Source organism: Paramisgurnus dabryanus, chromosome 3, assembly GCF_030506205.2.
Source record: "Paramisgurnus dabryanus chromosome 3, PD_genome_1.1, whole genome shotgun sequence".
Classification (NCBI taxonomy): domain Eukaryota; kingdom Metazoa; phylum Chordata; class Actinopteri; order Cypriniformes; family Cobitidae; genus Paramisgurnus; species Paramisgurnus dabryanus.
Genome location: NC_133339.1, coordinates 6,770,402 through 6,831,349, shown reverse-complemented (window position 1 = coordinate 6,831,349; position 60,948 = coordinate 6,770,402). Strand labels below are relative to the sequence as shown.

The window sequence follows — 60,948 nt, the reverse complement described above, 5'->3', positions numbered from 1 at the left end:
TTCTGGCAAAATTAGTTATCTAAAATCTAGCCAACTAACGTCTGCATTGCTATAAAAGCCAAGTATTCCATAGCTTTATTAATTTAAATAAAACATGAAATCATCTACCAACATTGATGCAGTTTCAAATTAAGATTAAGGATTACTTGAGGACGCACGTGTGCTGATACTGAGTGCTGCTGGTGATTATGTGGAGACGGGCGCGCTGGAAGCGGTTTCATTCGATGGGGGCTGAGAGCTGAGTCGAAAAATGTGTAACGTCATTATGGTTGCTGGCGTCCAGACAGTTGTATAACCACCCCTTTTCCCGTCAAACATCACCCGCCCCAGACAACAAATTTTTATAAAATTTCCAGACCATAAATCTGTGATTCTGGATGGCGTTCTATCCTGTGTACACTTCCTCATTCTAACCAAACGATTATTCATCTAAGATGCTACAAATGCAGGATTCATTCGTTCAATTGTTTTTTTTTTATTTAATATTGAAAGTAGAAAAATGAGAAAAGAGTTCCTTTTTCATTTTTTTAAGAACAATAATTAATTAAATAACTTTCAATATTAAATAAAATAAAAACGATTGATGAATGATACACGGATTTCGGTTTGGTCCGTGTACTTTTGCGTCCATTTTTTTCTTTATAAACCATGATAAGAAAAATTAAATATAAACGGTTGTTGTATTTAAAAATGCAATATTTAATGTCAAAATTTTTATTCAAACAGTATTTAGAACATCCTTCCCCAAAAATAAATATTGATGTATTTTCAGATTTTTGTTTATGACTTTTTGCACCTTTATTAGGCTATACATTTAAAGAACGCACAACTAAAATTGAAAAACGCGATTAATAGCCATTTCACATTCAGGCTTCATTCAGTGCTTATTGCTTAATGAATGTAATGGACATCATTATTCTACGCATTTTGTAAATTTCTTCAAGGTTTATTCATGTGTTTATGTTAAACCAGCAATTTAAAACCGAGACACTAGTCCGGCTATGTGCAATATGAACACACCTCCACCCTAAATAACCTTGAATTTGGTTACATGCCGCTTTTGCCAAAATAACTTGAAGAGTACTGTATTCCATCATGTAGGTGTTCAAGGTGTTTGCGTTAATATTGTAAACATACGCATCGTCTATTCTTGGGGTATGGTAGAAGTCTATTTCACTTTCACTGACAACCCAAATTCTGCCTTGTTTTAGAAAAAAATGCTTGCTGGGAAGCCGGTGAATGCGGTAGACAGATAGCCTACAAGTTTTTATAATTAACGGCTATTTTCAATGAAAATACAGTGTTGCAGTCAGAACAAAATTTACTTGTTTTAGATTCAGCCTGTGTGCGTCTGTTTTGCTTCAAGAAGTATATTCAGCTCTTTGACACATAAACGCATCAACATTCACAACGAGAAATGTCGACAGTCTGGACTATAAGGGAACTGGAAGGACTGTGTGAAAATTGCTATACAGTAGGCTATAACAAAGACGTCCGTCTGAAACAGTAAAAACGTAGTTTGTTATAGCCATATATAGGCTATATATTCACAAATCATGCTCTATCTAAAACAATCAAATTAGCACGAACACTGACTGCTTGTTCATTGAAAATGGCCGTTAAATATAAAAACCCTCCCCTTCATCTTCTGCATTCATCAGCCTGGCATAGTTTGTCAAAAACACAAAATCACAAATCAATGTGGACAATTTAAAGTTTCAATCTTGTTGATGTTCAGTCTTGCGAGTTATAATCTACGCATTTTAATTTAAATGTGTAACAATAGTAAAAGGCAGATATTGGGCCAGAGGAAAAGCATCGCATAAATTTACAAATCATAATGAATTGAATGTCATGTTTACATGCATAAAGCCACGCTCTGGGAATTCACAGCCTTAATGTGAAACAGCAAAACTGTCTTTGCAGCAGTATTGAATTTCTGGGATGTAAAAGTCATCTAAATGTTCCGTTTTTATTTTTTCCCACAGTCCCCACGAGGGGGGCTGATGCTATAACGAGGGGGGCTGCAGCCCTCGCAGAACCCCCCTCAGAGGTGTAAAGTACTTGAGTAATTTTACTTGATTACTGTAATTAAGTATTATTTTTGGGGATTTTTACTTTACTTGAGTACAATTTAAAATCAGTACTTTTACTTTTACTTAATTACATTTTTTAAGAAAAAAAAGTACTTTTTACTCCTTACAATTTTATTTACAGTCAAAAAGTACTTTTTTTTAGAGATCACTTTATTCTATTTTCCCTTACTCTTACCAAACCAATTGAATTGTGCTGACGGCCAGTTTAATTTAAATGTTATTTATTTTCCTTGGCCGAGATACAGCGTGCCACTCCCTGAAATTCATACGGTCGTAGCTCAGGCACCTTAAGTCCGGGGTGTTCGCCCTTCGGGTCCCTTATCCTACCTGAGAGGGCCTTTTCAACGAGCCAACCCCCGACTCTCTAACCCTTTCTGTGGCCGGCAGTCTCCTGAATTTCAAACGTTCGTGGCTCGGTCGCTTTAAGTCCTAGGCATTCGCCCTTGGCGTCCCTTATCCTGAGAGAACCTTTCCAACGAGCCAACCCTGACGCTCTAACCCTTTCCCCGGCTGAGATACAGTGGTCAGTTCCCTGATTTTCCCACGACCGTAGCTTGGATGCCTTTGGGTCGCTTATACCCGAGGGGACTTAAGGTGCCCGAGCTACAGCCGTGGAAAAAATCGGGGAAAGGACCACCGTATCTCGGACGGGGAAAGGGCTAGAGACTTGTGGGTGGCTTGTTGGAAAGGCCCTCTTTGGGTAGGATAAGGGACCCGAAGGGCGAACGCCCTGGACTTAAGGTGCCTGAGCTAAGGCCAAGGAAAAATCCGGGAAGGGTTGACCATATCTCGGCCCGAGAGAGGGCTAGAGACTCGCGAGTGGGCTCGTCGGATGAAGATTTTTTTGCTTCTTTGAAACCGACAACACATTAAGCCAGCAAAGAGTTGGATGGATATCTGGCCTGAGTTTCAGGCACCAGGAAGTCTCTGCTCACGTTCACTGCTATTTGCAGCCTCTCTATCAAGACTAAGACCTTGTTCACGCTGTCCGTCCAAATCTGATTTTGTTGCATGTCTGACTGGACAGACTCACTGTCCACATTGTGTATCACAACTGTTTAGATCCCATCTGTGCGTCCTGTAGGGTTTTGCAATTTTCTGGATTATCTGCACTGTTTCTATGGCAATGACGTCACACTGGCACAACAATCGTGTTTACATTTTACGTGACGCAACAGCATGACGTAACCGAAAAGCTACAAAAAAACAATCAGAGCGGTCAGACTTAAATGTATTTCTGGAAATGTGATTTGAAAAATATTTCAAACCACCTCTGGATATAGCTTGAAACAGAAAAGAAAAAACAGATTTCATGTGGTTTTTAGCCGTTCACACGTTCTAAATGTGATTGGGTTCCAATCGAATATGCACCAAAATCAGATTTGGACTGACAAATCTGACTCTTTCTGCACTGGCTGTCTGTGAGATGCTTGATACTCAATTTTGAAAATCAGCTTCTGCTTTAGTTAAATTCGAGGTTTCAAAACTTTGAGTAGCATGTTGGATACTGAAATTAGGTCGTTTTATATATACAATTAAATACAAACAGTTGTAAAGCAGGATAAAACCTTGTATGTGGTGCATTCACTTCATGTTTTTAAATTTAAAATTTTTCCTGTTACTTTTACTTTTTTAATACTCAAGTACAATTTTAATGTGGTACTTTTTACTTTTACTCAAGTATGATTCTGGCCAGATACTTTTACTTTTAATTGAGTAAAATTTACACTCAGTACTTGTACTTTCACTTGAGTAACATTTTTGAGTACTTTTTACACCTCTGACCCCCCTTCCCGCACTACTGTGTGGAGATTATGTTAATTTGCCAACTTTTTCCCTTTCTTTATGTTCTATGTTTTTGATGTATATTTTAAATATGAAACTTTAATACTGCTGTCTTGGCAAGGACTCCCTTGAAAAGGAGATTTTGAATCTCAATGGGATTTTTTTCCTGGTTAAAAAAGGGTTAAAAAAATAAATAAATAAATATAATTCTCCACCTATTAAACCACCATGTGGTTCAGTTGTACTTTAAAGATGGTCTGCACAATATATTGTTTCAGGCTCGACATTGCAATATGTGCAATTAATATGATTACAAAAAAGATTTTAATAAAACAATCTGTTTGCTTGACAAGTGGTATGTAAAACTATCACACTACAAATTTCCTCAAGCTGACAGAGGTGTACATCTTGCAAAGTCATCCAGTATCTCATAATAACATTATAAATTGAAGAAAAGCAAAATATTGTGCAGCTCTACTATGAAGACACTGAAAATGTATTACAAGAAAAAGAACTGCAACCAATGGATTGTACAAAAGCAGAACATTTTATTAACAAGGATTTCATAAACTGATAAAGAAATAAAGGCTCAAGAAAGTGTGCCACTCTCAGGAATGCTGGCTAAAAGTAAAATTTTCTGTCTCTCTCACAGAACCTGTAATCACACAAGCAGATATACAGACTTTCATGAAATACCATTGCAGCAACCAGTTATATTTTAAAATTATACATATAAATCAGCCTTTACTCTGTGTGAAAGACTGAACTTGTCAATGTCTCTTTTACTCAGTGCAGTTGATTGGTGTGGTAGTTTGAATGAATTCAGACTACATCTGCCATATTGATACATCACGTGATATACTTCCTCATCAAAACTAAGTCGTTAACTGAAATTATGTTAAACAAAGGCAATTTAACCACAAGGGACAGCTGTTTAATATTTGTATTTGCCATTTGAATGAAGCTGCATTACCGCTTTGTGAAATGGGTCTCACGGGATAGCAAAGTGTCCATCGAATGAACCCTTCAAGATCTTGCTGAAAGCAGTAGGTCATCCAGGTACTTTTCAGTTACCTGCTGTTTTTGGAATACGTTTAAACCCATGGCGTCTACTGTATAGTAGGCAAAGAGAGTAGTCGAAAAGAGTAGGATGTCCAAATTCATATTATAAAAAAACAGTAGGCAGAAAGTACCATGAAGACCTATTACTTCCAGCAAGATTTTTGAGTGTGGATTCGATGGACAATTTACTATTCGGAGGTCCACCGGGAGAGGAGTCCCCAAAAACATCAGAAAGCATTAATGCAGCTCTATTAAATACCAATATATATAGGGAACAGTTGTTCCCTTTCAGTTGGTCACAACGACTGAAATGAGATGCAACTGTGCAACTGTGTCCGGCCACCGCTGCTTCCTGGAGAGACCCCCCACCCTTCCTTTGCGGGCCTGCAGACAGTTGTCCGGTCTAATAGCAACTGCCCACCAGGCGTGCGGAGAGGCGGCTTCAGCTCTGCACGCCATGGCATTGCTACAGGTTCACCAAGCAAAGACCTTGACAGATCTGCACGAGGGAGGACATGACTCGCCTGCTTTTTAAGAGCTCCAGGCTGCCACCAATCTGGCTCTCCGCGCTATGAAGGTGACAGCGCAGGCGATCGATCATGCCATGTCCACTCTGGTGGTCCAAAAACGCTACATATGGTTGTGTCGGGCTGACATGACGGACGCGGACAAGAACAAGTTCCTGGACGCTCCAGTCTCCCAGACCGGCCTCTTCGGTGAGTCCGTGGAGTCCTTTGCCAAGCAGTTCTCTGCAGCTCAGAAGCAGACTGAAGCGATCGCCAAGATTATGCAATGGCCCAAGTGAGCTGCCTCTCGTCCACCAGCGCTGCCCAGTCTGCTCCTTGCCGAGGCCGACCTGCGGCAGCTGCCCCCCCCTCCCTAGGACGAAATCCCAGCGATCTTGAATCGGATGGGATCACTCATTGGGAGACGGTGAATGCACCACTCCTTCCCCCGGAGGAGGGCCAGGCGGAAAATCCCTGGTTTCATTTTGTTTCTGTTCACCCACAAAACCACAAAAAGAGTGCATTCCTATCTCTTTTCCAGGTCTCCAGAGGATCGAGAGAGCTGTGAGCGGGCACACACTAGCTCACCCTCCTCCTCCTCTTCTATCGCTAGCGGGTGCATCCCAGAGTCTGCGCTCTCTGTGCAGGAGACTGGACGACCATCACCCTCAGTGGGCTCAGGTCAGTGTCACACCACACACTGTAGTTGTTTGTGCTCCTACGGCACACACATCGCAGTCACACCTGTCCCACTCGGTACACCGGTAATGCCGCTAATTCCACTTGCACTTGGCTTCAGCTCCCCAGCCCGTCCCGTTGGTTATTACGCATGATCCGCCTTGGTTACGAAATACAGTTCGACCAATTCTCGGGCATTCGTTTCACTACAGTGAAAGCGTCCGATGCACATGTACTGTGTGCAGAAGTCCTACTGGCGAAGGACGCGATCGAGCCGGTCCCTCCAACCGAGATGAGGTCAGGCTTTTACAGCCCGTATTTTATAGTTCCCCAAAAAGGCGGCGGGTTACGACCTGTTCTGAACCGTTCTCTCCAAAAGAGGTCCTTCAGGATGTTAACGCTGAAGCTAATATTTCAATCAAATGCATTCTCCCTCGCCACAGGCCGTTTCTCCGCTTTGTGTTCGAGGGGCGAACATACCAATACAAAGTACTTCCATTCGGGCTGTCTCTCTCTCCCTGTGTCTTCATGAAAGTAGTCGACTCTGTGCAAAGTCAGGCAGGACGAGGAGAGCCTTCTACAGGTCGCGCCTTACTGGAAAACCAGGAATTGGTTCCCAGAACTGATGCTCCCCGTGACAGCCCCTCCCTGGTGGATTCCCCTGAGGAAGGACCTTCTTTCTCAAGGCGGGGGCAAGTTATCTAACACCATCGCTGCAGTGTGAGCACCGTCTACTAGACACACGTACACGCTTAAATAAAACCTGATCATCATTTGGTGCTTTTCGCAACGTGAAGGCCCCCCAAGAATGCCCATTAATGTCGTGCTTTCATACCTTCAGCACCAGTTGGATGGTAGGCTATCACCCTCCACCATTAAAGTTGACGTTGCAGCGATATCTGCACATCACTCTCTAATTAACGGCAGATCGGTCGGCCAGCACAACCTAGTTATTAGGTTTCTGAGAGGCGCACGAAGGCTACATCCTTCACGCCCTCCCTCTATCCCTCCATAGGACCTGTCCATGGTGCTGAAAGCCCTGCAGGGACCTCTGTTTGAGACGCTGCAGTCTGTGAGTCTGAAGTTTTTATCAATGAAAACTCTGACCCTGCTCGCATTGGCCTCTGCTAAGAGGGTAGGGGACCTCCATGGATTCTCCATCGACGATTCGTGCCTTCAGTATGGTCATACTGTCTCGAGAGTAACACTCAGACCCAGGCCAGGCTACGTGCCCAAAGATTCCACCACTCCTTTCAGAGATCAGGTGGTGAGCTTGCAAGTCTATTGCTGTCTGGGCAGGCTCACTCGTTCAAACTGGTCATGTTGCCACGAGGGACAAAATCGCATGAATTTTCACACGTAAATAATGCATTGTTTGTGTATACGATCCGTGTTGTTTACGTGTTAAATACGTGTTGTTTACGTGTGAAAAATTGGCACTTATTCTACGTGCAAACAACACGTATTCTACACGTAAACAACACATATTCTATCCGCAAACAACACGTTGTTGACGCGTTGTTTCCGTGTAAGAATTTGCGCGATTTTTGCCCTCGTAGCTTAAGGACGTGTTAAAATACGTGTGTATTTGAACCATTCGGCCTTCCATCCCTGCTGAAAAAACCAGCATACCCGCAAGACCAGCATATGTTGTGTTTTGGTGCTGTTATGCTGGTGACCACCATGATGCTGTTTTTTTCAGCAGGGAAACTTTTTACACACTAGCGTGCGCACGAACTGAAATGGTTCAAAGGGTTTTTGATGATTTCATGACAAATAGCTACACCCACTTAACACTCTTCAGTGCTGGTAGCAGACTATAAGTTACTTGCAAAAACCTTCGTTGACTTGTCTTTGTGTGTGTTGTCTGAATATGGCACTTTTTCAGGATTTCAGCACAGCTGTGTTGATCTGTGTTTTAATTCTGCTTTTGGTTCTTTATCATCTGTTCTCTGGGTCTAACTTCAGAAATGAACCTCCTGGGCCAAAACCATTGCCACTACTAGGAAATCTGCTAATGCTGAATTTCAACAGACCATATTTGAGTCTCTGTGAGGTGAGTTAACACAGAACCAGAAAAACCTAGGGCTCTCAAATTAAAAATTCGAATTTCGAATATTTGTCGAATAAAAAAAAAATGCATATTCGAACGTAAAACTGTGCATTCGAATGTTACGTATGTCAGGACGCCCATGCAATTATGACGCAGCTGATGCAGATTGTTATTCATAGCGTATGCGCTCAGACAACTACGTGGAGCTTGCCTGCATTATTTATGTGAAAAATTGCAGAAAAATACAGCGTGGATTCCGAGTTGTAGAGGATCTTACACCAATACATTTTAAAAGTGTTGTGTGGCGTTGCTTTTTTTTTTTTTGGAGCATCAACTGGAATTGAACCGCAAAGTGAAACCGAGATTAAACAAAGACAAAATTATCTGCCTCTAAATTCAATTTTAAAGAGGCAGTTTTCTAACTGATCGACACAAATACAAAGCGCCTCAATACATTTAATTTCTTAACAACATTCAAACCGCTTTAAATAATAACCATATAGGTTTAATCTGTGTCTACATCACCATCGTGGATAAGAGAGTTAACTGACTAAACTCTTGACTTTCACATCTTCTGGGCATTTAGATATGCAAGTTTATCATCAACAATATCTGCGTGAAACATTATTAACATTATGATAATCTGCCGACTTGACTTTTTCCAGCACATCTTTATTAAGGAGAGTCTGCTTTATTAACGGCTTTTGTTCGCTTCGCGTAAGCTAAACTTTTTAAACGTTTTCGTTCTGTACTTTTTTCTTCTGTATAAATTTTTATATATTTTCGACCAGAAAACAATATATAACAATATATATAATTGAATTCTAGTCATTCAGGGCTCCTTTTTTTTATTAGGAGCACTGTAACCCCTGCCAGCAGAAAATTTAGGGCACACCTTAAATCAGCCTGCAATGCAATTATTTCCAATAAAATTTATTTTTTTCCAAAATAACTGCATTACTGAAAAATACTAAATAGACTTAACTCTATGCAGTTGCTGCACATGTCATTATGCACAATTAATGAAACTTTAGAATAGGCAGTTATGAATCATACAACCCCCTTAACTAATTCTAGGCATAAGATACATACATATACAATAAGTTATATCCAGATAGCATACTGTATTGAGAATCTACATACTTGTATCCTTTACACGTTTCTCATCTTTTATCCGGTTTTCCTTAACTGGGCACTGATGTCTGAAACCTGTATTCTCATCTATAATGTTGTTGGTGTTAATGTCGGCTAAAAGTTCTCCCGCTCTCTTTTTCTCTCATCTCTGCAATGTTTAATTTAAATCCGTGCCGGCGCGTCTCCTCGCGGTTCTGAGTGGGATGTGTTGACTTTATCCGGACTGCGTAGACCCATAGGTACAATCAACTGCATGGTGACATAAAACGATATACGCGTCATGCAAATAAGCGGTTAAAGCCCGCTTGCGAATTCCGTAGTTTTGTCATGGGTACCTGCACAAGCGCGAGTACTTGTAAATAAAAAACATTTTGGCCGCAGTCTGGAGCCGGAGCCCTTGGTGCCCCCCATTGCCTGGTGCACCAGGGCACTCGCCCAATCCCGTCTATGGATAATCCGGCCACGGTGGATTGTATTTAAGCTTTTTATGAAATGATGACAAATTCTAAGCGACTAAAAGTGATCTCTCAAGCTTAATTTAGCCTAAATATTCGTTTTCATACGTTATAAATACACATTAATTTATCTAATAAATTATTGAAATGCCCTTAATATGATTTGCCTTATGTATTGCATTCGTTTGGTACATTTACAGGTGCATAAATACTGGAATAAAAAAAAAAAAACTCGTTTAACAAAAAATATGCGGTGCTTGATTTGTTTATATTATTGAGCCGTTGTGCTGCACCCTGTTGTGGGCTTTTGAGTATTTTTCCCCAAGATAAAGTAGGTATTTATAATTCGAATATAATTCGAATAGCCTATTTTTTTTTCAAGTACGAAATTCTAATGTATTTTATACATTTTGACAGCCCTACACAATACAGTTTTTGTTTCCATGGAACGTACAAAACCATTTCACACGGGTTAAAGATCTTAAGTTACATTAAATGCTCTGAATCAAGAACATATTTGTGACCTGAACAACTGAAGGGGGCGCACACCGGACGCGCAACTCAGCGCATTTTGGCAGGTGTTGCCAAAATCATACTCCCCTATATTAAATGCTTCAAATTGAATCTAAACACTTGTGCTTTTTATATGTGTTATACAATTCCACATGTGTCACCAGAATGAGTTTCATGGGTCTTTGACCTTGCAAACCTCCGATTTAAAGGGGGGTATGATTTTTGCAGGTGTTGCCAAAAATATACTCCCCTACATTAAATGCTTGAAATTGAATCTAAACACTTGTGCTTTTTTATAGGTGTTCTACAATACCAGATGTGTCACCAGAATATGTTTTATGAGTTTTTGATCTTGCAAACTTCATATTTGAAGGGGGGTATGATTTCGGCAGGTGTTGCCAAAATCACTCCCCTATATTAAATGCTTTAAATGGAATCTAAACACTTGTGCTTTTTTATAGGTGTTCTACAATAACAGATGTGTCACCTAATATGTTTTATGAGTCTCTGACCTTGGAAACTTCAAATTTAAAGGGGGGGGGTATGATTTTGGCAGGTGTTGCCAAAATTATACTCCCCTACATTAAATGCTTCACATTAAATCTAAACACTTGTGTTTTTTATATGTGTTATACAATTCCACATGTGTCACCAGAATTAGTTTTATGGGTCTCTGATCTTGCAAAACTCGGATTTAGGGGGGGGGTATAATTTCAGCAGGTGTTGCCAAAACCATACTCCCCTATATTAAATGCTTCAAATTGAATCTAAACACTTGTGCTTTTTTATAGGTGTTCTACAATTCCGCATGTGCCACCAGAATATGTTTTATGAGTCTCTGACCTTGGAAACTTCAAATTTAAAGGGGGGGTATGATTTTGGCAGGTGTTGCCAAAATCATACTCCCCTATATTTAATGCTTCAAATTGAATATAAACACTTGTGTTTTTTGAAGATTTTTCTCATTTGTAAAGGGGTCCCTGTTAACAAAGTTTGAGAACCCCTGATTCCGGATGAGATGTGTCACCAGAATGAGTTTTATGGGTCTCTTACTGCCATTGTCGAGAATGGTTTGCTATATCAGGACTTTTTGCTAAAAAAACCCCGCTTAGGTTACTCACGCAACCCTGGTTCCCTGAAATAACGAGAACAAGCATTGCGTCAGTTGCTGACGCTATGGGGGAAACTCCTGTTTACGCCGCGATTGAAGCCTATTGGTTAACGTCTGTAGAAAATACAGACCAATGGCGTTTGAGCCCGCGCGGGGCGTTATATAAGTCCGGGATCAAGCGCCAAAAGCTCACTATTATTCGACTGAAGCACACAGCCGAATAACAATTGCTGCGTAGGTGTTTGTAGCACGGCCAGCTACGCAATGCTCGTTCCTGTTATTTCAGGGAACTGGGGTTATGTGAGGAACCTAAGCGTTCCTTTCAATACGGTTCACTTCGCATTGTGTCAGTTGCTAATGCTATGAGGGAATGTAATCCCATCCCGCCGTGCATACATAACGGACTGAGGTGCCCTTACTGGAGAGACACTGAATGTGGCCCTATACCCAGCGTGTACATAGCTCTAGCGAGCGTAAGTGTAAGCATCAAATATGAGACATTAATACGCATACAGTGAAGTTTCTAAACACACCATGATGCATATATAACAGAGCATGAGACGGCGGGTTCCCTGAGCGCGCCCCGAGCTGTGCATAATTTATTAATAGATAGCCATGACGGTGACCCCCAGCGCACGTGAGGACATACAGAAACTCAGTCGCGTGAATGTTAAGCCGATAAGACCTGTGCTTGTAAGGCAGGGACATCCAGGCTATAAAATCTGACAAACCTAGACGGTGAGGACCAGCCGGCCACATTACAAATGTCAAAAATAGATATCCCCGTAGACCAAGCCCATGATGAAGCCATGCCCTGCGTAGAGTGGGGTTTATCACCAACTGGACAATGTTCATTCAGGAAGGCGTAAGCCAAAGCAATGGCTTCGACGATCCATTAGGTAGCCTCTGTTTAGTGAGCGGCATACCTAAAGAGTGGTGCGCGAAGCTTACGAACAGCTGATCTGACTTGTGGTATAAGGCAGAGTGGTCCGTCCGTGTATATTCTTAACGCTCTGACGGGGCAGAGCGTGTTCGGGGTTTGTTCGCCGTCTGCCAGAGGGAGGGCGAGAAGTGAAACCATCTGACCTCTAAATGGCGTGGTCAAGACTTTTGGAATGTATCCCGCTCTCGGTCCAAGGATCACTTTGCTATTGTTAGGACCAAATTTAAGACACGACGGGTCAATTGAAAATGCGTGCAGATCCCCACTCGTTTAACCGATGGCAACTCCAGGAGGAGAGTGGTTTTAAACGAGAGAGCACGCAGGTCAGCCTGCTCGAGAGGCTCAAAAGGGGGACCGCGCAGCACTTTCAGAACCGTGGACAGATCCCAAGACGGGACCGTGTTAGGTCGCGGTGGGTTTAGTCTGTGAGCGCCTCTGAGGAATTTTATGATTCGCCGTTATCACCGCGACACATACTTTAAGTGTCGAGGGTGCGCGACCGCTTTCCAACATTTCCTGTAGAAAGGAGAGAATATGCTCCATTTCACAGGTGTTTGGGTTGAAGTTTTTCGTTGTGCACCAGTCAGAGAAAATAGACCACTTTTGAGTGTAAAGGTGCCTGGTAGATGGGGCCCTAGCTTCCGTTAGAGTATTTAACACTCGTCCTGAAAGGCGTGACGGTTGCCGTTCAGAGACCAAACGTGTAGATTCCATAACTCCTGCTATGGATGCCATATTGTCCCTCTCGCCTGAAAGAGGAGGTCTTTCCTCAGCAGTATTGGCCATGGTTCTGATGCTTTCAGCTGCCATAGGTCGGGGAGCCATGGTTGATTGTGCCAAAACGGGGCGATCAGAATTATCGCGCATTTCGTCTCTCTTGTCCTCTGAGGGACCTGTGGTAAGGCAGAGGACGGGCAGAGGTGGGCAGCGACAGACGCCTTGAGCGGCGGCAGCTTGGTGTAGCCGTGTTTGTCAGCGCCGTCCACTAAGGAGAGGACGTGGGAGACGGCGCTCTGAGCTCGGGTAAGAACGGTGCCTGCTGCTGGCGGGATGGTTGATGACGCCTGGGCTGCAGGAACCACTCATCCGAAGCGGCATTATTTCAAACACGCTTCTTCGCTCTTTTAGATGGAAATTAGCTCTTTTGTACTCAACCGGAAAGCTGCAGGGGAACACACTGGTGTGCAGTAGTCTGCTGCAGTGCTCAGGTCGACAGGAGTAAGGGCTTCTTCTTCGGAGCATAAAATTAGTGAGCTTTTGGGGCATGATATTTTGGGGCTTGATCTTTTGGGGCTTATATAACGCCGTGGGCCACGCCCCGCACGGGTTCAAACGCCATTGGTCTGTATTTTCTACAGATGTTAACCAATAGACTTCAATCGCGGGGTAAACAGGAGTTTCCCCCATAGCGTCAGCATCTTACGCACTGCAAAATGAACCGTATTGAAAGGGAACCAAATGCACCGTGAAATCAGAAAAAAATACTAGGATGACTGCCAGCCACCTACAGGCCCATTTACACATCCAATAAAAAGAACTTTCCCATAAACCCATAAAACGCTTTCTGGTGATACATCTCAGACTGTAGAACACCTATAAAAAGCACAAGTGTTTAGATTCAGTAGGAACGATTTAATGCAGGGGAGTATGATTTTGGCGACACCTGCCGAAATCATACCCTCCTTTAAATCTGAGGTTTTACAATGTGATATCACAGTGCTAAAGCTCCACCTACGGCCACTGCCTCACAATCGTGTATTACCATATTTTCTGCCTTCGACGAGTTAGATGCTGTCTCTTTTGGTGAGGGGGCGAAGAGCAATAGCTAATTTGCATTTAAAGGTAAACACACGAAACAATGCGTTTTTGCTCCACCCAAATAGGAACATTATGTACATGCTATAATAAATTATCTGTGGGGTATTTTGAGCTGAGACATCACAGACACATTCTGGACACACCCGAGACTTATGTTACATATGTGACCAGTCACTGAAAGTAGGGACACAAGTCGGAGTTATTCTGATTCTGAAAGTGCAGTTTCAAAGCTTTCCAATGATGTGTAACACATGGAAATAAACATGACTTTTTACCTTTGTGTTGATCACAAGTCGAATCCAGTCTGTTTCAGATGTGTGAATAATCCAATGACCATTTCTGTCCACAAATGCATATAATCTGTGAAATATAGATATATAGTCTATTTTTTTAGATTTTGCATGAACGTCTGGTAATAGAATATAATATACAATCTGAGGACTATTTACATCGTAACATGTAAGGGTATATCAGATTACACTCCGGTATTTACGTTCCAGTAAACACATGAACCCCGCCTTCAAAGTTTGTATTTAAAATAGGGAGGTAGTATAATAGATAATCCAAACAGCGCCGTCGAAAACGTGACGTCCTTTAGAGATGTCACCAATCGCTCGCTCGTTCCTCCAGCCAATGTCTTCATGGAAAATATTGATAGACAAAACATGTAGCCAATTATATAACGAATTCAACGATCTCTGTGTGACTTTTTGTGTGTGTTTTTGACTTCATGTTGCGCTGCAAGAACTGACAGACAGATGAAGTCAAAGTACTGCGAGAGCAAGTCAAACTACTCTTAAGATTTCTTGAAGAGCTCTCGCGGTACTTTGACGTCATCCGACTGCGGTGCCGCATAAAGTCGAACAAGCCAGTGATGCGGCTGACTGTTATCTGTTCCGCCCCAACTTATTTTTTTTCTTTTGTTTTGTGCACCCGAACCTCGTTTACAGCCTGGGGAGACGCACGCTATAAGTTTGAAAAAAAAACTTAGCAAACATGTCTGAGGAACAGGTCAGCCGCGTCACTACAGTAATGTGACTTCACAACAGAACCAAAAGAGAAGACCATGCTGAATAAAGTCGTAATTCTTGCTATTTTTGGGCCAAATTGTATTTTCGATGCTTCAACACATTCTAACTGACCCACTGATGTCACATGGTCTACTTTGATGATGTTTTTATTACCTTTCTGGACATAGAAACCGTACATAGATTTTCAATGGAGGGACAGAAAGCTCTCTGACTAAATCTTTAACTGTGTCCCGAAGATGAAGGAAGGTCTTCAGAGTTTAGAACGACATAGGGGTAAGTCATTAATTACATTATTTTCATTTTTGGGCGAACTATCCATATTAAGGAGCCATGCTGTGCCCTTTGGGGGCGGGGGCAAAACAACGCTTATCCAGTATGTAAATATACACAGACAATGACGCCCCCCCGCTGCACGCTAGAATCTCCGGAAAAACAAGCCGATTTCAACCGCAAAATGTTTACGCTTTTAAATATACAAAAACTGCTATCTCAAACATGGAAAGGCTTCTTCGTGATCTCAACTAACAGATTCTGCAATAAAACGAAAATCACAAATTTTGAAAAAAACAACAACTTTGTTTCTCATTATCTTGAAAGTTTTGCTTCCAACTTGTGTCACTGGTTTACGTGACGGGTCACATATTGTAAAAATGGGCATATTATGTGCCCTTTAACACTGCTGAAACTACAGTATGGTTCCCCCTAAAAAAACCCTGTTATAGTTCATCATAAGGGATATATACAAATACAGCTATGGCCGGGAGAAATGCATGCGCTGCAAAAGTAATATAAGCATTGACGTTTACATTTATTCATTTGGTGGAGACTTCATCCAATGACTGACAAAAAAGGTTCATTTAAACAATTTTACACACAGTTTAACAATTGGAAATTTTCAATTAAAACAAAACAATTGATTTATATTACACTGTGTATTACACAGTAAATAATAAATATAACACAATGGAAATAAATGACAAATTAGACCTTTTCTGCATTAAACAGGATTGATTTTTGCCCATTTTTAAAAATTTGCAAGTATGCAATTTACAGACATTTGAACAGCACTCATTTAGACTTTTATTTCATTCTCTTTTATTGTCAGATTTGTCTGCATAGTTAATTATCTTTAAGAATGTGTAACTTTCTGTTTAATGCATAATACACAAAGGTAACTTTTACGTGTATGCTTTTTTTACGTGGGGAATAAATTTTAGTATAAGCTATACATTTGAGAAAGCTATAGCATGTAAGCAATAGCATTTGTTTCGTTTTGCCTTTTGTCTCTAGATAAAAATGACTAGTGAAAATTAAGTTTTGTTTGTCTTTTATTATAAGTGGAGCTTTTTGTTAATGTACAAAACAAAAATGGCATATTTAAGATTTAATTTATGCCTTGAACTAATAAAGCATAATAAAAATAAATGTACTAACCAGGGGCGTCAGTTTGTGTTGAAAAGTGGTGGGGACAAAAGATCAGATGAAAAAACATTACAGCAGGACGGGAAAAATATTGAATAATGACGCATAAAAATGGGCAAAAACACACCATAAGCACACAACGCAACTTATGTGACCCTGGACCACAAAACCAGACATACACTGCAGAAAATGATTTTCAAGAAAAAAAATTAGTATTTTTGTCTTGTTTTCAGTAAAAATATCTAAAAAAATTTAAATCAAGATGTAGTTTTTTAATGAGCAAAACGACCCAAGAAAATAAGTCTAGTTTTTAGACCAAAAATATCAAATTTAAGTGATTTTGTGCATTAAACAAGCAAAAAAATCTGCCAATGGAGTAAGCAAAATAATCTTGAAATTTTTATTAAACACTAAATTCAGGAAAAATTTGCTTACCCCATTGGCAGATTTTTTTGCTTGTTTTATGCTCAAAATCACTTAAATTTGATATTTTTGGTCTAAAAACTAGCCTTAATTTATCTTAATTTAATAATTTTTTAGATATTTTTACTGAAAGCAAGACAAAAATACTAAGAATTATTTTTTTCTTGAAAATCATTTTTTGCAGTGTGCACTGCAAAAATGACTTTCCTACTTTTTCAGTAGAAATATCTAAAAATTCTTAAATTAAGATGCTTTCTCTTGATGTGCAAAATGACCTAAGAAAATAAGTCTAGTTTTTAGACCAAACATACAATTTAAGTGAATTTGAAATTTAAGTGATTTTGTGCATAAAACAAGCCAAAATAAAATCTGCCAATGGGTTTGAATTTTTCTTGAATTTAGTGTTTTTTTAGAAGAAGGTTCAAGATTTTTTGCTTAACCCATTGTCAGATTTTTTCTCTTGGGTCATTTTGCTCATCAAGAAAAAGCATCTTCATTTAAGATACTAAGAATTTTTTTTCTTAAAAATAATTTTTTTGAAGTGTAAAACAAGCCAAATTATCTGCCAATGGGGTGAGAAAATTTTGCTTAAATTAAGTTTTTAAGAAAAAACTAATCTTATTTTAAGATTTTTTTTCTCACCCCATTGGCAGAATTTTTTGCTTGTTTTAATCACAAATTCACTTAAATTGTATGTTTGGTCTAAAAACTAGACTTATTTTCTTAGGTCATTTTGAACATCAAGAGAAAGCATCTTAATTTAAGATTTTTTAGATATTTCTACTGAAAACAAGACAAAAGTAGAAAAAGTAGGAAAGTCATTTTTGCAGTGTATGTCGCACAGGTATTGCTTGATTTTTCAGAACATTTTAACCAAATGCTTTAAAAAAGTGGTGGGGACAAAATCAGCCATTTCAAAAAGTGGTGGGGACATGTCCCCAGCGTCCCCAGTGTAAATGACACCTATGGTACTAACTAATGTAAAAAATTTAATGTCTTGTTCATTCAGCAAAATAAAATATGACTGAATCAAGTCTTGTTTGGTTATCATACAGTTTGTTCATGTAGTGATTAAAAAACTAAAATGGAAAAATGTGTGCCACACACACACATATTACATATTGCCTAAACTTTAATATTGAAAATGACAAAAATGGAGAAATTTCTTATAAGGACCAACAAGCCAACCGACGCACCAGCTGCAAAAAAGCTTTGAAGGTACGATGAAGCATACCTGCAGTTTCGGTTTACATTCACGGCTGATATGAGACCTCAGTGTGTCGTGTGTGCCGAGGTGCTGGCAACCGACAGTATGAAGCCCTGCAAATTAAAAAGGCACCTCGAAACAAAGCATGCTGGCATTAAATATAAACCGGCTGCATATTTTGAAAGAAAGCTTGATGGCCTCCATCAGCAACAGGCAACCATTTCAGTGCACAGCACTGTGTCTAAACATTGTTTGGAAGCATCGTATGTAGTGGCCAAAAGAATCTGTAAACTGGGTAAACTGCATACAATCGCAGAGACTCTCATTTTGCCGGCAGTAAAGACATGTGCCGAATAATGTTAGGTGATAGTGCAGCAGACAAACTCGCTGCAGTACCATCGTGAAGCACTAGCTGCTAAAAAAATGCTGGTTCTTTTTGACTCCGTGTTGAACCAATCCGTGAAAAATCTCATCAAATCACGGCCGCTAAACTCTCGCTTGTTTGGGGTCCTGTGCCAGGAGATGGTTGCTTCTGCACACTGAAGTTCGCTGCTCTCCAGGGGGCGGGTGTTACAGCGATTGTATGAGCTGCGAGAGGAGGTGAAGTGGTTTCTGACAGAAATCAAATCAGATCTGGCAAAGCATCTGGATGACACTATGTGGCTTGCGTCTCTGTCCTATTTGGTCTATATATTTGACCGCTTGAATGACCTCATCCTGTCTTTGCAAGGCCGCAAAAGTAATATTTTGCTCCTTGCAGACAAAGTGCACGCCTTCTCACAAAAACTAGACCTCTGACATGGCCACATCAGTCGAGGGAACTGCGACATGTTCCCCAGCCTTGCAGACTTTATCACAGCATTGATGCAGGAATACCCTGAACTCTGTGATGTCGCCTTGAAGATTCTCCTTCCTTTCACATCAACATATTTGTGTGAGGCAGGATTCTCAAAAATGACTGCATTTAAAACAAAATACCGCAATCGTGCACAAATCGAGGATGATTTGAGGCTACGTTTATCAGACATTGAGCCTATCTATCTATCTATCTATCTATCTATCTATCTATCTATCTATCTATCTATCTATCTATCTATCTATCTATCTATCTATCTATCTATCTATCTATCTATGCAGAGAGGTGTGGGGGGCCCCAACTGCAATAAACCTTTGGGGGGGCCCGGGTTGCAAAAGGTTAAGAACCCCTGTTTAAGGCAAACAAGCCAGAATTTCGAGGATGCTATGTCATCGAGGTCCGTCGAAGGACTGTTTCAATGTCGAGGATCATCGGAATTTTAGCTAAGGACTGAATCCTTTGTTCGAGAAATATCCCATATACAGGAAAGTATGCGTAAGTGTATCCTTCGCAGGCTGAAATCACCCACAATCCTATGCACGCAACGCCGAAAGCACACCTTTCATTGACGCAATGACATGCACTTGCTAGCCTTTTCCATTTACATGTTCTCCGAATGCTTAAGAGGAGCCTAGCCTCTGAAGGAAGTGACCTGTAAGTAACTAGCCCTGCCAAGGAAGTATCCTTGACATTGAGAAGCTTTCTTCCTTGGCAGGACTGGTCTTTCCGAGTAATTTCCTTCAGAGGCTAGGCGAGCCTCGCCTTTAGCATTTGGAGAACACGTAAATGGAACAGGCTAGCAAGTGCACGTCATTGCGTCATTTTGTCAGTAAAAATTTATGCTTTCGGCGCTGCACGCATAGGATTGTGGGTGATTTGAGAGCACGAAGAGCATGAAGAGTGCCCCTGACAGCAGGACACAGCGGAGAGAAAATAAATATGGAATCAGAAAAAAAAATTTATTTTAGAAAATATGACACGTTGATATTTTTTTTTTTTTTATTATTAACTTGAAATCACATTACATCAATACTCATAATAACATACAAAATAGAAATTACAATCAGACAATACAAACAAACAAATAAAAAAGTATAAACGTACAAATTAAGTACAAAAAACAAAAAAAATACAATAAAATAAGGGCATGAGATCATCATACAAATAACGTAAAAGCTTCACATAAGGACCTAGTGCGTTTTGCTTTATTATTTTTCAATCCAAGAAGTAACTCTACATAATGTTTCATATCTATCTGAAATAACAAAAAGTTAGGTTTTCCTTTAGCCCATTTTTGTTTATGTATATGGTATTTTCCCATAATCAATAAAAGATTAACAACAAAAGTCTCTTTTGGTGGCAATTTTTCTCTATTAAAATAAAAAAATACATCTTTCTCAAAAAGGTAAACTTTAATACCAAAACACTTATAAAGGAGGCCTTCCAATTCTATCCAAAACATTTTGCTATATATACAATTGAAAAATAAGTGTACAACATCCTCCTTTTCTGTCCCACAAAAATCACATCTGACATCAGCATCATCATTAAACCTAAGAAAAAGTGTTTTAACAGGGTACACCAAATGAAGTATTTTAAAATGTACTTCTCTCACCTTATTTGTTATACAATATTTTTTCGGCAGCAACCATGCATATTTCCATTCAATGCACTCAAATTTAGAACGCCAAAATGTTCTAGAAGATATTGGGCTATATTCTGTAAGTAACTTTCTAATAAAATAATTATTCCATCTTTTATCAGTAATGATCACTCCTTCAAGTGCAATATCAGGTTTAAAACTCACATTCTCATTATACACATATCCTTTAAACAGACATTTTAAACCAGATGGTATAGCATCGAACACTATACAATATTCTTTAGGGACTATTGGAATATTGTACCTTTGAAGAAATTCCACGTATGTATACAGGTGGCCATCTTCATTAAACAACTGTTTAACAAACATAATACCATTATCAACCCATTTTTGGAAAAACAAAGTTTTATGTTTAAATGTTATAAACCTGTTATTCCAAATTATACATTTATTTGGAGAAAAATTATGCTTATAGATAAGGAGCCAAGAAAGAAGAACCTGCTTGTGAAAATTACTTAATCTAACTGAAATCTTACTAATTTCGTAATCACACTGCAAAAGAAAAGCAAATCCACCCATTTTTTCAAAAATTAAATTAGGGATTAAGTACCAAATTTTGTTTTTGTACTGAAAATAATGTTTAATCCATCTATTCTTTAATATTGTATTTGAAGTGTTGAAATCAAGCACATTTAAACCTCCATTACCAACCGAATTAGTCAATGTACGTTTTTTAATGTAATGAGATCTGTTTCTCCAAATAAATTGAATAGATTTTTGTCTACTTCTTTAATTATATTATTAGGGACTTCTAATGAAATAGCAAGATAAAGCAGACGAGATAAACATTCAGTTTTTAATAAAAGAATTCTGCCGTTCATTGACAAGTCTCTCATTAACCATAGATTAAATCTATTTGTAACTTTTTGAAGCACAGGATGAAAATTAAGCTGACCTCTTTCTTTTTCATCTTTACATATTTTAATTCCTAAGTAGGTAATAACACTCTTTACAGGGATGCCATTTATGTCAAGAGATTGACAGTTTTTTAGAGGAAACAACTCACATTTATTTAAATTAAGTTTTAACCCTGAAACCAATGAAAAAGTATTCAAGCAATCAATCACATTTTTAATTTGTAACGAATCTCTAACAAATATTGTCGTATCATCTGCCAGTTGACAGCATTTTATTTCTCTTTCTGAAATCCTAATCCCATTAAAATTATATTTGTTAATATAAAGAGTCATTGTCTGGGTTACTAATAAAAACAAAAAAGGAGATATGGGGCATCCCTGCCTTAAACCTCTTTCAAAAAGAAATCTAGGGGTAGTGCCATTTTTGAGTTTTACTGAGCTATTCTATTACACCCATTATATAATGTACAAATGGCTTTTTTAAAAAAAATTACCAAAGCCAAAAAAATCTAATGTCTCAAACATAAATTGGTGGCTAACTGTATCGAGTGCTTTATAAAAATCTACAAAAAAATAAAACTTTCACTATCAATATATTTACTGTAATCTATTAAATCTAGAACCAAACGAATATTATTACTTATATGTCTACCCTTCATGAATCCTGATTGACAATCATCTATAATTTGTTCTAAACATTCTTTTAATCTTTCTGCAAAAATAATGGAAAATACTTTTACGTCATTATTAAGTAATGTAATAGGTCTCCAATTGTCAATTTGAGTTGTGTCCTTATTAGCTTTTGGTATTAAACTTATCAATCCCTGACATAATGACGGAGGTAATTCACCGCAATTTATAGCTTCATTAAATACACATAACAGAAATTCAGATAACTGTTCTTGAAATTCCTTGTAAAATTCACTAATAAAACCATCGTTACTGGGAGATTTATTGTCCTTTAATTTACTAATTCCAAATCTAACTTCTTCAATAGAAATATCTTTGTCACATAGCGTCATGTTATCCTGACCTATACATTTAGCATCTGCTTCAATGCTTTCAAAAAATAGCCTCCTATTACCGCCTTCATCTTCTTTACTATACAAATTCCGATAAAAAGTTGAAATATGACTAGAAATTTTAACAGGATCTTCAGACATCTCACCGTTTATATTAAGTTTTAATATAGAATTGAGCTCAATATTTCTTTTTTCTAAGTTAAAGATATACCTGGAGTTTTTCTCCCCTTCTTCCAGCCATCTCCCTCTGGACCTCACAAATGCCCCCTTGGCTTTATATTCGTATATCTTATCTAACTGTAATTGTAATTCAAATAATCTAAGTTTGTCCTGTTGATTTATAACATTAATACTTGTCAAATTAACTATCTCTTTTATTACTTGTTCCTCTGTAGTTCTTTTAGATTGTGCTATTAATTTTCCCCTAACAATGGCTTGTCTTCTAATAAGATATTTCATATATTCCCAATTGGTACCATACTTATTTGATTTTTTTGCATTATCCCAGCAGCTCAGAATGATATTTTTAGCTTCTTTTTTAAATAACTCGTCTCCCAATATTGCCTTATTTAGTTCCCAGTATGTTTGTGTTCTTATATTACCAATATTTTCATTTAAGGCAATAACCAAACAAATTACTTTATGATCAGTGAGTACAGAGGTTTCTATAGTAATCTTGCTTACTAGATTTTCTAGTACACTGGAAATGAGCCAAAAGTCTATCATAGATTTCTTACTCCTGTCACCAGAACACCATGTAAATTCTTGTTTAGTCGGATTTTTAATCCTCCAGATATCAATTAAATTCAAACCTGAACACAAATTACGTAAATCATTAAAGTTATTTAAACTATTTCCACGTGGAGGAATACAGTCTATGTTATTGTCCCAAACAGAATTAAAATCCCCTCCAAGAATTATTTTCGCGTCAGGCAAACTATCCAGTACGTGTCTAATTTTTTCTTCAAAGTCCTGTATTAAACTCTTATTTCTTTCAACACTGTTGGTTGCATATATATTCCCTAAAACAAAAAATTGCTGGTTAAGTTCGACAGTCAAAATAACCCATCTGCCCAAGGAATGTGTATAACTTTTGATAATTTTTCCTCTAAATTTACCCTTTAAAATTGCTACACCTGCACAGTGATTGCTACCGTATGACATCCACATATCGTTGCCCCACTGACTCTTCCAAAACTGAAAATCTGATTCAGATGCATGTGTCTCTTGGATGAAATAAAAGTCAGAAACAAAATTTTTACAAAACAAAAAAATTGCTTTTCTTTTAACCAAATTTCTCATACCCCTAACATTGAGAGAGAAAAAAGAGAGTGAACTCATACTCACAGAACACCTTCAAAACCAAAGCTTACATCTCCAAAACCCCTGTATAGCATTAATGTTTACCTGAAAAACATGCTGTAGGCATTAGTAAAAAAATCAAACATAAAAGTCATTGCCTAGCCTACTTCACAAAAATCTCCCTCCCGTCCACAAACGCTCTGACCCCGACAAAATATGCCCTCCTTCCTTCTTTCCGTGCCGCTTCAACGCTTGGCCACAGCTGACTCCTGATTTCTTTATCAACTACCGTCAGATCTTCAGCAAACCTCAGCTTCTTTTCCTTCAAAAAACCGCTTTTCTTTGCATTTTTCCACAGGAAATCTCTGATGTGCCTGGACCTGAACAGAAGTATTACAGCTCTTGGCTTCTGAATCCCATCGAGCTTCCTTCCTATGCGATGAACGACGTCAATCTCGGAAGCGAACTTTACCTTTTCATCTGGAATCACTGCGGCACAGATATCCACGATCTTCTGTTTGATGTCTTCACCTTCATGTTCGTCAAGACCATAAAGCCTCAAGTTCCAGCGCCTTCTATATCTCTCCATTTCGTTCACTTTAGTCTCCAAATCCAATATTTTCCTTTCATGGCCATCGCTCGAAGTTTTCAATCCAGTCAGATCTGCCTTAATGTCATTGATCTCACGAGATAAGAATTCCGTGGATTTTTGGAGAGCCTCAATTCCAGTTCTTTTTAATTATTTTTTCCAACCCGTCAGCTCTTTCGTTAATTTTTTCTGTCAGCATTCTGACGATGTTATTTTGCAGGTCGAGGAGGGATGGCTCGTTCTTTGATTTCTTTGGGTCAGGAGTATGTGGAGCAGACTCAAGTTCGGTCAAACCTTTAGAGAGCAAAGTTTCACGTTGTTGATGAATTTGTGTATAGTTGTGCATCTCCGCGACTTCCTGCTCAGCATCCACCCACACCTCCTGAGGATCTTTTTTTGAACTTTGTCTCTCTTTGCGTTTTCCCGCCATAACATGCAATGATGTTAATCAGCCTGCGCGAAACGGCGATCTAAACTAACCAATAAGTAGCTATATTATCACCAGTTACAGCTCCAAAATAGAGTAGACAAAGTTACTAAGTTACTGCTACAGGATAACATAATAAACCAAAAAACGAGGAATTTGGAGAAGAAACTTTTCAGCCTCACAAATTCACATCCTCCACGGTCGCCATCTTGACCGACCCCGCTCATCTTTGTTTTCACCGTCTCAATATGACACGTTGATGAAGATTACCCAGCTAACAAAAATACGTAGCTGTTACGTAACGTCAACGTAATATGATGACCAAACTTACATCGTGGCGACTGGAAAAGTGAAATTCCTGGATTTGTCGCCTGGACGTAACTTCGCAACCTACCTGTTGTGGGCACATTGTGACAACAACGTAATGGATTCAAAATTTTATGTCGGTAACAAGTTAGTAATTTAAATCTTTTATTTAATATTCTTTGGGCAAACATCTGCAGATATTTAAATTATTTAACTTATACTTATTTGCCCTTAACAAAAAGACTTGCCATAACAATAAGGACAGACTCAGAGTTGGAATACTTCATTTTATTGAACATGAACATCACATTACAAACATTTAAATAAACATATGTTAAAATAAAAATTTGAATGGATTCTCCATATAATTTAAACGAGGATGTAATTTCTGATATGTGCAGGCGTAGTTTTGTCAGACGGAGAAAGTGAGAGAGTTTATGTCCTCTTTATATTCCGGTTGCCAGGGTAACGCTGCTCTTAACCTTCACCAGTCCAAAACACCAAACGTGTCCCACAAAACTTTAAAATAAACACAATAAAATAAATAAAGGTTAAAGAACATCTACATGGTTTCATAAAAATCGTTTTATTTGTTGTGAAGTAGCAAAACAAAATTTCCTGTCAGATGAATATTCCTGTCTCTTAAGCAACTGAAATATGTTGTTGTGAAATTTAAACGCGTCTCAGTTCAGAGAAACGACTGGTCCTGTCAGACGCTGTTCTGTGTGCATGGGCGGTCGCGCGCTGTGATTGAGTTCAGCTGGGCTGGAGGCGTGTGCTATTTTTTGTTTCCCATGTAAATGGAAGCTCGCGTGTATTTAATTTATTTTGACTTACTTAAGGGAAACTTTGAGACTGAAAAGTTTTAACAAGCCTAAATAGAAAAGGAAATGAATGTTTATATTATTGAAATGGTAATGAAATTACCTCCCTGGGATGTAACAGTTATATTGCCAGCTGGTAAGTCATGAAATTACCAAAAATGACCAATAAATTATGTAACTAGTACGTAGTGTGTTAGCTGGGTATTTTCAACCCCGAAAAGCCCAGAATTTTACCTTAGATACCACCCCTGCCACTGGCAGCAACTGAATAAAAACATATTTCCTTTGTCGCGCTTCATTCTGTTAAAGGTTCCATTCTTCCTGTGTTTTTGAAGCTTTGATTGTGTTTACAGTGCACAATATAACATGTGTTCATGTTTCACGTGAAAACAACACTGTATTTTTCACACAGTTTACTTATCTGTATACCATTGTTTTCACTGTCCTAAAAGCTGATGTCTTCCTTGTTCTATGTAGTCCCTCCTTTAGAAATATGTTACAAGTTCTGATTGTGTAGTTTGTTTAGTGTGTTGTGATTTGACAACAGCTTAGCTTAGCAGAGCCGTTTGAGCCAAAGCTGGTGACTGACGTAATCCTGTAGGCGGAGTTTAGTCAAAAACTCTTATATTGACGTTATTCAACCAGTAAGTAGAGGGCTGTTGTACAAACCGTTCGCTATAGGCTTTGAAAGGGGACTTCTGTTAAAGAAAATAAATATCGCCTGGCAGTGAACTTTGAGCTTTGTCATTTTAGAGGTATTATTTATGCCCTAACAGCAAAATTACACACTAACTAAAGTTTGAAAAATCAGGAAGAACGTGACCTTTGATATCATTGAATTTATTAAAAGTGTTAATAATAATAAATGTCTGTTCTTAGTACACACAGAATTTTGTTACTATTAACAGACACTTATTATCTTTAGAATTTGGAGAACACGTAAATGGAACAGGCTAGTGTTGTGTATTCACATAAAAAGACAAGAGCACACCGAGTAACAAACAGGTCTCTTTACTCTCAACCTCAGCATGTACAACAACTTCTTTCTCCTCGCCTGCCTACTTTCATATCTAGAACAATAGCTCCCTCTAGGGGACATTTATCAGTCAGCAACATATAAGAGAACACAAAATTTCCCTCTGACTTAATTTGTTTCCTTCTGCAGTTACAGTAAACATTGCTAAACAGTATACTTAGTCTATATATATATATATATATATATATATATATATATATATATATATATATATATATATATATATATATATATATATATATATATATATATTCATGTATATATGTATGTATGTATATATATGTATATGTATATATACGTATATATGTATATGTATATATATATGTATATATGTATATATATATGTATATGTATATATATATATGTATACATATATATATATGTATATGTATATATATATATATATATATATGTATATGTATATGTATATGTATATATATATGTATGTATATATATATATATATATATATACATATACATATATACGTATATATATATATACATTTATTATTATTAACACTTTCAATAAATTCAATGATATTAAAGGTAACGTTCTTCCTGATCCCATTTTTATACTGTTTACTTAGTCTATATATATATATATATATATATATATATATATATAATAAATGTCTGTTAATAGTAACCAAATTCTGTGTGTGCTAATAACAAACATTTATTATTATTAACACTTTCAATAAATTCAATGATATTAAAGGTAACGTTCTTCCTGATCCCATTTTTATACTGTATATATATATATATATATATATATATATATATATATTTATTAAGTATATATAATTTTCAACTATTTTTCTCTACTTAGATTAGAAAACACAGAACAATGTCTAACAATTTCTTTTGACAAGGATTTTAATTACACTTTGGAAGAATTGTCAATTTTGTTCTCATTTTCCTTCCAAACCAGCTCAAAAGGTGAAATTCCTGTAGTCGCGTGAGGTGTGGCTTGGTAAGTTTACAAAAAATCTGCAATGAATGATTTCCAAGGAGCTCTCTCTCTTTCTGCAGTCACAATGGTCTCCTTCAGTGCCTTATTTCAACGCTCCACAATTCCATTTCCTTCTGGGTGATATATAGAAGTACGGATGTGCTTTACATCTCTTTCCCGTAGAAACAGTTTGAACTCTGTTGACAGGAACTGAGGCCCATTGTCAGTAACAATCTCCAGAGGATTCCCTTTTTGGCTGAACACTGACCTCAGAAAACAGTTAATGGTAGATGCAGTCACATGAGGTGCAAAAGCAACCTCTGGCCATTTTAAATGGTAGTCAATCAACATGATAGCGTATCTACAACTAACAGGACCAATGTCGAAAGGACCCACCACGTCGATGCCCAGTTTCTGCCACAGACATAGTGGATAGTCGGCTGGGGTAAGTAATGTGGTGTGGTTCTAGCAGATTTATCATTGAGTTGGCAGGTGACGCAGGTTGCAATTGTGGACTGTACCTATGAATCCATCCTAGGCCACTAGTACAACTCCCTAAGCCGTTGCTTGGTTCTCACAATGCCTTGATGGCCATCATGAGCGAGGATGACCAAACGTGAACGTAAATTGAGTGGCACAATCTGTGTGGTCTTCTTAGCACATATGAGTCCAAAATAGACAGTTCGTCTCGTATTGGAAAGTACCTGGAAATGTCAGGATGCAGGGCTTTGGATGTAGCGGGTGTAGCTGACACTGAGAGGTCAGTAAAAGCATAATATATTTTATATGATTGTATTTATTATATATTGTATGTAAGAATTGGGTCATTGCATTTGGATTGTGTAATTTATGTAAATTGATCATGTTTAACTTGCTCTTGGGCCGGAAGACATGTTCACGTGACCTTCCCTTATTTAACCCGGACGCGTTAGCGTTCAGTATGGATTAAGAATGATGGCACATATATGTGAATAAGTTGAACTGAATTCTACTGCTGGTTTTCAGGCGCACACGGTAATGAATTGTTTATGTATTCATTGTATTTTAAGGATTGAGTGTATGTTTTTTGTTGTGATGTTATTTGTAAAACTGTTGTTGTTTGTTTGTCTTAGTTTTCACGGTGTTCCAACAACAAACAAACTTGAATATTGGACATCAGTATGAGACATGGAGTCAGTGAATTTAAGCAGTAGCCAGTGGATAGTTACAGCGGGTCAACCATGCTCGATGTAATGGCGAAGTTTGATAAGCTCAGGACATGAGGAGCACTTATCTGCTACCTCGGACACAGGAGTGTAGTGATCGCAGCAAAAGTTTCTGGGTTGGAATCAAAGTCACAATTAATTTCATTTGGCAAGGGAAGACGTGAAAGACAATCCGCTACCTAGTTGTCAACCCCCCTGTCTGTACTGCATAGTATAGTTGAAGCAGAGCAATCTGGCAGAACAACGCGCTACTCTCAGTCCAGCTCGTCCCATACCTTTCGTAGTCAAGAGAGTGGTTAGGGCTTGGTGATCAGGGGCCTCATTTATAAGGGTGCGTACGCACAACATGGGGCTAAAAACGTGCGTACGCCACTTCCCACGCAAAGGTTGTGATCCATAAAGAAAAACTTGACGGCAGAACGTGCGCACCTGTAAGCAAACTTTGACCCATGTGTACGCACATTCTGGAGACAATTAATGGGAATTGGCGACACAGATGGCGAGAAAGTGAACTGAAATCAGATAAATATGACAAGAACGATTATAAGTATTGATAACACAAACACGTTTAGTTTTACTTTCATATCTTAGATCCACGTTATCATGAGAATGAAATCCAGCAGTGTTATTTGCACTTGTACTGAGTGATAATTGTTTCGTATCTTCTAAAATTCAATCTTAAATCAAAAATCTTTTAAAATATTTAATCAGCACTGCCTCAAGGTCACGTTGTCCACTACGGGAGCGCGATATGAACCGACAGATGGATAGCATCAAATATCCATTACATAACTGCAAAACACAGTGTAAATAACCAAAAATTATCCTTAATTAATTTGCATTTTTATCATCAAGTGTCAAAGTGTGGAAATACAGCCATCAAGCTCCCAGACAATCGTGTCTCTATATTATCGTTACAATAGTCCTAATTTATATGTGAAAACCTGCATGAAGAAACATGCGTTCGCCTATTACATTCAAATAAATATTTACTCTCATGTGTACAAGTTAATGCAAGTCTGTTAGGTAAAAGGAAATTACTATTTATGTTTTTGAATTTAGATGATTCATTTTTTATATGTCTGCTTTTTGTATAGCAGGGGAGAACGCTCGTGCGGCTGGAGAACAGTTCGCATTTATAAGACGCATATATTTGTGATACCTCTCATTTATGCTGTGATTTTGGCAAGGTGTTACAGCATATAATTGCTGTAAAAATATATAAATGCTGCGGTGATCCCTGTAATGCTGCGTGATTGCAATGCTGGAGGATTAAGAAATGGCCTGTGTTTATTGGCTGGGCGCATTTAGCTTACGAACTAACAATTGGATGCCTGCTTCATTAATATGAGGATCAGCATTCAGGAGGTGATTTGCATTGACTATTTATGGTTAAAAATGGGCATGTATAAGGCTGGATGTGAGGCAGATTCACATACTCACATTTTCAGGTGATCTGTGATTTATAAAAGGATTATTGCTTGCTGATGTGCTTACCGGCTTGGAACAGGTGTTGATGTTTGACTGGCGTGTTGTTTAGCAGTTTTGTATCCATTCTCTTTCCACCCAGAAAGATGACATGTGAAACATACGTTGAGTCTGTGCAGATTAGGAGTTCTGTAATGTTGTGGGCTGCTGCAGTTTGGAGGGTGATCAGTATAGCTGCCACATCTGCATGTTGAGGTGACTGAAGGCTCAAGTTGATGTGTTGGGGTATGCAGTGTGTGTTGCTCACCCACAGAACACCTGCTCCTGCTTGTAAGAGCCTCAATCATGTAAGCTGTTGGCATGCCTTGGCACACGTTTCCTTCACAGTACCTGTGGCAGGTGAGTTGCTGTAAGTGTGTTTTTTCTATTTCTGACACTGTGGTTGGTATGTCATAAGAGCAGTTTTGGCATGCAGCCAGTCCATTTCCTAATGCAGCCTTGTGCGTATCGTGCCTCGACTTCGCATCCTCGGAGGGCCATTACCCACGTTGCTTTGCGTGCGTTGGTGGCCACGCCGTTTTGGATGCGTTGGCTGTGAAGGGATGATACGGTTTAGTGGCAGGGTTCAATGATCACTTCCTGTGCTCTGATGAAGTTGGAGAATGGCTGTAAAGCCTCCAATGTGCAGAGCAGTGTTTTTCACAGTCAGGATCAGGTTAGGCCAGGCATGGTGCAGATGAACAAGTGCTGTTGCATGGTGGATGGCACCTTTTCCGGCAGGGAGTCAATGATCTCCTGCACTGGCTCGTGTGAAGCAATGAGATCTTGTATTGCTTGACGAAAGTGGGAGGAGCGCTTTGGTGTGTGGATACACATTGTGTGGATTTTCGTAAGACCAATGTCTACAGAGTCTTTTGCAAAGAATGCTTGGTACTAGTATAGGAGTTTGCAGAATTTTGAATATCTGCATCATCCTAAGTGGCATCTGCACCTTTCAAAATTTGCTGGACTGGTGCCTCAAATCTTGCCTATGTGTCTTCTGGTGCAATGTCTTTTGTGCAGCTTTCAGTTCTAGAGGGTGTTTCCTCATCTGTGTTAGAGATGGCAGCAAATGTGCATGCTGAGAGGTGGTGCTCTGACATTTCTGTCCTACACACCTCTGTTCTTTATCCTCCAGCATGACATAAGTGATGGCAATGGACTTGAAAGGTAATATAAACACTGTGTTGTCTGTACTTCCATCTGGTATCAGTGAGTGTTGGATGGGACCAATAACTGGAACCGTGAGATCACAATCATGAAAGTCCTGGCTTATTAGCCCTTCTAGCCGATAGGTTTTGGGAATTTTCATGTCTATAGATGTGCAGTTATTGAACAGGATGTATGCTGCACGATATGTCACTTCAACAAAGTGATGTGTGGCTTTTAAAGAAAGGCCATGCTCCATGCATTTAGTTGAAGGTTGAAAGAAACCCAATGTGTTGTTAAGGGTTTGAACTCATCGTAGGTTGGTTCAAACAGCGACACCTTTGATGAAAGCAGGTAGTACAGTCTCTTTATAACTCACCAAGGTGCAGACTTCTGGCATGGTCTTGCCTGACAGAAGGTTCTTGCACTTAACAGGGGCCCTGGGGGATTGTGAGGTTAATAGGGCCCATACAACTTCATTGATAGGTTCACATGAGTTTTGAGATGAACCAGGAAGTAATGGGTTAAACACCGGCTGTTCCATTTCAATTTCAGTGTGTCGATGACCTTGGCAGTCACCATGGTTGACAGCTGTGCGTTCAGTGGGAATCGAGTAAGCTTGGCAGCAAATGAAATGTCTGGTGTCTTCTCGGTGAGTGCATTGAACAGGGTAAGACTGATAGCTGAGTTGTCTGCTAAGTGGGCAGTATGGGGTTTGTTGATATTGTGTCATTCAGCTGGATACCTGGTGTGACCCGAGTGTCATAAGGCTCTGTGTCTTTGGTGTTTGTAATGTGCACAGTGAACTTGAGCTTTGGTCTGAGACGATGTTCTCGCAATTGGCAGGTGGGTCATCCATGACCTTTGTGACGTGGCAATGTACTTCAGATGATATGCTGACTGAAAAGGTAGAGGTTCTTTCACCTGAGCCCAAATTTTCAACTTTCAAGGGCTCAAACTATCTAAGAAGTCTTTGCCAATGAAGAGAGGATGTGTGTCGTTGGTGAGATTTACACAGGGTGTAGAAGTCCCAAAGGACCGATGGTCAGGTGGATGGAAAGCACCTGTTGCAGTTTTGCTGTGAGACTGCACATTCAGCATACACCTTTGTGGGTTGAGGGTCAGATCTTGTGCTTTATCTTTGTTCTGGAGTCTTGTGAAAAGCTGGAATGACATCAGCATGAGATCAGCTCCAGTGTCTGCAAGGGTTTCCCATCTAACCTTGTGTTCCACGGTGGTTACTGAATAGATTCTTTTAGCTACTCCTATCTCATTCAAGATTCCCAGGGCCTGGGTACCGGGTCTTGTGTGGTAACTGGAAGGCAGTTAAGGCTGGTCTTCTGTGACTCTGTAGGGAGACAGATGTTTAACACAGCATTTTCCTGGTACCTGCTGGCTTTGGCTGGTTGATTTTTGAAATACAGTTTGTGTGCCAAAGTCTCTGGGTTGTGAGATGACCGGATCAATGGTAATGCGGTGAGTGGCAGAGATTTGAGTGGTGTGTGCAGCAGGGTTTTCTGGAAAGTTCTTGCTGTTTTCCAGCGCTGCTGCTAGTGATAAAGAGTTTAGTTCATCCTTGCAGTCCTCCTTGTGAGGCTTCCTTTGGATTTGACTCCTTCACTATTTTCAGGATCTCTGTTGACTCAGATGTGTATGTGTCGCTTTGCTTTTGTGACAGTTCAGACTTAGCTTTGTTCACTGTGTGTCGAGCCGGGTCCATCTGTTGACTGTTTGGACTTCTCGTTCTGACAGGTTGTTTTACTTTGGATCGGCAGTTAGTTTCCCACGGACGCTGCCCTTCAGGCGGTCTGATGAACTTGGCCATCTCCATTACCTTTTGGGGAAGTCCCATCTGGCTGGCTGTGAAGTCCTTTGATCCTCTTGACTCTCTGCTGATTTGTCTTTCACTGTGAAGCTGTGCCCTCCAGTGGCAGTTTGGGGTAAAATTCAGAAAGGATGACATGATTTTTAACAGTCTTTTCAAAGGTGGCTTTTTGTTTACCATAGGCTTTGTGGACGAAGTTCCCCAGTGGTCTAGTTGTCATCAAGCAAGGGTAGGCCATAAATCCAAAAAAAGTGTTGGATTGCGGTAAAGTTAAGCTTTTGCAGGAAGAGGATCTTAATGTTTTCCTTCATTCTTGGCTCGTTTTGTGAGATGAAGTAGACTGAAAAGTCAGTTGTAGTAGTAGGCCTGTGGAGTTTAATTTCTGCCTTGTTTTTAGTCCATTGCTGCATTTAGTCCTCGTTGTGATTCTGGATCTAAAAACACTTCTATTAAGGTTGTTTGCAGCTGCTTGTAATCCATCTTGACACTTTCTGACTGCCGGTCCAGGAAGCTCATTACCTCACGGCTGGAAGTAATCCATAGCAGATACAGCTGGTCTTTTGTGGTTACATGCACATGCTGCCTAATGTAAAAGTCAATGTCCTGCAGGCATGCGTGGATGTCATGGCCACCTGCCGTGTTTGGATTAAATGTTGGACTGTTTCTAGCCAGCTTGTCGAGGTCTTTGGGCCATGCCGTGTGTCTGTAGACATCCTTAGGAAAGGTGTTGGCCCCATCTCCCCCGTTCTTGTGAGAGGGTCGTGGACGCTGGCTGGCAAAGTTCTTAACCGTGGGCTCTCACCCCTCTCTTTTTCAGTAGGAAACTTTAGTGGGGGAGTGCAGAGACACTGATTGGATGAGAGGATAATGATGCTGTCTCGCTCAATGGTTCAGCTTGCATTGTGTTACCATATAACAGTTCTTTTGGACAGAATTACGTTCGTCCTTAGGTTGGTGATATTTTTAAACAAGAACTTAAATTTCAGCTTGAGCAGCTTGCAGGTGGTTTTCATAGGCCTTGGACTTGGCATCACATTCTTTCTGTTCTGCCTTGGCTCTTACCAGAAGACTTTCGGCCTGCAGGAGCTTTCCCAACAGCTCCTCTCTGACTGTCTTTTCCTGCTGCTCTCTGTACTGTGCGGAGTTGTGACATGGCCTTGTGAGGCTGTCTAGCCTCATTCGTTATCCTCGTGTTCCTCCTCCTGATCTTTGGATTCCTGTGTCAGCCGATCTAGACGAGTCTGCGCATCCTCCTGATTCCTCCAGGCTTGCTCTGCTTGGAGCTTTAGTGTTGCTGCATCCTGTTCCAGGTGGGTGATGTTTCTTTCGCCACGCTTTAGCTGGATGATGAGGTTGTGAGCGACCGCACCTGTGATCCTTGCCATTTCCTTCTGGATGTAGCTCCATGTTGGATCATGGGCTATGATCTAGTCCAGGTTGCCATCCTGTTGCTCTTGGTCTCAGTGCTGCAGATCATTGACGACATTGGGCAGGAGGTCAGATGTCAGATCGTTGAGCCATGAGTCCAGCTTGGTCACAGTGGTTGGCAGGGCTGGGTGATCTGGACACGTTGGCGCACGTGTGGGTGACACAACACAAAAAGGCCAATAGAAGTCTGCACAATTTTAACAAGCTAAAATAAAAATAAATAAAGATATGGGCTATGCGGATCTAACTGATGCAATCAGCTAGTGGCAAAAATTTTAAAACTATTATCAGGGCCTTGCTTCAGTGGCGCAGATAATTAGCGTGGGTAAAAAGGTTTAGTAAATGTGTTATAAAATTGGTCGCTTCAGACATTTGGTTAATCGGTCACATTACTAATACATTTTCTCATGGTTTTGCAGCCCAAAATAAAATAAGATCAAATTAATTAAAGTTAATTAATTATAATGATAAAATAAAATAAAAAGAAAAGAAAGGATGAGAAAGATAAATAGCTGAAAATAAAATGAATAAAACTAAATGGATAAAAATAAAATAGATTAAAATAGAACTGAAAATAAAATAAGACAGCCAAGCAGACAAAGTTTTTTGTGCGTTGTCAGGAGATTAAGATCTCTGATGAAAGCGTCACAAGCAGACCTGGTGACAAAACTCAATCTAGGGTCACAGCGTGAAATCGTTAAAACTACCAAGACTCAAGACGTCAACATGACATCCGCCCAGATGTTACAATGTCACTGCGTCATTACGTCAGTAAAAGGGTGTGCTTTCGGCGCTGCGCGCATAGGATTGTGGGTGTTTTGAGAGCGCGAAGAGCGGAAAGGATACACATATCCTTTCCTGTATATGGGATATTTTTTGAACAAAGGACCCAGTCCTTGGTTGCAATTCCGAGGATCCTCAACATTGGAACAGTCCTTTCAACGGATGTCAATGACGTAGCATCCTCGAAATTCTGGCTTCCAAGGATACTTCCTTGAGATTGAGAAACAGCCCGAGTGCACACTTTTTAAGGTTGTATGCTTATAAGGTCGCAGCCCTTGAATTAGGACACAGCTATTATATGCAGCCAGGGTCCGAAATTAACACCCACCAAGCACCAAATGCGGGTAGATTCTCCGTTTGGGGACTAAATTCAAAAGGCTATCCGCCACACTGGCGGGTGATTTTCATAACAAAATAGTAATGCAATATAATGTGTTTGCCAGTAACTAATCTGGGGATGAGGTGAGCTAGCCACAGAACATCTCTACGCTCCAAGTCTCGCAACACTGTCTCGGGGGCCGGAAGGTGAACAATGAGACTTGAAGCACTAGAGACGGTCTGTTGCTAGCTAGTACTGCAGCTATCTGCTGCATATAGCTGATATGTGGCAGCATTTACCGGGAGTGAGACAACCTTTGAACGAAAACTCACAGACGAAAAGGGGGATGAGTTGAATAAAAAAGCAAGTTTTGTGAGAAGTGGAGATAATGGAGTTTCAAGAGGAAGGCAACTCATTTGACATCCAAAATAAAACGAAACTTGAGAACATTCTGATTCGTGACCATGAACACAACAAATGAAATTCATGTATATGTTACAAAAAAAGGCTGTTTATTATTTTGGCCGGTAAAATATATGCTTGTCTGGTGGATTTTTTCATCTACCAGTCCCCGTGGCAGGTAGCCAAAAAGTTAATTTCAAACCCTGTATGCAGCCGTTGCAGGCACCCAATGAATCTTGGGATAGCCTCGGTTGTTAAGGATCCATTCGTTCTATCGTTAACAGCGCGGAGAAATAAGGACGCATTTTGAGGCTTTATCCTAAGCATCCATTGAATTGTTACGGCCTTACTAGCCTCAAGTCATGCTGCTGTGATGCAGTCGGTCTTAAAATACGTCCTTAGAAGGTTGCAGCCTTTGAATTGGGACACAGCTAACATGTTCGAGTGTTGTAGAACGGCGCGGCGCTGCGCGTCCGGTATGTGACCCCATTTACACCTGCACTGGGGTAAATATTCAAGTGTTTCAGGTGACCCAATCTCAGGTGTAAATAAGATCAAAAAGTATATAAAAATCTAAAAGTTTATAATTAAATCATTAAAAAAAATCAAATACAGAGGTAGACTTTGTAAATACACATGTGTCCTGATAAGTTAGGCAGTGAAAGACCACCCACTTACCTGTCAATCAACCACTGAGCAATGTGGATGTAGACTGAGCCATTGGTTGCAATTCACAGCTTAGCCACAAGATGCAGCTAAAAATCTACAAAGTGGACCTTTAAATCTATAAGAATATCTATGATGGTTGTTATTGTTTCTCAGGTTAAGCAGAGCTTTATCGTGCTTTGACACAACAGTGTCTGTCATTTTATTAAATGTTTTTAATGTCTGTTATGTCTTTATCAGATGGCGAAGCAGTATGGCCCGGTGTTCACCGTGTACCTTGGTCCAAAGAAAGTGGTTGTGTTGGCTGGCTACAAAACAGTGAAACAGGCGCTTGTTCATTATGCAGTTGAATTTGGAGACAAAGAAATTTTGCCATTGTTTCGTGAATTGACTAATGGACATGGTAAGAGTGTTTAAAAACCCTTGCAATGTGTTTGGATATTTCTTTTAAGTATATTCATTTGTATCTTAGATATGTGACCCTGCCTGTAAAAAGTCAGCTAAAGCCTTTTTTTGTGATATACCGTTTTCTACATAAAAGAACAACATGACATTGACATCTTTAATATTTTGTCAAAGATTGAAATCAATAAGACTTGGATTTCAAAGACAAGGTTTAAAAATTAGACTCATCATATGAATTGCGGAAATAAAAAAAAACTTTGCAGGAATTATAGCTGCTAATGGAGAGAGCTGGAAAGAGATGAGACGTTTCGCTCTTACCAACCTGCGAGACTTTGGGATGGGCAAGAAGAAGATTGAGGAGAAGATCATAGAGGAAACATGCCACTTAAAAGAGGAATTTGAGAAGTTTGAAGGTAAAGAATTTTATGGAGCAAACACCTTTCAAACCCAAGACTGCTGCTCCCAGTTAAAAAAAAACATTTTTGAAAAGTGACAACACATTCATCTCTTTTGCAGGAAATCCTTTTGAAACCAACCAGCTGATGAACTACGCTGCCTCAAGTGTCATCGCTTCTATCATTTATGGGCACAGATTTGATTATGCAGACCCTCATTTGAGGTGTATGGTGGATCGAGCCAATGAAAGCGTTAGATTGATTGGAACAGCATCTGTACAGGTTCACTTATGAATTAGACATACTAACACAGAGAATACAGGTGGCAAGAATATCATACAGTAAATAACATTTAAGTTAAAATTAAATTATAAGATGTAGGGTTTCCCAAATACAACACTGGTCTTCATTACATAAAAAGTCCACTTAAGGGTGACTAAAGGCTCTTCAGAGGTTTCTACCAATGTGACATCTAAAGAACGTCTCGGTTACTTAAAAAAATATTTCATCAGGGGCAAGGATATAAAGACCAGAGGGGGAATAATCACACCCATTCCCTAAGCAAAATCGTACCCTGAATACAACAGAAACCCCATTCACAGAGCACTTTGATCCCAGAAAATATCCGTAAATTGACAGTGAATGCAAATGCATCCCATAAATGTTCTGGGATTGATCATTTAAAGAGGACCTAGTAACATACAAGAAAAGCATTCTGTGTGAACAAAAGGCAGAAACGATGCCGTAAGGGGCGTGCCATAGTCAGGACGTGCCATAGTGAGGATGCATGTGTCAAGTTATGATTCAGCTTTTTGACACAGGTGTTATGTTCCCTTCCCAGTCTAGCGGTAAGGAGGGTAGATAGCAAAAGAAAGGAAATATAATTTAAAGTAACGCCAAGGTCTAGAAAAAAAACGAGGAGAACACTTCAGCCTCAGTCTCAGAGTGAAAACTCAACACAACTTTAAGGAAAAAGATCAAATGTTTTTTCCCCTTATGTAGCAAAAAGTTTTACAAAACTAAGGGAATAAATCTTCAGGAGAGAGTATGGCCTAAAAAATTAAACAAAACAGCAACTAACTAATGTTTAGAGAAGCTACTTACCCTGGCGACACCTTCATTCCCTGAAGAAGGGAACAGAGACGTCACATCGAGGACCATTGAATAGGAAACCAGAGAGACCAGTCTGCTCTGACAGTAACTAAACAAACTTAGGCACATTAACATGTGGTATTTGCATCATATTCAGGTTTTCACTAAGGAGCATAGCCAGTGACCCGGCTTCTTCAAGAAATGAGAGATTGATCTCTCTGGCAAGAATCCCAATTCATTGGCCCTCGACGTGACGTTGAAGTAAACGAGTGAAAAGGAAACCATACTTTGTTTAATTTAATATGTACAGTAGTATAAACTTATTTTGGTCTTTGGATCTTCAGCTCTGTAACATGCTGCCATGGCTTGGTCCTTGGATAAAGAACTGGAGACTGCTGATGAAAAACCGTGAGCTTGATATCAAAGAGATATCAGACCTGGTGGAGAGTTCACGTCAAACCCTAAACCCTCAAAACCTCAGAGGATTTGTGGATTCATTCCTGCTCCACCAGCAGACTGTAGAGGTTTGATTAACACTGCTTTAAATATGAATACTCATCTCAGTTTGTACTTCTTACTAATGTTTACCAATTTACTGTTTGATCAGGGATCTAAAGAGAAGACATTTTACCATGAGCAGAACCTCATTTTTACTATTGATAATCTGTTTATTGCTGGTACTGACACCACCAGTACAACACTGCGCTGGGCTTTACTGCTAATGGCCAAATATCCTCATATACAGGGTAAGACTCAAATATCACTGTTAGGATCTTCAGTATTAGGATTGTTAGGATTGTTCAGCTGTTTCCAGAAGATTAAATGTTTTGTATGAGGTTGTGTTTGTAGATCAGGTTCAGGAGGAGATTGATCAAGTTATTGGTGAACGTCAGCCGGTTACAGAGGACAGGAAAAACTTACCTTATACAGATGCTGTGATCCATGAAACCCAGAGACTGGCAAACATTTTACCAATGAGTCTGCCCCATATGACCAGCTGTGATGTCGAATTCAATGGATATTTCTTCAAGAAGGTCAGAATATAAAAAAATTACAAAATATGACATAAACATAGATTATACTACAGTATACAGTATGTACCATTCCCAATATAATGCTTTCTTGAAATATATGATGAAACATATGATGATACATATCAAAAAACTGTGGTCATATCATCACTGTACTACAATACGCCTTATTCAGTCCGACGCCATGTTGATTTCAAACCGAGGCTATGAGGGATGGACGTCCAGAGCGTGCGCTTTAAACCTATTGATTATTAATGGAGGTTCTTTTCCTGTGGAAATTTGTTAAATGATGTATTTTCTGTGTTTTGATGGCTGAATGACCTGCATCCTGATACAAAACAATAGGTTTAAAGCTCTGGACGTCCATCCCTCACAGCCTTGTTTTGGAATCATGTCAGCAGACTGAATAAGGTGTATACTTCATTGTAAGGAACATCTTTAATAAAGTCGTCATTGTGCGTATAGACGTTTTCATGAACATGAAAAATGTCTTCTAAATGTACGAAAAATTTCAAGAACAACCACATGTACGGAATAATCAAATAGCTACTATAATTATAAATGTCATGATGATATGTAATATGTTAAGATTATTAAAATTCTTTATCTTTTGTAGAGCACGTGTGTATTTCTACTTCTGATGTCTGTATTATGGGATGAGGAGGAATGGGAAACCCCTTACATATTTAACCCTGAACACTTTCTGGATGAACACCGCAGGTTCAGGAAGAGAGAAGCTTTTCTGCCGTTCTCTGCAGGTGTGTGGAGTCTTTATTTACAGTTTAGTTAGTTTTAAACTTGGGTCTTTATAATTATGGACCTTTTAAATTGACCTAACACATCTTTAGTTTTATAGTAGAGGGCAAGGGTGCACCCAAGGGGGTGGGGGGAGGCTGTGGGTATTGGGAAGGGAAGTTTCGATGATTCTAAGGACCCCACATACTTTTGGGGCCCCCAGAGATAATTTTTTAGTAGTAATGCTGGATTTCCACCAACTGCGGAACGGCGGCATAGTCAATCGGTTTCCATTCAAGTCAATGTGTGTATTTCCACTGACTGCTTTCCGAATCCGTCATAGCTCCGGCCATCTGCAGCCCTCCGGAACAGATACGCAGAGCTTCTATTTTTGACGGATGTCGGACAGCTCCGCAGGGCGGAGCCTTGACTATTGTGATCATACCTGAATTCGCAAGATCTTGTGTCATGATCTGGGCTGGTCCAGCAAAGCGGTATAATTTAACGTCATAGTGGGCGGAAATAGAACTAGATATCGCGTGATCATCACGTGAATTTGCGAAAGACCTCATGGGTCCTCGTCACTTCAGCATGCAGCCGCTCTGCAACAAATTCAGAACTGGTGGGTATTGGCGGACGGCGGAGTGTGGAGCCGTAACACAGCGGAGACGATCTGCAGCCGCTCCGCAGTTGGTGGAAATCCAGCGTAACAGTACTAGTAGTAATGTAGAGATTATAAATGTGTAACAATTAAGTCAGGAGTCACATAAAAAATGAGGAGGGATCAATCACCACTTAATACAATATTGTATTTCCATTGTTGTCAAAATATAAATTTTTACAAAACACCACAAATGTCTATAATAATAATACATACAGCAATTGTGAACCTTTTCACAATTGAAAGCAAGTACTTATAAATGTCCAACCAACGTTAAAGTCCTGAGTTACCACAAATGTCCTTGGTCTTCACTCCATTGTAGATGTTACGAGCATGAGATTGTAGTTCCCCCCTCACATGTTAATCCAAAGTTTATAAAGGATCTTAAATATAATCCCAATTTGAAAAACACAAATCAAAACCTTGATGAGATGAGATGTCCTCAAAATCAGCAGATACAAAAAACATGACATACCTGTGCTAGTGGCACCCCTCGTAGAGGGTATGTTCATAGACTTAAGGTTTGCCTCTTAAACTGTCTCTTACTGCCAAAAAAGCAAATGCAATTCACTACCAATTAAGATACAGAAAGTCTTAACAATTTAGGTTACTACCAGCAAAAGACCTTTTTAGAGGAATTTAAGTCCCTTTGTCAAAGATTAAACTATTAATAATGATCTCTCTTCCTTTCTCTCAGGTCGCAGGGCTTGTTTAGGAGAGAGTTTGGCGAGGATGGAGCTCTTTCTGTTCTTTACTTCTCTTCTTCAGTATTTTCGCTTCACTCCTCCACCTGGAGTCTCTGAAGATGAACTGAATCTCACTTCAGCTGTGGGCTTCACACTGAGTCCATCACCACACAAACTTTGTGCAGTTAAACGGTTTTGATATCTGTGGCACTTAAAAACAGTGATGGGAGTAGCGCGTCACAAAGTAACCTGTTACTGTAATTCCACTACTTTTAGCGGTATTTTAGAAGTATTTTTTTTTTAAATCAAGTAACGCAGTTACAATTACTGAAATTTAAATGAGTTTGTTACTCGCATTACTCTATTTTGGGAAAAAATAACACTTGCAGACAAGACATTTCTGATCTAACGTCCCAGGACCGTGGTGGGCGGCGCAATGAATCATTAAACTTCATCATGGACGATCTAAATGGGACAACATACCTTTGTTTAAAAATTGTGCGCAAGTCATAATCCATCTGGTTTGTAAATTATCTATGCCAAGCAATCACAGTATGACATCAACTTGCATTTGTAGTCCACAAAAGTAAAACATCTGATAAATGTTAATATATTCTTAGATGTTTACATTGGCTTTCATGGAAGATAACGATCTTCGATTGTTGATTTCCTGTAAAATATGCACCCTGCGCTGTACAACCGTGTTAAAACTTCATAGTATGTGTGAGTACGCAGTTAGTTTCCGTTTTGGTTTCACTTGCTCTGTGTCCGACAAAACAATCCACTCGATCTGTGTCTGACTAAACAATCCACGTATTCCGATTTCTGATTACACGCAAGCTTCATAGTACCCAAATTCTTAAAGAGACAGTACACAATTTTTACACATTAAATATTTTAAATTTAAACATACAGATATTTATATTTGTCTAAATGGTCTAAAGTATAAATAAAGTAAGCTTACATATTAAGATAATTTCTAACAAAAATATTAAAAAGGCTGAATCTAATGCAAAATAGGCTGATATATTAGAGTCTTACGTGTAAAATATCCCATCCATATAATAAACTTTACTAAAATAATGCACTACATAGCCAAACTAACAAAAGAGTGACGCCCACTGTGGCCCACAGCCTATCATTGAATCGTTTGACTGTTGAGTACTGTTCATATTTACATTTAAAAAGCAGACATAAAAGTAACTTAAAAGTTACTTTCCCTATTACTTTTGATATACAGTAACTGGTAGAGTAATTCAATTACTTTTAAAAGAAGTAACTAGTAACTGTTACTAATTACTAATTTTCAGTTACTTACCCAACACTGCTGAAAATTAAAACTGTCACTAAATGTGACCCTGGATGACTAAAGAAGTCATACGTCACACGGGTATATTTGAAGGGGTTTGGTTTCAAAAAACAATAAACACAGGTCTGGGGGTCTGTGGGGGCATTGCCCAAAAAGTCCCCCAAAAAATGTCCACCCAACCATAAAAAAAATTAAATCACTTTAAACAAAATAAAATGTCTTCTATTGGCAAATGCTAGTTATTACGAATAACTTACTCAACCTTTGAAGGTCTCTTCAGCAGTATTTAACTCACAGTAAAAGTACTACTGTTCTCTAACTTAAAAAAAATTCATCTTTCAAATATACATCAGAAACAATCCAATTTAGTATTACATAAACTTAATAACACAACACATATTAAAATGAAATGTTTTAATAGTAAAACATAGCCCCTTATCCTTTCTTAGACATTATTTATTCCTTCAATTACAACAGCCAATAACAAATCCCAAGCAGCTTTTAATGTGTTTGTTTAAGACGTAGTTTTGTTTATTAAAATTAGAATATTTGGTTGTGGCATAATATATAGTAGATATAAATGATATAAGATGGTTACACAGTAAATATACAGTATTGTAAGAGCTGAGCATCGCATGTCGTTTTAAAATCTAATTTAGGCGGTTTTGTCATCATCATTCGTCGGCTCATTCAGCTCGCGTTTGAGGAAAAACTTTACACGCAAAGATCTACAGACTTTTAAGTTCAAGAGGAGCTTTCACTCCGCAAGGTCATTGTAAGGAAAACGATTGTAATTTATAATGTTACATCATATTATAATATCTAATTTGCTGTGTTATGAACAAAGCAGTGTGATTTATCTTTAGTCTTGACGCAAATAACACTAACGGTATTTTAGGGCTTGTGCTTTTGTCTGGTGCTGCTATCGGCAAAGAGGATAACCTTTGACGAATTTGACATGCATGTCAAATTGCTTTCATGATTTTTCAATATAGATTATTTAAAGCGTTGTGCTTTGTTGTGATATTTGATGGTTGCTGCAGCAGCATGTATGAAGGGTCAGGAATTAATGAAAATATAGCTTATCACATATATCACATTGAAAAGTACGGAAGAGGATTAGGGCCACTGGTGAAAAAAATATTTGAATTCTGACTTTATTCTCAGAATTCTGACTTTAATCTCAGAATTCTGACTTTAATCTCAGAATTCTGACTTTAATCTCAGAATTCTGACTTTAATCTCAGAATTCAGAATTCTGACTTTAATCTCAGAATTCAGAATTCTGACTTTAATCTCAGAATTCTGACTTTATTCTCAGAATTCTGACTTTAATCTCAGAATTCTGACTTTATTCTCAGAATTCTGACTTTAATCTCAGAATTCTGACTTTATTCTCAGAATTCTGACTTTAATCTCAGAATTCTGACTTTAATCTCAGAATTCTGACTTTAATCTCAGAATTCTGACTTTAATCTCAGAATTCTGACTTTAATCTCAGAATTCTGAGATTAAAGTCAGAATTCAAATATTTTTTTCACCAGTGGCCCTAATCATCTTCCGTAGAAAAGGCATTTATTTTAAATGAAGAAAATGTTTGAGAAGTCGAAATAAAGTGCCTAACAAGTGTTTATTTAGAATAAAGGCATATGTTGGGTAGGGTAGAGGTCGTATAAACCCTTTTGAAAGCTCACGTGATCAAATAGCCTGCGCGCATTTCGGCAACAGTTATTCCCCATTGGTTCTAACGTGTTAGCAATTCAGAAAGTTTATTAAAACGGTTTTCCAGCATCAAAATGTTGCGTTTGGTTGCAATAATATAATATGCGTATATACGTATATATGTATCTGGCAACTTTGTTTTTGGCCATCTGCTAACGTCTTCCACTCCACTATAGTACACGGATCTGGTAGCTGTGTTGAAAATGTTGATAAAATCAACTTTTTTAAATAACTTTCTCTGTCTGTGTTGCTTCACTATTGATTCTTACCATACTTCCGTTGCCTAAATGCAATGGTACATCATTGTGTACAGACAGTAAAAGGGTCTATAGGGGCTGGCTTTTATTTATCTATAAGTGAAATAATAGATTAAATGCAGTGTACACATTATTAAAATATAGCTATATGTACAGCTTTGCATTCATATCGCCTGCTCGCCTGATTTCATTAACTGTGACTTAATGTGTTAAACTACATTAAGTATAATCATTATAACATTATAAATCATTATGAATCTAATCGCATTTGAGGTACATTTAAAATTTGAACATGCAAAATACATATTATAAGACAGATGCAAAATAAAATTGGATTGAAACATCCATTGTTTTAGTGTGTGAATCATTTTTGTCGAGAAATGGCTGGGCACCCAAAAATCCTGACTGCCACCCAGTCCAGCAAGCCTAGTACCGGGCCTGCACCATTAAAAAAAATGTTACCGGCAAAATCAGTATTGTATCTGGTCCGTATTAAAATGTAAATTCTTAATTTTACACAAAATCCGATATCCGCCGTATTATTTTGTCATCTTTTCTCCCTTTTTCCCCAAAAAGCGAAAAAAAAACCAGTCCTCATTCTCTGCAGAATGCAATTAATCCACTTAACAAATCACAGCGCACCATTCCACGCATTGTAAACAATAATGGCGGTGCTTTTAATACACACAGAATCCTAGTTTTCCTTATCTACTTTGTACTTCGTGATCAACAAACAAACAAAAACAAAATAATATTTTTGATGGCATTGATAAACCTGTGGTGGTTTTCTGTGGCGGGGAATAAACTTAAGCCATCAAAATCTAATAATTTACATGAGAGGCACTCGGTGAAGGAAAAATGTTGGCTGTTGCTCATCTTCACACAACAGCATCAAGCTTCTGTCATGTTAACACATTGACCCCAGGCAGGGGCGCAATTAACAGTTTCAAGGGGGTATGCGAGACAGAATTTTGGGCCCCTTCCTTTAGATTATTGTTTGATTTTCATATCATAATGTGTAGATATACAAAATTACTCAGTTGAGTGCGTTTATTTAATTTACAGGTCGCATTTGTAACTAAAAATAAATGCATGAAGCAAAAAAAAGATTTATTTGAAAAACGAATACCATTTTAATCTGGAAAGGCAGAAAACATTCACGTGACTCTTTAAAGAGATCACTAAAAGAAGAATAATGCATGGAGATGCATTTCTGAATCTATGGAAATCTATGGAAGGCGCTTTGAAAGTCATGGCAGTCAAGTTTTCTGCGCGGTTTCAGAAGCACAATGTGTACAATTATGTTTAGCCTATAATAGTTCATTCTTCAGAGTTCATGTTGATGATCTTGTAGTCCATTTAAAAATGTTCTTACGAACTGACTGTATTTGTCAGGAAAACACCAAATAACTTATATTCTCTTTATGTTGCTGTTCTCTGTGTGTGTGGTATGTGTTTCCCCACACGCGTCCACAAAAAAGCGTGGCCGGCAAAAGTATTAGAAATTAATATGACGTTGATCTTTAAAAGTGTGCGCTTCGCCGGCGCACGCCCTTCGCCAGTGACACAGAAATTGCAAAAAGCACAATCGGCTAAAGTTTTAAATATGACGTTGATTTTTTAAAAGTCAAAAGCATGCCGCAATCAAATGTGCTGCTGATGGGCATGCAAATAATTTCTGTGCACTGAAGGCTGTTTTTTTGAAAAGCCAATAAGTGATATACACCATAATATGATTTTGCACTTCCAACAACAACTATCATTACAAAGATAATACTGCATGTTTTGGCATTTGGTAGAATATTGCAGTAGTTTATATTTGTTACGTAATAAGATGCACAATGTTTTTTTATGTGTTTTTTTCTTAAATATTCACAACACTTATCAAAAAAACATTGATCAAAATTGAGAGACAAATTATATTAAACGAAATTCATTCTAAGCAAACATTTGAAGCAAACAAAACTTTAATTTAATTTAAACTCGAAAATTATGTCTTATGACCCACTCCATTAGTACCGTCATATTAGCCTTCAATCCATTACAACGTTTGGCATTTAAAATTACAGTCTTAATAATCGAATTAAATTGAAACAAAACATTAACAACATTACAACAATATTTAAACACAACAATACTCAAACATTAATATAAAACAGACATTCTCTATTAGGATACATGTTGAGAACAATCTGGTATAGCGTTTATAATAGCAAACTACTATTTTTGGCAAAACCTCCGTTGAGAACCTGAATAAAAATTAATCACTTTCACTTTGAAAATGATGCGGTGTCACATTAAAACCAGCTCTTAGTCATTTAAAATTTAACTCAATTATGGCTTAGACAAATTTCCTATTTCATGTTTATTTAGAAAATAATATTATTGAGTTATTGTCCGTCTTAGAAATGCAATAGTTGTCAGCAGTCGCTATCCTAATATTTCCTTAAAGCCCTAATATAATAAAATAAAGCCTTTGCTGTCCTTTTTGTATTAACACAAGCATTTTTCATTTTCATGAAACATACAGTTTACAGATCAGCATGAACGCTTTTAGTGGCATGTGAGATCTTACCTTGAAATGAAGGTAAACAGTACCTTGAAACAGTAGGGCTGTCGACTGTTTTGCATAGCAAACCCAACAAACTGATCCCAAACCAAAATGTTTCATTATTATCATTTTTATCATTATATTATTGTTTATTCATTTATATTGTCTATTCATTTATTCATTCATTCATTTATTCATTATATTTCTATATTTTATGTGTTTTATTAATTTCATTTTTGTTCAGTCTCATATTTGTGAAGGTTCATGAGCTGTCTTGTCTGTGTAAACTGAGATAGATAAAGAGAGTGTTTATGAAAGCTCAAGGTCTATGGGATGTTGCTATTAAGCAGTTTTGGTATAACAGTGCATGTTGAATTCATGCTTGTTAGACAAAGTTTGAACATTGAGACATATGCAACTGAAACTGTCCATCAATAAAACTCTGTTCCTATTTTATCGTCATAAACTTTGTCTTGTGTCTTGCTTGGGTTGTTCTCAAGCTTTGATCGATCAACTTCTTAACTGACAGAATATTCTAGCACAGTGGCGGTTCTACACGGAGGCCAAGGGTGGCCCTTGCCTCTGTAGACATGTCCCTGGCCACCCCTGTGGCCACCCCAGGTTGACCAAATAAAAAAGTATAAATTTATTTTGATTTTACACGCGAGCGCCAAAAGCGGAACTAATGCGAAGCAACGTTCTACACGGGCAAATTAGAGCGGCGCACTCAACCACTGTAGCCGCCTGTGGCTGCTCAGCGAGTGTCTCAATTCGTTCCCAACCTCCCGATGTTGAGAATGTGTAGGTTTGGGCACTGGTAAGGACTCTAGGTCACTTCACATTGGGACACTGTTCACTTGTTCTCTTGTGACGTGGCTGCGTTAAGCGTGTTGTGATCATTCACAGCTGTTACTCATCAACAACCGGCAAATCCAACATCTCGCTAACTTTTTAAAGTTTACACATTGTAAAAAGCGCTGTAATTGTGCTCTTACATAAACGTGCATAAAATTGGAGGAATATAATTAAATGTTACATATAAAAATGTTTACAAATTAAAATAAATATTATTTTATATATTGATTAGATTGTGGTCCCTAACTGTCTAGCAATTTGTGTTTATATGTAAACTAAAACAAACGTTTGTCTTTATAAAAGTTTGCATTTCATAAAGTTTATTGAGTAGGCTTGCATGCTTTTCGGTTGGGGGCTTTATAAAAGAGCCCAGCTCCCCTTTGCACCTGCACTCACTCTTGTATTAAATAAAAAAGTATATTATCGTAAAGTAAAATAAAGTTTACTGGGTAGTTTCCCGGAAAGGGACTAGTCCTAGACTAAAATAAATGTAAGAGCTGTCCAAACTGAAAATAACTTGCAATGCCATATCTTAAAATACAGCTTTGTTTTGCTTCAAAATGCACACAAGTAATGTATAATGTATGTTAAAACTAGTTATATTTCCTAATTAAACTAAGGCCTAGTCCTATCTTAAACTAATTCCTGTAACCACCCCTATAATCTTTAAATATCATTTCTTGCCTTTTTTATGTGCCCCTCTGGTAAAACACTGGCCCCTCCTTGGCCCCCCTAGTGAAATTTGTCTAGAACCGCCACTGTTCTAGCAGGATCTATTGAAGCATGATTTGTTTTAAACTTTAACGTATCAAAACGTATTTTAACATTTTACCAGAGATATATGTAAAGTAATGAAGTATTTTTACTCACTACCCCATGCACTATATCAGTGGTTCCCAAACTTTTTCAGCGTGTGGCCCCCCTTGTGTACGGTTCCTTCGTGACCCCCCAAAGAAAATTTGTGACAAAAACTGTTCTAAAACTCAACATTTTAATAAAAAAACCTAAAAAAACCTTAAATTATACAAAAAAGTAGTGCTTTTGGTTAGTAGCCTTATTTTTTTTAGGTTTAATTACACAGAATTCATGATAGTTTGAAAACTGCTGCACTATATCACAGTGTATGAAATGTAGTGGATTTAAAAGTATGATATTATAATATAGCAAAGTAAAAGAAAAACACAAAGTAGATACTTAGAAATTTCCTTTTCAAAGCAACAGTACTTTACACCTGCATTTTACAATTCCTATTCCTATTCAAATAAAAAGAAAAAGTGTAGCCCTTATCCTCCAAACTTACATGAAACAGTCCGAAGTAACAGGCTTGTGCACAATTCAAAATTGATTTGAGAATGACTCCTAAATTCCAATTCAATTCTTGAATTTGAATTGAATTTGAATTGATGTCAAAAACAGGTTCTAGAATTTCAATTCGAATTTGAATTAAAGGAAGCAGAATTGCAATTCAATAGAAATTCATATACATAATATAGCTGTAGACAGCGATACGGGGCCAAGCAACAATGGTCCTGCAACACGCAACGAAGCTGAAAGGACATGCAATTGAAGAATGCAATGTAGCAGATATGTATGGGAACTATCAGCACACAGGACTCAGAGATGAGAATGAACATAATGAAAAAAAAAAAAATTGAAGTATAATATTTATGTGCATGTTGAAAGAAGGACCGATTAGTCCAATGCTGACCTAGAAAACAATTGAACCACTAAAGCATCATACATGTTACACATGAGACTTAAACCAAAAGAGCACAAACGAAATAATACCTCTTAAAATAATAAAGTAAAATACAAATAATGAATTGAAGCTTTTGACTCTAAAGTAAGAGACATCAATTGCTGCCCTAGCCAGGATTTGAACCCATGATCTCCAGGTGTCATGCCTGTCACTCATCTGGTTGAGCTACAGGGGAGACATAAATACAGACAGCTGCTTAAGTTAGATTGCTGAAGTGACAATGTGTATGTTCAAGTTTGGAGAGATTTTTCTCAAGAAGAGAATATTTTTTAAAACCCCTGTAGGTAGTCAAACCTGTTCGAACATTTGACTCTACATGACACAAATTTGTCAACCATTTTGATTGCCGCCGTATGGTGGATTTGAACCCGCAACCTCTGGATTTCATGCCCATCACGCATTTGGTTGAGCTACTGGGAAGGCATAGATTACCCCATCAAATATTCTCCATAGAAGTTTAGTTGATTAAATGGTTTAAAAGTTATTCCTGTTGACAAATGTATTACTTTTGAACAAAGATAAATATCAAAATTATGTTTGGTCATTTCTATGTGGCTCGGTCCAAAGATAATCTGAGCCAAATTGTGTAACAATTCAACAAACACTGCAAAAGTAGTAGCAAAAAAACTGAATACTGTACTTTTCAAAATGGCCGCTACTGCATATTTGAACTGGTGATGATGCTTGGCCACCAAATTACTGCAAGCCGTGCAGAACATGGAAAACAGACTGGTTGAGAATAATAGGTGAGAATAAACTCAAAACAAATATTAATAGAAAAACATAACACATGCATCAGACGGGATTCGAACCCTCAACCTCTGAGTTTTGATGCATGCGTTTAATAGACTGCGCTACACAGGCAGTGTAGCCAGCCAAGGTTTTCAGAGCTGCAAACATTCAAATGGCACAATCAAGGAAGGTGCAGACATGACACTGCAGAGCAGAAATAACAAAATTACAATTTATATGAGAATCAGATAGTTTAAGTGAGAACAGTTAAAGTTAAAGTCAAGAAAAACATGTTGTATAGGAATGCACAACATGTTATAATACAGTCATAATAATTTTAATGAGACAATGTCACAGGGACAGTCAACTTTGGACAGGTATTTCTCGGGAATGGCAGAGAATATCAAAAATGTGTTTGGTCATTTCTGTGCGGATTGCTCCAAAGTTTATGTGAGCAGAGCCTGGCATAAAAAAGACTTAATTTGCAAAAGTAGTAGCGAAAAAACTACTTCACATATGCTATGAAATAAGACATGAACAGAATGTTGAAAACTGACAAATGAGATATCGTTGCAATCGACATAAACCAGTGAATAAAAATTCACAAAGAAAATGAATATCAGACAAAGTTTTCAGAAGTTATGGGCTGTTTTATATAGTTTATGAACCCTAGGTGGCGCTGTCTTCAGATTTCCCAGGTACCTTTAGGACATCATACCAATGCTTCCTACCGATTTTTGTGCCGATACATTATATAGAATAATAGTTATCCCAATTTAAAACAAAATTCAAAATAGTGTACAGGCGGTTTGGTAATTTCTGGCATAATATATATCGACAGATTTGTCATGAGCCAAGGAATCCATAGACACCAAGATCATAATTTTCTATCAAACATTTCAATAGTTATGGGCAAAAATAGCCATTTTTCATATCTCATGACCCATAGGTGGCGCTGTCCTCAAATTTGGCATGGTACCCCAGTTCATGGTCCTTATGAAGGGTACCAAGTTTCATTTCAATTGATCAAAGAATGACCGAGATAATGACTCAGAACGAATTTTGGGTCGACATCGATAAATGTACGCATTTATAACTTTTGAACAAAGATAAAAATCAAAATTCTGTCCGGTCATTTCTCTGCGGCTCCGTCCAAAGAAAATTTGAGCCAAATTGTGTAACAATTCAAGAAACACTGCAAAAGTAGTAGCAAAAAAACTGAATACTGTACTTTTCAAAATGGCTGCTACTGCATTTTTGAAATGGTGGTGGCGATTGGCAACCAAATTATGACAAGCAGTGCAGAACATGGAAAACAGACTGGTTAAGAATAATAGGTGAGAATTAACTCCAAACAAAATCTTATTAGTAAAACATAACACATGCATCAGGTGGGATTCGAACCCTCAACCTCTGAGTTTTGATGCATGCGTTTAGTAGACTACGCTACACAGGCAGTGTAGCTAGCCAAGGTTTTCAGAGCTGCAAACATTCAAATGGCACAATCAAGGAAGATGCAGACATGACATTGCAGAGCAGAAATAACAAAATTACAATTTATATGATAATCAGATAGTTTAAGTGAGAACAGTTAAAGTTTAAGTCAAGAAAAACATGTTGTATAGGAATGTACAACATGTTATAATACAGTCATAATAATTTAATATGACAAAGAGACAATGTCACAGGGACAGTCAACTTTGGAGAGGTATTTCTCGGGAATGGCAGAGAATATAAAAAATGTGTTTGGTCATTTCTATGCGGATTGCTCTAAAGTTTATTTGAGCAGAGCCCGGCATAAAATAGACTTAATTTGCAAAAGTAGTAGCGAAAAAACTACTTCACATATGCTATGTAATAAAATATTAACAGAATGTTGGAAACTGACAAATGAGATATCGTTGCAATCGACAGAAACCAGTGAATAAAAATTCACAAAGAAAATGAATATCGGACAAAGTTTTTAGAAGTTATAGGCTGTTTTATATAGTTTATAAACCCTAGGTGGCGCTGTTTTCAGATTTCCCAGGTACCTTCAGGACATCATACCGATGCTCCCTACCGATTTTTGTGCCGATACATTATATCGAATAATAGTTATCACAATATATGACAAAATTCAAAATGGTGGACAGGCGGTTTGGTAATTTCTGGCATAATATATATCGACAGATTTGTCATGAGCCAAGGAATCCATAGACACCAAGAGCATAATTTTCTATCAAACATTTCAAAAGTTATGGGCAAAAATAGCCATTTTTCATATCTCATGACCCATAGGTGGCGCTGTCCTCAAATTTGACATGGTACCCCAGTTCATGGTCCTTATGAAGGGTACCAAGTTTTATTTCAATTGATCAAAGAATGACCGAGATAATGACTCAGAACGAATTTTGGGTCGACATCGATAAATGTACGCATTTATAACTTTTGAACAAAGATAAAAATCAAAATTCTGTTTGGTCATTTCTATGCACCTCGGTCCAAAGATTATCTGTGCCAAATTGCGTAACAATGCAATGAACGCTGCAAAAGTAGTAGCGAAAAAACAAAATACTGTACTTTTCAAAATGGCCGCTACTGTAATGGGTGGAGTCTTAATGTAAGGTGTTCATTGTAATGAGCGTGAGGAGAGCAATCAGATGTACTAAGTAGAATTTTTGTTGATCAAATTATTCTAGAGTTATAACCATTTGAATATTGAATTTTTGAAGTGTTGGTGGCGCTATAGAGTTAATGCTAGAGACCCCATATTTGGTCACATAACTATTTAGGACCACCACTACAAGTGTGGCAAATTTTTTTCATTTTCCTATGTACGGTTCATAGGGCTGCCATAGACTCCCATTGGGGAAGAAGAAATATAATAAATATAGCTGCAAGCAGCGATTCGGGGCCAAGCACCTTTAGCGCAATGAGCACCCAAAGCACAGCAAGCAACATAGAAGGTATCAATCACCCAATGCTCACTGACCACCCAAGGTGCATCAAGAACACAAAGCGCAGCAAGTACCCAAAGCGTTGCAATGACAGAGCAGAACCACCGCAGTGCAGAGCAGCAACAGAAAACATGGCAAAAATAGAACATATGTGAACTACAGACAGGTCAAGAAGAATAGGTGGGAAAGAACAAAACTTTAATAGAAGAAATTAACACCTGCCTCAGGTGGGATTCGAACCCATGAACTCAGGATCTCTATGCATACGACTTAGTGGATGCGCCACTCAGCAGACACAGCTCAAGGGGCAGCAGGAAAGAAATTACAGAAATGCAAGCATTGACATATGCCAATCACCAAAGATGTAGAAATGACACCGCAGAGCAGAAATCACAGAAATACAATGTATATGAGAATCAAAAAGCTCAAGTGAGATTGAAGACAAGAAGAACATTCCGTAGAGTAACGCTATAAAATGTAATATAAAGTAATTAACTATGACAAATAGACAACATCACAGGGATGATCAACTTTACAGAGGTTTTTCTCAAAAAAATTCCTAGGTGCAAGAAAAATCTGTTCAGTCATTTCTGTGCGGATTGCTCCAAACATTATACGAGCAGAACCTGGCATAAAATAAACAAAATTTGTAAAAGGAGTAGCGAAAAAATCATTTACCATATGCCTTACAATAACACATGAACAGAATGATGGAAAATGACAAACGAGGTATCGTTGCAATCGGCATAAACCAGTGAATACAATTTCACAAAGAAAATTAATATCCGACAAAGTATTCAGAAGTTATGAGCAGTTCTATAAGAACTGTTATAGTTTATAACCCCTAGGTGGCGCTGTATTCTGACTTCCCAGATACAATCAGGACATCATGCCAAAGCTTCCTACCGATTTTTGCGCCAATATATCCAATACTTCAAAAGTTATAACAATTTATGACAAAATTCAAAATGGCGGACAGGCGGTTCGGTCAAACCCGGCATAATACACATCGAAAGATGCGGCATGAGGTAAGGAATCCGTAGACACCAATATCATAATTTTCTGACAAACGATTCAGAAGTTATGCGCAAAAATAGCCTTTTTTACTATCTCATGACCCATAGGTGGCGCTGTCACCAAATTTGGCATGGACCCCCAGTTCATGGTCGACATGAAGCGTACCAAATTTCATCTCGATTGATCAAAGAATGACCGAGATACAGCTTCAGAACCAATTTTGCGTCAATCTCGTTAAGTTCACGCATTAATTACTTTTAAATAAAGAAAAATATCAAAATTCTGTTCAGTCATTTCTATGCGGCTCACTCCAAAGAGCACATGTGCCAAATCTCATAAGAATTGAACCAAATTTGAAGGAGGAGTAGCGAAAAAACGAAATACTGTACATTTCAAAATGGCCGCTACTGTAATGGGTGGAGTCTTACTGTAAGGTATTAAAAACAATAAGCATGAGGAGAGCAACCACGTGTACTAAGTAGAATTTTCATAGAGCAAATGGATCATGAGTTATAACCATTTGAACATTGAATTTTTGAGATGATGGTGGCGCTATAGAGTTACTGCTAGAGACCCCATTTTTGGCCACATGACTATTTATGACCACCACTACAACTGTGCCAAATTTCATCATTTTCCTACATACGGTTCATAGGGCTGCCATAGACTCCCATTGGGGAAGATGAAGAATAATAATACTGACAGTTCCAATAGGTGCCTCAGCACCTTCGGTGCTTGGCCCCTAAATATAGCTGCAAGCAGCGATTCGGGGCCAAGCACCTTTAGCGCAATGAGCACCCAAAGCACAGCAAGCAACATAGAAGGTAACAATAACCCAATGCTCACTGACCACCCAAGGTGCATCAAGAACACAAAGCGCAGCAAGTACCCAAAGCGTTGCAATGACAGAGCAGAACCACCGCAGTGCAGAGCAGCAACAGAAAACATGGCAAAAATAGAACATATGTGAACTACAGACAGGTCAAGAAGAATAGGTGGGAAAGAACAAAACTTTAATAGAAGAAACTAACACCTGCCTCAGGCTGGATTCAAACCCATGAACTCAGGATCGCTATGCATACGACTTAGACAGATGTGCCACTCAGTAGACACAGCTCAAGGAGAAGCAGAAAAGAGCTTACATGCCATACAAAGAATTCAGAAGTTATAAGCAGTTCTATAAGAACTGTTATAGTTTATAACCCCTAGGTGGCGCTATTCTCTGATTTCCTCAGGACATCATGCCGAAGCTCCCTACCGATTTTTGCCCCGATATATACGATACTTCAAAAGTTATAGCAAATTATCACAAATTTCAAAATGGCGGACAGGCGATTCGGTCAAAGCCGGCATAATACATATCGACAGATGCGGCATGAGCCAAGGAATCCGTAGACACCACGATCATAATTTTCTGACAAACGATTCAGTAGATATGGGCAAAAATAGCCTTTTTTCATATCTCATGACCCATAGGTGGCACTGTCACCAAATTTGGCATGGACCCACAGTTCATGGTCGACATGAAGTGTTCCAAATTTCATCTCGATTGATCAAAGAATGACCGAGCTACAGCTTCAGAACCATTTTTGCGTCAATCTCGTCAAGTTCACGCATTAATAACTTTTGAATAAAAAAAATATCAAAATTCTGTTCAGTCATTTTTGTGCGGCTGACTCCAAAGATCACCTGTGCCAAATCTCATAAGAATTTAACCACATTTGAAGGAGGAGTAGCGAAAAAACGAAATACTGTACATTTCAAAATGGCCGCTACTGTAATGGGTGGAGTCTTAATGTAAAGTATCAAATTCAATAAGCAGGATGAGAGCAATCACATGCACTAAGTAGAATTTTCATAGATCTAATGGATCATGAGTTATAACCATTTGAATATTGAATTTTTGAGATAATGGTGGCGCTATAGAGTTACTGCTAGAGACCCCAATTTTGGCCACATGACTATTTATGACCACCACTACAACTATGCCAAATTTCATCATTTTCCTACATACCCTTCATAGGGCTGCCATAGACTCCCATTGGGGAAGAAGAAAAATTTACTAACAGAAACAATGACCAATATAGCTGCAAGCAGCAACGCGGGGTCAAGCAGCTTCAGCGCAATGAGCACCCAAAGCACAGCAAAAACCACACGACGCAGAAAATGCGCAAAGCGCAGAAAGCGCGCAATACAGAGCCCAAACCCGAAGCAAAGCAAATGCAGAGCAGAACCACTGCAGTGCGGAGCAACAACAGTAAAGATGGCAAAAATATAACACGTGTGGAAAACCAGACAGGTCGAGAAGAACGTGTTAAAGGGAACACAAAAGGAAATCTCAATAAGTGAAAGTAAGAGCTGGGATTCGAACCCATGACCTCAGGTTCCCAAAGCAACGCACTAACCGCATGCGCCACTGAGTAAACGATTAAACCACTGAGTTGGTGTGTCCAAGCTATAGAATAGAGATTTAGAGCTGTAAACATTGATATCCAGCAATTACCAAACGTGCAGAAATAACAACAGAGAGCACAAATAACTGAAATACAATGTATTGTATGAAAATCACAAAACTTAAGTGAGAAAAAAGTTAAGACAAAATATCACTGCACATGGGGTTTGAACCCATGACCTCAGAATCTCATGGCATGTGGTTAACCAGATGCGCAACTCAGCTAACACAGCTCAAAGGGCAGCAAAAAACAGCTTAGGTGCTTCAAGGATTGACGTGTGCCAATCAACACAGATGCAGAACTGACAGTGCAGAGCAGAACTATCAGAAATACAATGTATATGGGAATCAAAAAGCTCAAATGAGATTGAAGACAAGAACATCATTCTGTATAGTAATGCTATACAATGTAATATACAGTCACATTAATTTACTATGACAAATAGACAACGTCACAGGCACGGTCAACTTTGGAGTGGTATTTCTAAGAAAGAGAACAGAATATCAAAAATCTGTTCGGTCATTTCTGTGCGGATTGCTCCAAACATTATACGAGCAGTACCTGGCATAAAATAAACAACATTTGTAAAAGGAGTAGCGAAAAAATAATCTACCATATGCTTTACAATAACACATGAACAGAATGTTGGAAAATGACAAACGAGGCATCGTTGCAATCGGCATAAACCAGTGAATACAATTTCACAAAGAAATTAATATCAGACAAAGTATTCAGAAGTTACAAGCAGTTCCATGAGAACTGTTATAGTTTATAACCCCTAGGTGGCGCTGTATTTGACTTCCCAGGTACCTTCAGGACATCATGTCGAAGCTCCTTACTAATTTTTGCGCGGATATGTCCAATAGTTCAAAAAATATAACAAATTATGTGAAATTTCAAAATGGCGGACAGGCGGTTCGGTCAAACCCGGCATAATACACATCGACAGATGCGGCATGAGGTAAGCAATCCATAGACATCAAGATCATAATTTTCTGACAAACAGTTCAGAAGTTATGGGCAAAAATAGCCTATTTTATTATCTCATGACCCATAGGTGGCGCTGTCACCAAATTTGGCATGGACCCCAAGTTCATGGTCCACATTTAGTGTACCAAATTTCATTTCAATTGATCAAAGAATGACTGAGCTACAGCTTCAGAACCATTTTTGCGTCAACCTTGTTAAGTTTGCGCATTTATTACTTTTGAACAAAGATAAATATCAAAATTCTGTTCAGTCATTTCTATGCGGCTTACTCCAAAGATCATCTGTGCCAAATCTCATAAGAATTGAACAACATTTGAAGGAGGAGTAGCGAAAAAATGGAATACTGTACATTTCAAAATGGCCGCTACTGTAATGGGTGGAGTTTTACTGTAAGGTATTAAAATCAACAAGCATGAGGAGAGCAATCACGTGTACTAAGTAGAATTTTCATAGATCAAGCGGATCAGAAGTTATAACCCTTTGAACATTGAATTTTTGAACTGCTGGTGGCGCTATAGAGTTAGTACTAGAGACCCCATTTTTGGTCACATGACTTTTTAAGACCACCACTACAACTGTGCCAAATTTCATCATTTTCCTATGTACGGTTCATAGGGCTGCCATAGACGCCTATGGCTAAGAAGAAGAAGAAGAAGCAGAATAATAATAATAATAATACTAACAATTACAATAGGTGTCTCAGCACCTTCGGTGCTTGACCCCTAAATATAGCTGCAAGCAGCAATTGCGGGGTCAAGCACCTTCAGCGCAATGAGCACCCAAAGCACAGCAAAAACCACACGACGCAGCAAATGCGCAAAGCGCAGAAAGCGCGCAATACAGAGCCCGAACCCGAAGCAAAGCAAATGCAGAGCAGAACCACTGCAGTGCGGAGCAACAACAGTAAAGATGGCAAAAATATAACACGTGTGGAAAACCAGACAGGTCGAGAAGAACGTGTTAAAGGGAACACAAAAGGAAATCTCAATAAGTCAAAGTAAGAGCTGGGATTCGAACCCATAACCTCAGGTTCCCAAAGCAACGCACTAACCGCATGCGCCACTGAGTAAACGATTAAACCACTGAGTTGGTGTGTCCAAGCTATAGAATAGAGATTTAGAGCTGTAAACATTGATATCCAGCAATTACCAAACGTGCAGAAATAACAACAGAGAGCACAAATAACTGAAATACAATGTATTGTATGAAAATCACAAAACTTAAGTGAGAAAAAAGTTAAGACAAAATATCACTGCACATGGGGTTTGAACCCATGACCTCAGAATCTCATGGCATGTGGTTAACCAGATGCGCAACTCAGCTAACACAGCTCAAAGGGCAGCAAAAAACAGCTTAGGTGCTTCAAGGATTGACGTGTGCCAATCAACACAGATGCAGAACTGACAGTGCAGAGCAGAACTATCAGAAATACAATGTATATGGGAATCAAAAAGCTCAAATGAGATTGAAGACAAGAACATCATTCTGTATAGTAATGCTATACAATGTAATATACAGTCACATTAATTTACTATGACAAATAGACAACGTCACAGGCACGGTCAACTTTGGAGTGGTATTTCTAAGAAAGAGAACAGAATATCAAAAATCTGTTCGGTCATTTCTGTGCGGATTGCTCCAAACATTATACGAGCAGTACCTGGCATAAAATAAACAACATTTGTAAAAGGAGTAGCGAAAAAATAATCTACCATATGCTTTACAATAACACATGAACAGAATGTTGGAAAATGACAAACGAGGCATCGTTGCAATCGGCATAAACCAGTGAATACAATTTCACAAAGAAATTAATATCAGACAAAGTATTCAGAAGTTATAAGCAGTTCCATGAGAACTGTTATAGTTTATAACCCCTAGGTGGCGCTGTACTCTGACTTCCCTGGTACCCTCAGGACATCATGTCGAAGCTCCTTACTAATTTTTGCGCGGATATGTCCAATAGTTCAAAAAATATAACAAATTATGTGAAATTTCAAAATGGCGGACAGGCGGTTCGGTCAAACCCGGCATAATACACATC

At 38.5% G+C, this 60,948-nt stretch overlaps 1 protein-coding gene across 1 annotated transcript; it reads left to right on the top strand.

Annotated features, from left to right (window-relative positions):
* Positions 1–7,684: 7,684 nt before the first annotated feature.
* On the top strand, positions 7,685–44,750 carry LOC135734243 (cytochrome P450 2K1-like). Its single transcript, XM_065253168.2, has 9 exons — positions 7,685–8,183; positions 37,556–37,718; positions 37,984–38,133; positions 38,237–38,397; positions 39,552–39,731; positions 39,815–39,953; positions 40,057–40,241; positions 40,855–40,996; positions 42,332–44,750. The coding sequence occupies exons 1-9, from the start codon at positions 8,001–8,003 to the stop codon at positions 42,517–42,519; spliced, it is 1,491 nt and encodes a 496-aa protein (XP_065109240.1). The 5' UTR covers positions 7,685–8,000; the 3' UTR covers positions 42,520–44,750.
* The last annotated feature ends 16,198 nt before the right edge of the window (positions 44,751–60,948 follow it).

What these genes read in the sequence shown, in the direction of transcription:
- LOC135734243 (XM_065253168.2), top strand. Translation starts at nt 8,001, where the DNA reads ATGGCACTTTTTCAGGATTTCAGCACAGCTGTGTTGATCTGTGTTTTA. An exon ending in CATATTTGAGTCTCTGTGAG is followed by an intron (nt 8,184 to 37,555) that starts GTGAGTTAACAC and finishes TGTCTTTATCAG; the next exon opens with ATGGCGAAGCAGTATGGCCC. An exon ending in CAAATATCCTCATATACAGG is followed by an intron (nt 39,954 to 40,056) that starts GTAAGACTCAAA and finishes TTGTGTTTGTAG; the next exon opens with ATCAGGTTCAGGAGGAGATT.